The following is a 72,089-nucleotide window of genomic DNA, read 5'->3' as shown; positions in this document are numbered from 1 at the left end:
GACTATAAACAACCCCAGCCAGAAACTGAAAACTGTTTATCTGCTACAAGCTTAGCTCATCCCATTAAATGCATGGCCCTGCATACCTAATCAAAAACCCCAACTTCTATTCCTTCAATTAAAAAACTCCAGGGGACATTTTCATCTATAAACAATAATCCATTAGCTTCCTCCTTAATATGATGTGGAGATGCTGGTGTTGGACTGGGGTGGGCACAATAAAAAGTCTCACTCCACTCACCTGATGAAGGAGCAATGCTCTGAAAGCTCATGATTCCAAATCAACCTGTTGGACTTTAACCTGGTGTTGTGAGACTTCTTACTGTGCTCTCCTAAATAAATGCTACAAAGCTAAAATGAGTAATTATCCTGCTTTCTCAGCATCTGAGCTATATTCCTACCAGACATACTGACTGCCTTCAAAAAAACTAAATCTTAAAACATTCCCCTTAAATATAAATTATATCATTAGCACAGCATCAACACACTTGTTTTATTCCTGAGTTAAAATGTCTTGTAATTTATGATGTTATACCACACTCTGAATCATCTTGGTATCAAAATTTAACACTCCCACAACGGATATCAAATTAATATGACTCCTATATAACTATAATGTAACGCATTCGAACTGTGATATTTGTCTTCAGTCAAAAAAGATACGTTTGAGAAAGATCACCTGATCAACTGCCACAGCTAGGAAGGTCAACAAAACAAGGTCATGAAGCAGAAGAATGACTGAAACATCATCACAGGTCTGCACCCCAGATGCCAAGGACTGGAGCCCAGTGTTGAACTTTACGAGTGAAATGTTTGCCTTTATGCTCACCGGGGAAGATGGTAGTTGGTGATTTGGTTATTGCAGACAATTATTGTGGACTGTTCTGCAGGTGCTAATGAATGCTGATTTTATATCAGTGACTCTTAACACATGACTGTAAGTGTAATGTACGTTTGGAGGCTACTTTAGTAGAACAAATTGGCTTTATTTACAAGACATGCACTGTATGCTCGCAGCGAGTCAAAAGTACCTCTGCACTAGGAGAACTCCTCCCCATGGTGAGAGTCCCACGTTAAGTCCCGAATAGTCACATAGGCCACGTGACCCCCTCCTCGGTTAAAGGGACAATCACCACAATAAGGAAGTCTGTAAATAGGCAGCAAACCTGCTGGTTCAAATCTTATCTGAATGGTTGTCCAGTAAATTGTACAGATGAGTGAACTACTCCCATGAATTTGAGTTTCAAGGCTGCCTGGCACTTGGTTGTGTTCAGCTGTTAACAGTGACAAAGGATTTGCTGTAAAGTAGGTGGGAACAATAGCAGAATAATTAAGACATTAGGAAAGGACTCAGGGTCATTTCAGGTCAGGAATACTGGTGTAGGCATCCTTTGTTTTTATCAAATACTGTAACAAATTATTGAATATAACCTTGCACAGAAATATGAGAATAAGTTAAGTAATATCCCATTTGTATTTATAGTAATACAAAGATCATACTAACTATGGGTCAGGACCTGAACTTAAAGTGATCTCCCAGGGTATGTAATTAGGGCTGCCCCAATTCAGTTGTGAAGCATAATTAAGTGAATAACAGTATTGTTTATACTTGGCCATGGAGCATGATTTAACTGCAAATTCACAAAGCACTCTGAATTTTCAGCTCAGTATTAGTGGGACGGTTCACGTTTGATGCATTGCAAATGGGTACATACACGTAAGAGTAACAAAGTTGAACACCATGCAGTTCAATTTCCTCAGGTTGCATGCTGGATCAAACACTTTCCTCACATTCATCTGTGCACTATTTTAGCACAATTGTTGATTTGATTTATTATTGTCACATGTATTGGTATACAATGAAAATAATTGTTTTGTGCGCTATACAGATAAAACATACTGTTCACAGAGTACATGGGGAAGAAGAAAAGGAGAGGGTGCAGAATGTAGTGTTACAGTCATAGCTAGGGTGCAGAGAAAGATCAACTTAATGTGAGGTAGGGTGCATTCAAAAGTCTGATGGCAACAGGGAAGAAGCTGTTCTTGAGTTGGTTGGTATGTGACCTCAGAGTTTTCTATCTTTTCCCGACGGAAGAAGGTGAAAGAGAGTGTGTCCGGGGTGCCCAGGGTCCTGGATTATGCTGGCTGCTTTGCCGAGGCAGCAGGAAGTGTGGACGGAGTCACTGGACGGAAGGCTGATTCGCGTGATGGACTGGGCTTCGTTCATAACCCTTTGTAGTTCCTTGCAGTCTTGGTCAGAGCAGGAGCCATACCAAGCTGTGATACAACTACAAAGAATGTTTTCTATGGCGCATCTGTAAAAATTGGTGAGTCATAGTGGACATGCCAAATTCCCTTAGCCCTCTGAGTAAGTAGAGGTGCTGGTTGTTGGGTGTTGGTTGAAAGTGTTGGTTTTGGGAGTGTGCTCCTCTGTTATATTGGGGAAATGTGTACCTGTACGTAAATACTGAGACTATGTACTCATTTCCGAGCCCAGGGAACAAGAATAATTAGGATATTCAGATTTATGAACGACAAGTTTGAAGAGGTTTAGTTTAGAAGGATCAGGATGATTGGACAACAAATGTTTCAAAATGCAGAGGTTACAAGCAAAGCAAAAGTTTAAAAGGCACATCCGTTCATGTATGCTGATTATTTTTTATAATTCCATAATATTACATAGCATTTACAACATAGAAGCAGGCCAGTTAGCCCTGCAGGTACATACCAGTATTTATGCTCCACACAAGCCGACTCCCAGCCCTTTACATCAAATCTATCCCTCTATTTCTTTCTGCCTCATCTGACCATCAAGCTTCCTTTTAAGTACATCCATGATGGTCATCCCAACTATTCCCAATGGTAGCAAGTTTCATATTCTAACCACTCTCTGGTAAAGAACTTTCTCCTGAAATTTCTATTGGGTTTATCAATGATAATCTTTTATTTCTGAACACCAGTTCCAGTTTCCCTTACAAATGGAACATCTTAAAGACCTCTGGCAGGTCACCACTCAGTCTTCTCCTTTTTTATAAGGAAGAATCCCAGACTGTTCAATATTCCCTGATCAACATAACTGCTAAATTCTGATATAATTCTAGGAATCCTCTTTGTACTTTTTCCAATACATGGAGGCCAGAACTCTTCTTAGTGTTCCAAGTGCAGTCTAAATAAGGCTTAGTCCAAGTTTAACATAACTTGTCTGCTCTTTAGTAATGAACTTAAGTTTAACATAACTTGTCTGCTCTTTAGTAATGAACTTAAGCTCTTTGTTCACATTGTTATGGTCTTATTAACGATGATCATTACTTTTACTATGCTATAGTTCTTTTTTTATGGTCCATCCTTAAACAAAGGGATGTGTCAGTTTCCAGGATGGCCGTGAATGTCAATATTTAATTAGGTATTTGCTTGAGACTCAGGACTTCCGGCTCAGAATGCTGAAAGTCACATGATTCTCAGTGACATTTTAACAAAATGTTTGTGTTCAAAATGTTAAAGTATTGTCTGAAAGTCCATATTGTACTGGATCATGACATCAGACTAAGTTCATTTAACCCCTACTCTTTGTTGCCTGTTCTATAATCACCACAGAGTGTATTTTGCTGCTTGATTGTTTTGACCTTAACTAGGAGTCTAACATGCAGTATCTTATTGGTGGTTTTATGGAAATCTAAATGTATTACTTTTACTGCATTGCCCTTATCTGCCCTTTCTGTTACTTTTCCAAAGAGCTCAATATTGCTGATTAAACATGATCCTCACTTTTAAATTCCATGCTTTCTACTCTATTATATTTCCAGTTTCTAGATTTCTCCTAGACTCTACTGATCACCGTTTTAAATGGTTCCCATTGCTGTTCTCTTTCTTGGTTTGTCAGTAATTTATTTCTAGTGTATTTTCCCTTATTCCATCCCCTAAAAATCAGCTTCTTCCAATTTAATAATTGTATCTTTCTCTTCCCTATTTCCTTCTCAAATTTTATCTTGAACTTTGTTATATTTTGATCGCTACTGCCTGGATATTCTCCTATATTTATTTCACTTATTGATTCTGGTTCGATTCCCACTGTTCAGTCCAGCAGTGTTCCCTCCCTTGTTGTCCTTTATACATATTTCATATGCATTATAAAAACTCTATTTCCATACTCCTTTTGGTATCTCTTCTTGCCAGCTATTTGGGGTGGTTAAGGTATTCCCATGATTACTATTCTATGTCCTTCACACATTACACACCTTTCCTCCAATTTCTTTCCACTATTAGATGAACTATAGCATTCCCCTATAAGGGTGCCTCATCCCATCTTATCTGTTAATTCAATCCAAAAGGATTCTGTTTCTAGTCTCTTATTTCCTTTGTTTCCACTGCCATTATGTTATCTTTAATTAGTGTAGCCACCCCAGTCAACTTCTTCCTTCCCTTAGCTTCCTGATTATGTTACGACCTACAGTGTTTAGCTACTAGTCCTGTTCTTTACGCAGCCATGCTTCAGTTATGCCACTATACCTAGTTTCCCACTATCCCACTATAGTTATCCCACTATACCTAATTTCCTACCATGGGATATTGCCTCCAGCTCCCTCATTTTTGTTTGTATGCTGTGTACATTGCTGTACATACAGGATCTTATAATCCATCACATAATGCAGTCAACATTCTGTTGTCTTTCAAGAGTAATCTGGATTTACTTTTGTTGAAACCTGACCTAAGACAATAAGCAACAATTCCTAGGATTTCTTGGATTGTAATTTGGAACATTTTCTTTCATGCCAACTTTCTTCACCTATTTAGGGCAACATGGTGGCACAGTGGTTAGCACTGCTGCCTCAGCACCAGGGACCCGGGTTCAATTCTGGCTTTGGGTCATTATCTCTGTGGAGTTTGCACATTCTCCCCGTGTCTGCGTGGGTTTCCTCTGGGTGCTCCGGTTTCCTCCCACAGTCCAAAGATGTGTGGGTTAGCTTGAGTGGCCATGTTAAACTGCCTCTTGGTGTCAGGGAGATTAGCAGGGTAAATACGTGGGGTTACGGGGATAGGGCCTTGGTGGAATTGTTTGGTGCAGGCTTGATGGGCCAAATGGCCTCTTTCTGCACTGTCGGGATTCTAAGATCTTCTATGACTTTCTTTCCTCACATCCTCTCCTCATGGCGCTACTGTTTTGTTGGGGAAGTTCTTAATTTGTTTCTACATCCTCGAGTGCCCCATCACCAATGACCATTCTTTATATAGGCACCTTGATAATAAGTATGAGCAGGGTATTTGATTGTGGAGATGCCCCACTTGAGCCCAATCATGCTCTTACCAATATTGGCATATGCATTTCCAGCAAGGGTAATTGTGGAATTGCATCATATCATCCTATAAAGCTATAAAGAAAAGTAAGATGGATTATGAGAGTAAACTAGCTCAGAATATAAAAACAGATAGCCAAAGTTTCTACAAGCATATAAAATGAAAAAGAGTGGCTAAAGTAAACATTGGTCCTTTACAGGATGAGAAGGATGATGTAATAACTGAAAATGAGAAAATGGCTGAGGCATTGAACAGGTATTTTGTGTCGGTCTTCACAGTGGAAGACACAAATAACATGCCAAAAATTGATGATAGGAAGGCTATGGCAGGTGAGGACCTGGAAACTATCATTATCTCGAAAGAGGTAGTGTTGGGCAAGCGAATGAGGCTAAAAGTAGACAAGTCTCCTGGCCCAGATGGAATGCATCCCAGGGTACTAGAAGAGATGGCGGGGGAAAGAGCAAATGCACGAGTGGTAATTTACCAAAATTCGCTGGACTCTGGGGTGGTTCCCGCAGATTGGAAAACAGCAAATGTGACGCCACTGTTTAAAAAAGGAGGTAGACAAAAGATGGGTAACTATAGGCCAGTTAGCTTAACTTCTGTAGTAGGGAAAATGCTTGAATCTATCATCAAGGAAGAAATAGCGAGACATCTGGATATAAATTGTCCTATTGGTAAGACGCAGTATGGGTTCATGAAGGGCAGGTCATGTTTGACTAATTTGGTGGAATTCTTTGAGAACATTACATGCGCAGTGGACAATGGGGAACCTGTTGATGTGGTGTATCTGGATTTCCAGAAAGCATTTGACAAGGTGCTGCACCAAAGGCTGCTGCATAAGATAAAGGTGCACAGTGTTATGGGTAATGTATTAGCATGGATAGAGGATTGGTTAACTAACAGAAAGTAAAGAGTGGGGGTATATGGGTGTTTTTTTGGTTGGCGATCAGTGACTAGTAGTGGGCCTCAGGGATCAGTGTTGGGACTGCAATTGTTTATGATTTATATAGATGATTTGGAGTTGGGGACCAAGTGTAGCATGTCAAAATTTGCAGATGACACTAAGATGGGTGGCAGAGCAAAGTGTGCAGAGGATGCTGAAAGTCTGCAAAGGGATATAGATAGTCTAACTGAGTAGGCGAGGGTCTGGCAGATGGAGTATAATGTTGGTAAATGTGAGGTCATCCATTTTGGTAGGAATAACAGCAAAATGGACTATTATTTAAATGGTAAAAAATTGCAGCATGCTGCTGTGCAGAGGGACCTGAATGTTCTTGTGTAGGAATCTCAAGGAGTTGGTTTGCAGATGCAGCAGGTAATTAAGAAGGTAAATGGAATTTAAAAACAGCGAGGTTATGTTGGAGCTGTAAAAGGTGCTGATGAGGCCATATCTGGAGTACTGTGTACAGTTTTGGTCTCCTTACTTGAGAAAGGATATACTGGCACTGGAGGGGGTGCAGAGGAGATTCACTAGATTGATTCTGGAATTGAGAGGGTTGGCTTATGAGGAGAGACTGAGTAGACTGGGGCTATACTCATTAGAATTCAGAAGAATGAGGGGAGATCTTATGGAAACATTTAAGATTATGAAGGGAATAGATAAGATAGAAGAAGAGTAGTTGTTTCCACTGGCGGGTGAAACTAGAACTAGGCGGCATGGCCTCAAAATAAGGAGGAGCAGATTTAGGACTGAGCTGAGGAGGAACTTCTTCACACAAAGGGTTGTGAATCTGTGGAATTCCCTGCCCAGTGAAGCAGTTGAGGCTACCACATTGAATGTTTTTAAGGCAAGGATAGATAAATTTTTGAATAGTAAAGGAATTAAGGGTTATGGTGAGCGGGCGGGTAAGTGGAGCTGAGTCCACGAAAAGATCAGCCATGATCTTATTGAATGGTGGAGCAGGCTGGAGGAGCCAGATGACCTACTCTGCTCTTAGTTCTTATGTTCTTCTGTCCTGCATCCTGGAGTATGGAGGAGAAAATTTAGCCAGGACTCCTGCTTTTATTTGAGGCAAAAATAAATCAAGGTGAGGAAAGGAGAAGAAATAGTAATTGGAGAAAAATGGACAGAGGGTTCGTGCATATTCATTGCCTTTGCTCCTATTGTGTACGTGGGATAGGCGCTAAACAAGAACAACTTGAAAATCAGCTTTTTTGCCATCATCTTTTTAAATAAACATCTGTCCTACTCCACTTCTCCCTTCTTATCCTCAAGCGCTCATACCGACTATGGTTCCAAAGGTAGAATCCCTACAACGCAGAAGGAGGCCATTCGGCCCATTGAGTCTGAACCAACTCTCTGACAGATCTTACCCAGGCTCTCTCTGCAGCATGTTCCAACCCTGTAACCCCCGACATTTACCACAGTCAATCAACCTAACCGACATATCTTTGGAGTGTGGGAGGAAACTGGAGCGTCCGGTGGAAACCCACGCAGACACGGGGAGAATGTGCAAATTCCACACAAACAGTGACACCAGCCGAGAATTGAACTTTGGTTCCTGGCACTCTGAGGCAGCAGTGCCAACCACTGTGCCACCATGCCGCCCCATCCATCCATGCTCTTCAATACCTTAGTCAAGTGACATCACTTGCGGCACGGTAGCACAGTGGTTAGTACTGCTGCTTCACAGCTCCAGGGTCCCGGGTTCGATTCCCGGCTCGGGTCACTGTCTGTGTGGAGTTTGCACATTCTCCTCGTGTCTGCGTGGGTTTCCTCCGGGTGCTCCGGTTTCCTCCCACAGTCCAAAGATGTGCGGGTTAGGTTGATTGGCCAGGTTAAAAAAATTGCCCCTTAGAGTCTGGGATGCGTAGGTTAGAGGGATTAGCGGGTAAAATATGTGGGGGTAGGGCCTGGGTGGGATTGTGGTCGGTGCAGACTCGATGGGCCGAATGGCCTCCTTCTGCACTGTAGGGTTTCTATGATTTCTATGATCATTTATGCATAAATCCAGACTTTCTGGTTGCGCTCATCCCAAAACCAGAAAATCCTGCCCAAGGTCAACAGATCTTTGCATGGTCTTCCCCCCTCTCCCCACCACCTCCCACCACCACCCCCGCCCCCGCCCCCCCACCCCACTACCCCCACCCTCCCGCCCACTACGATTCATGTGGTAGGCATAACGGGAAAATTCCACCCAGAGTGTGTCATCAGGCCATTCTGACATTGGATTGGAGTGTAGCAGGACATTCACAACCAAGTCTGAATTTATATTTGCCAGATAGTAACGATCGACAGTGACAATAGTTGCTGGACATTGGACAGTGCAAGATCTTGAACAGATTTCTATTCTCCCTTGCCCAAAAATGGAAAGTAATACCGGATTGACTGCAAAACAGGCTGCCGATTTATTATTGTTTTGTTTAGATTTCACCCAGAACAATTCCATGCCCAATGACTTCACACAGGCAGCACGGTGGCACAGTGGTTAGCACTGCTGCTTCACAGCACCCCGGACCTGGGTTCGATTTCCGGGTTGGGCGCTGTCTGAGTGGAGTCTGCACATTCTCCATGGGTTTGCATGGATTTCCTCCGGGTGCTCCGGTTTCCTCCCACAGTCCGAAAGACGTGCTAGTTAGGTGCATTGGTCATGCTAAATTCTCCCTCTGTGTACCCGAACAGGCGCCGGAGTGTGGCAACTAGGGGATTTTCACATTAACTTTATTGCAGTGTTAATGTAAGCATACTTGTGACACTAGAATCATAGAATCCCTACAGTACAGAAGGAGGCCATTCGGCCTATCGAGCCTGTACCGACCATAATCCTACCCAGGGCCCATTCCTGTAACCCCACATATTTATCCTGCTAATCCCCCTGACACTATGGTCAATTTAGCATGGCCAATCCACCTAACTCACACATCTTTGGACTGTGGGAGGAAACCAGAGCACCCAGAGGAAACCCACGCAGACACGGGGAGAATGTGCAAACTCCACACAGACAGTGACCCAAAGCTGGAATCGAACCCGGGTCCCTGGCGCTGTGAGGCAGCAGTGCTAATCGCTGTGCCATCATGCCGCTAATAATAAACACAAAGACACTAATAAATAAATTTGAAACTACCGCTTTTCCATGAAGTTGCTCAAAGTGGGAGTCCGTGTATTTATTACTGGGTTGCCTGGTGAAGCAAGTCAGGACAGATTGGGAGTTGCTGATAAAGCTGCGAAAGAATGTTGAGGATGCCATATGCCAAAAGAATACCACCTCAGCAAAACCTTCCCGGAATGAATACTACAATTAGTAACAAACACACAAAAACTGAAGACTGACTGGTTTAATGTCCCCAGGGAAATAGCAAAAACTCTGACAGATGACCAGCCCTGCGGGTTTTTTTGAGCACATCTTCAAAGACAAAGAAACAATATCTTAGCAACACTCTTATCAGCAGAAACTGTAAACCAAAATAAGGAATGCCTAACGCAACCTGCCAGAAACATCAAGATGTTTCTTCTGAAGCAAGAGAATTTCAGCTATCAAAATGGTCACCAAACCTGGACTGCTCAGATCAATTGTAATCATAGAATCCCTACAGTGCAGAAGGAGGCCATTTTGGCCCATTGAGTCTGTACCGACTCTTACCCAGGTTTACACCATAATCTCATATATTTACCCTGCTAATTTCCCTAGCCTATATATCTTGGGACTCTAAGGAGCAATTTAGCATGGCTATTCGGCCCATCGAGCCTGCACTGACAACAATCCTACCCAGGCCCTATCCCCCTAACCCCATGTATTTACCCTGCTAATCTCCTTGGCATTAAGGGGCAATTGAGTATGGCCAATCTACCTGACCTGCACATCTTTGGACTGTGGGAGGAAACTGCAGCACCCGGAGGAAACCCACGCAGACACGAGAGAATGTGCAAACTCCACACACACACAGTGTCACCCGAGGTCGGAATTGAACCCGGGTCCCTGGCTCTGTGAGGCAGCAGTGCTAACCACTGTGCCACCTTTTCACCAATCAGAATGTAACTCAAATGTTTGTGCTGTACACGAACTATGTTAACTGAGAGTATGTTTAATGCAATTGAAGACATTACGTCACCACATTGCTTATAATCAGATCACAATAACTAAACAAACTTACTTCCCCAAAATGAAACTTGCATACCAGAAATACATCTATAAAGGTGACACCTCTTTGAACTGTTGAACTGACGCAATTCTCATGTATCCATAAGAGGCCTTGCAATAGTGAATGGTAATAATATTCACTGTCCAAAATATAACAGACATTTACATTTGTGACTTGTGCTTCTGTGCAAAGAATGTAACCAGTCTTGTTTGTCCTGTATCACAACTTTTCTGTATTAAATATTGTCACATTCATTTTTGGCTGTGCGAGTATTACAAATTCAACATGAAACTTTATTGAATGCTTTGGAAATGATTTTCTTTTATCTTTGTCCTGAGGACCTGTGAATACTTCTTCTCTGGAATTAACAATGAATATCAAAGGCTCATTAATGTTTACGTCATTGCTTGCAAACAGACCCTCATCAGCTCAGGGTTATTTGGCTAATACCTCAGGTTTGTGAAATGCTAATTCATGTAAGTTTGCTACTGTGAGAGGAGACAAAGTCATTATCTGTAATGGCTGATTCATCAAGAGATATTCTAAAAGGAAGGTGGTTGATGTCTCAAGATTAACATTTGTGACATGAGGGATCTGCTTTGATCTGAGGTGCCAAAAGCCTGCATAATAAGATATATTTGGAGATGACTCTCCCTGTTTTCCATTTATTTTCATGTCACGATGGTGAAACAGCACTCTGCAAGGTCCACAATTCTAAAAATAAACTGAGCCTTCTGAATACCTTGCTGTTTTTGAGTTTGGATAAAATAGTGTGCATGTTTAGCATTGTCCTGCTCTGCTGTATTGGTATTGCATCTGAGTGTATTTCTCATAACACATTTATCGCATGGTGGCACAGTGGTTAGCACTGCTGCCTCACAGCACCAGGGACCCAGGTTCGATTCCTGGCTTGGGTCACTGTCTGTGTGGAGTTTGCACGTTCTCCCCGTGTCTGTGTGTTTCCTCCGGGTGCTCCGGTTTCCTCCCACAGCCTGAATGACGTGCTGGTTAGGCGCATTGACCTGGACAGGCGCTGGAGTGTGGTGACTAGGGGAATTTCACAGTAACTTCATTGCAATGTTAATGTAAGCCTTACTTGTGACACTAATAAATAAACTTCAAAAAAAATCTTACAGTTTGGTATTTACTCCACCCATTAGGGAGCAGGAGTACTTAGTAGGAAATCACAGCAACATCCGGTGTGTAATCCAGCAGTTACAAGTGTAGCTGCAAATCCTGTGGGATGATACTTCCATACATAGCCATTTTAAATTGTGTATTTTGATTCTCAGGAGTTGCAGGTCCACTTTTGGAAACTACAATTAGCTCTGAACACAAATATGTATTTAGATATCTTTATAATCCAGCTACTTTTGTAGAATTTCAGCATTGACCTATTGGTTAGCACCATTAAGAATTGCCTTAATTCTAAGACACAGCAGACACAGGGAGAACGTGCAAACTTTGCACAGACAGTGAGCCAAGCTGGGAATCAAACCCAGGTCCCTGGCGCTGTGAGGCAGCAGTGCTGACCATTGTGCCACCGTGCCTTCCAACTTGCAGGTGTATCATTATGACCTCAAAGATATCCTCCCCAAAAAGGTAGATTGCTGGAGAACTGAAAAGCATGGACTTGGGTCTTCAAAGATGGTAAGAGTTTTAACAACACCAGGTTAAAGTCCAACAGGTTTATTTGGTAGCAAATTCCATTAGCTTTCGGAGCGCTGCTCCTTCGTCAGATGGAGTGGAAATCTGCTCTCAAACAGGGCACAGAGACGCAAAATCAAGTTACAGAATACTGATTAGAATGCGAATCTCTACAGCCAACCGGGTCTTAAAGATACAAACAGTGTGAGTGGAGGGAGCATTAAGCACAGGTTAAAGAGATGTGTATTGTCTCCAGACAGGACTGTTAGTGAGATTCTGCAAGATCAGGGGGAAAGCTGTGGGGGTTACTGATAGTGTGACATAAACCCAAGATCCCGGTTTAGGCCGTCCTCATGTGTGCGGAACTTGGCTATCAGTTTCTGCTCAGCGACTCTGCGCTGTCGTGTGTCGTGAAGGCCGCCTTGGAGAACGCTTACCTGAAGATCAGAGGCTGAATGTTCGTGACCGCTGAAGTGCTCCTTCAAAGATGAGCAGCAGAACTGCTCTAACAACCCAATTGGTTGACACTGCCACCAATCTTAATCTGGCCTAGACGTGACTCCTGTCTTATACTGTGTGTGGCACAGTTGGGAAAGCAATGCTTACATTTCGAGAAGAAGGCTCAACACCACTGATCTGTCTTTTTCTGATCATTCCGCAGATCATTCGAACATCTGATGTACCTGCTGCAACAACCCAAAAGGAGTATGACCTAAGAGCCATTGATGCTTACAGATGTCAATGTCACTGTCTGGAAGACGACACATTCCACTTAGGCAATGATAAGCCTGACACAAACCATTCCGACTGCTACTATTTAGCCATTGACTTTTCATTTTTCTATTCATTTGATTCATCTTCATTCTATTATTTTAAGGACAAAGAACAAAGAACAATACAGCACAGGAACAGGCCCTTCGGCCCTCCAAGCCCGCGCCGCTCCCTGGTCCAAACTAGACCATTCTTTTCTTTCCCTCCATTCCCACTCCGTTCATGTGGCTATCTAGATAAGTCTTAAACGTTCCCAGTGTGTCCGCCTCCACCACCTTGCCCGGCAACGCATTCCAGGCCCCCACCACCCTCTGTGTAAAATACGTCCTTCTGATATCCGTGTTAAACCTCCCCCCCCTCACCTTGAACCTATGACCCCTCGTGAACGTCACCACCGACCTGGGAAAAAGCTTCCCACCATTCACCCTATCTATGCCTTTCATAATTTTATACACCTCTATTAGGTCACCCCTCATCCTCCGTCTTTCCAGTGAGAACAACCCCAGTTTACCCAATCTCTCCACATAACTAAGCCCTTCCATACCAGGCAACATCCTGGTAAACCTCCTCTGCACTCTCTCTAAAGCCTCCACGTCCTTCTGGTATTTTGATTTTGATTTTAGAATCAAAACACACAAACAATTAATGTCACTTCAAACAAACTTACAGGTGGTAACCCTGACTATCAGAATTGAAGGTGGGAGTGATTACAATTCTTCACTGAAGAGTTCATATGATTACATAAACCACAAGGCCAATGTATTGTCATCTGACTGTTAAGTAATCCATTAAAAAATGTAATGTTGCTTTCGACAGTAAATACAATGGTGCTATTTTGAACAAATAAAAATTTAAGTCTGATTTACTGTTGCAATCTGTGGAAAGCACTTTTGTCCTTGATAGCAGTTGATAGTGGATGACACTGGTGACCAGGACATTCCAATCAGTTGTGGTGTGATGACTTCTGCACTGCAGGAATAAATCTGGAATCGCAGCACTGACCCTGCTTTCTCACTCATCAAATTATACTGTTGAACTGCGTCTCTTTTCAAACAGCTGGCTTCCATTCTGATAGCTGGCATTGGACTAAAGATCTACCAATAATGTTCAAATATATAATAAAATGAAATCTTAGATATTAGTGGTTCTTGATTCTCCATAAAAGAATCCCAACAGATTAATTTACCAAATTATACTGAACAACAGAGGAACTTCACTTGCAGTTTGTTGAATTTTTGTTTGATAATACTCCTATACATGTCACTACGTCAAAGGCACTGTATGAATGCAAGTTGTTGTTGTAACTGTCCATAGCTCTTCTCTCTCCCTTTCTCTTGGTCTCTTCCTCATGATTTGTTTGTGGAATGAAAGCCTTTGTCGGCTAGATCAGAATTTATTGCCCATTTCTAATTGCCCTTGACAAGATGGTAGCGAATTGCCTCCTTTAGTTGCTGCGGTCCATGCGATGTAGGCACATCAGAGTGCTGCTAGGGAAAGAGTTCCATGATTTTAACCCAGATACAATAAAAGAACAGTTTCAGAGATCCAAGGATGCTGTGTGACTTGGAGGGGATCTTGCAGGTGGTGGTGTTTCCATGTGGCTGCAGCTCCTGTTCTTCTAGGTGATAGAGGCTGTGGGTTTGGAAGGAGCTGCGACTTGGATCTCTGAAACTGTTCTTTCATTGTATCTGGGTCAAAATCATGGAACTGTTTCCCTAACAGCACTCTGATGTGCCTACACCACATGGACTGCAGCAGCTCAAGGAGGCAGTTCACCAGCACCTTCTCAAGGGCAATTAGGGATGGGCAATAAATTCTGACCTAGCCAGCAAAGGCTCTCACCGCATGAACAAGTAATGTGGGGAGAGACCAAGAGAAAGGGAGAGAGAAGAGCTATGGAAAGTTATAACAACAACTTGCATTTATAGGTTTGCATTTGAGTATTGCATACTCCCATATTAGACAATTCCTGGTCATTTCTGATTGCTTGGCATCTCTGGTTAACTCAAGCGCTTAAACAATGTTACAAAGTTGCTTTCTGGCACCTCGGTCTTGTTTAATTTGGTTACTGTCTGCTGTGCTGAATGACAAATGTTCTATACTAAGCAAACTCCCCATTACTCACTGGCCTCTGCACATAATATTCCGTGTTTAACTAAGTCTGTTGCTAATAATTCATGCACAGATTGGATAAGGTGTATAAATAGCAAAGTATCTGATAAACATGATTAAGAATATTTGATTAAAAATAGACATTTAAGGTGCAAATGAATCCCAATATAGGATGTGTCTACAGTCGCTAGAATGAAGAAAGACTGGAAAACTGACAGATACAATTTTTGGTCTCATCCTTTAATCATCTAATTCTCTACTTGACAAGACAGTGCACATGTACATTAATTACTGCTTAGACACACAACACACGTAAATGTAATATACAAAGCCCTCCTGGTCAACACTGAAATTAGTGGAAATTTATTCTGGCCATTTTTATGAAAAATAGCATTTGATACATTTAATTGTAGTAATCTATAGGTGGCCCCTTCCCAAAATCAAATTAAGTTCATTGAGATCACAGGGTAGTATCTTTTCAATTAGTGCGATTGACCTGAATATGACAAGTAGATTACTGGGCAAGGATGCCACAGTTTTAAGCACAATTATATCATTTTGGTTAGGTTTAATTTGGACCAACAGTTTTTCTTTCTCATACACATCACAGATATTGACATCAGCCCTGGTGCAGTCTAATGTATCGATGCTAACACTTGCTGGTCTGCACTTTCTAAGCATGTAGGCTAGTCTGTTGTGGGCTATAAATATATCTGGTTTTCTGAATTGCTTCAGAGCTCAAGGGTACAAACCTAACACAGCCATTTGAATAAAATATACGTTAAGACAAATGCAGAAAAAATTGCACGAGAATATAACTTTTTTTAAGGATGAAGATATGAGGCATGTTCCTTTTTGTCACATTAAGCATACCTACCCACCTCATCACTGTAATCTCCATTATTTCTTTCTCCAGAAATAGATCTTAGAATAGAATGGCTACAGCACAGAGAGAGGCCATTTGGCCACTCATGTTGGTGCTGGATCTCTGCAAGTGCATAAAATTGTCGGACCATAAGATATAGGAGTAGAAATAGTTCACTCAGCCCATCAAGCCCAGTCCGCCACTCAATGAGATCATGACCGATCTGCTATGATAATCGTTAACTCCACTTTCCTGCCTTATCCCCATAATCCTTGATTCCCTTACAGATTCAAAATCTGTCTATCTCAGCCTTGAATATACTTAACAACCCAGCCTTTGCTCTGCGGTAACGAATTCCGCAGATTCACCCTCTGAGAAAAGAAATTCCTCCTCATCTCTGTCTTAAATGGACGATCCCTTACTCCAAAATTATGTCCTCTGGTCCTATACTCTCCGTAAGAGTTTTAACAACACCAGGTTAAAGTCCAACAGGCCTGTTGGACTTTAACCTGGTGTTGTTAAAACTCTTGCTGTGTTTACCCCAGTCCAACGCCGGCATCTCCACACCTATACTCTCCCACAAGGGGAAACAACCTCTAAGCATCTACTCTGTCAAGCCTCTGAGAATCCTATATGTCTCAATAAAGTCACCTCTCATTCTTCTAGGTTCCAATGAGTACAGGTCCAACCTACTCAACTTCTCCTCATAAGAAAATTTCTCCATATCCAGAATCAACCTAGTGAACCTTCTCTGGAATGCCTCCAATGTCAGTATATCTTTCCTCAGATAAGGGGACCAAAACTATTCACAGTATTCCAGGTGTGGTCTAACTAGTGCCTTGTATAGTTTTAGCATGATTTCCCTATTTTATACTCCATTCCCTTTGAAATAAAGGTCAGCATTCCATTTGCCTTTCCTATTACCTCTTAACTTACATGCTAATTTTTTGTGCTGTAGGTATGAGGATTCCCAAATCCATCTGCTGCAGCTTTCTGCAGTCTTTCCTCATTTAAATAATATGCAGCTCCTTTATTCTTCCTACCAAAATGCATAATTTCACATTTTCCTACATTATATTCCACCTGCCAAGTTTATTTGCCCACTCACTTAGCCTGTTTATATCCCTCTGAGGCTTTTTCTGGGATAGATTTTCCGGTCCTGCGCACCACGGGAATCATCACAAGTGGGATGGAAAATTTGACGGATGATTTAAAGATCCATTGATCTCAGTTGGGAATTTCTGGACTCGGTGGATGCGACTGGAATATCCCACCCTATGTGTCATCCTCATTACTTGCCTTCCCACCTATTTTTGTGCCATTTGCAAACTTGCCAATAGTACATTCACTTCCCTCGTCCAAGTCATTAATACATATTGTGAATAATTGTGCCCCCAGCACTAATCCCTGTGACATTCCACTAATTACAGATTGGCATCCTGAAATGTCCGTCTTATCCCAACTCTCTGTTGTCTACTAGTTGGCCAATCTTTTAACCATACTAATCTACCACTCCAACATCATGGGCTCTTACCTTATTAAGTAGCCTTTTGTGCAGTATCTTATTGAGTGCTTTTTGGAAATCCAAGTATATTACATCTACTGGTTCTCCTGTGTCTATTCTGCTTATTACCATGTCAAATAATTCACATGAATTTGTTAGGCATGATTTCCCTTTCATGAAGCCATGCTGACTCTGCTTGATGTATTTCCAAATACTCTGCTATTGTATCCTTTATAATGGACTCTAACATTTTCCGAGTGACGGATGTTAGGCTAACTGGCCTATAGTTACCTGTTTTTTGTCTTCCCCTGTTTTTGAATAATTGACATTCAACATTGTCATTTTCCAATTATCTGGGACCTTTTCAGAATTTAAGAATTCTTCGAAGATTACTACCAGTGCATCCACTATCTCTGCAGCTACTTCCTTTCATATCCTGGGATGCAACGCATCAGGTCCAAGGGACTTATCGGCCTTTACCCCCATTAGTTTCCCTAGTACTTTTTCTCTAGTATTAGTTATTGTATTTATTTCCTGCCCCCTTTTGCCCCTATAGTCTTTGGTATTTTTGGAATATTATTAGTGTCTTCCACCATGAAGACTGACGCAAAGGGCGGAACTTTCCAGCTGTTCAGGCCAGCGGGGATCTTCTGGTCCTGCCAATGGTGCACCCCCTGCTATGGGTTTCCTAGCGGTGTGGGGTGGAGTCAATGGGAAATCCCATTGATAGTGGTATTACCAGAAGATCCCACCGCTGGGCAATGGGGGGCTGCCTCCCACCACAAGAAAGACACCTTAGAGAGGCCAGAGAATCCCGCCCATTGCATTTATTTAACTCTTTTGCCATTTCCTGATTCCCTATTATGACTTTCCCAGTCTCATTCTCTAAGGAGCCTATGTTCACTTTGGCATCTCCCTTTTTACATATTGAAAGAAGCTCTTTCAGTCTGTTTTTATATTGCTTGCTAGTTTATCCTCATAGTTTATCTTGTCCCTCTTTTTTGGTCATCTTTTGTTAGTTTTTCCTCATCCTCTGTCTTACCATTAATTTTTGCAACATTGTATGTTTTATCTTTCAGCTAATACTATCTGTAGCTTCCTTGGTGAAGAATGGTTGTGGGGCAACACAATGGCACAGTGGTTAGCATTGCTGCCTCACAGCGCCAGGGTCCCAGGTTCAATTCCAACCTAGAATGACTGTCTGTGTGGAGCTTGCACGTTCTCCCTGTGTCTGTATGTATTTCCTCTGGGTGCTCCGGTTTCCTCCCACAGTTCAAAGATGTGCAGGTTAGGTTGATTGGCCATGCTAAATTGCCCCTTAGTGTCAAGGATTAGTGGGTAAAATAATTGGGGTTACGGGGAGAGGGCCTGAATGTGATTGTTGTCAGTGCAGGCTCAATGGGCCGAATGGCCTCCTCCTGCACTGTATGAATTCTATGATTTATCCCCTTCCTAGAGTCCTTCTTCCTCACTGGGATATATCTTTATTGTGAGTATGAACTATTTTCAAAAATATCTGCCATTGTTGATCAACTTTCTTTTCTGCTAAGTCTCTTCCCAGTCCATTCCGACCAACTCTGCCCTCATTCCATTGTCATTACCCTTATGTAAGTTTAGTACAATTGTTTCTGACCCAAGTTTCTCACTCTCAAACTGGATGTTAATCCTATCATGTTATGGTCACTGTTTCCTAGGGGATCTTTTACTCTGAGACTGTTTATTAAACCTGCCTCATTACACATTACCAGATCCAAAATAGCCTGTTCTCTGATTGGATCCACAATATATTGCTCTAGTAAAATATCCTCTATGAATTCTTTCCCATGGCTATCTCTGCTAATTTGATTTTCCTAATCCACAAGAAAATTTAAGTCGCCCATGATTAATTTTTTATGTGCCTTCATTACCTCCTGATTTATTCTCTACCCTACTATTATCTACTGTTAGGGGGCCTATAGACTACTCTGACTAGTGTCTTCTTCCCCTTGTTATTTCTGACCTCCTCCCATATAGATTCTACATCTTCCGATTCAAGATAATTTCTCGTTACTGTACTTGGAGTCATAGAGTTTTTCAGCATGGAAAGAGGCCCTTTGGCCCATCGTGCCCATGCTGGCCATCAAGCACCTATTTATTATAATCCCATTTTCCAGCACTTGGCTTATTCTTATTCCTTATCCCATCCTGTATTAGCAAAACTACCCCACCATCCCTTTCTTCCTGCCTGTCCTTATGAAAATTTACACATCAGTGAATGTTTAATTCCCAGCTTTGATCTCTCTCTAATGGCTATAAGATCATACCTATTAACCTCAATTTGTGCCATTTGTTCTTTTATTTTGTGCCAAATACTATGACCGTTCGTGTCACACTAGCATCTTGGATAGTTGCAATTTTCTTCCCCATAGCCCTGAAAATATTTTTCTGCCATTAATTATCCAATATCCACAATTGAATCTGCCACAACTACAGCCTTAGGCACTGCATCCCTTGGTGCACACAAAGCTTTTCCTCATGTTACCTTTGGTTCTTTCTCCATTCAACTTAAGATGGTGCCCTCTGATTCTCACCCCTTCCCCAGAGGAAACATTTTCACCCTACCTACCCTGTCCAAACCCCTCGTAGTTTTGAACACCTCTATCAAAATGCCTCTCTACTTTATCTTCTTTGAGAAAACAGTCCCACCTTTTCCAATCTATGCTCTTAAGTGAAGTCTTTCATCCCTATAACCGTTCTTGTAAATCTTTACTCCTACTCCTTTGCCTTCAGATCCTTCCTCAAGAGTGGTGCCCAGAATTGGATATAAAACTTGGACATAATTGGACAAAAACTTGTTTTTGCATTAAAAATAGAAAATGCTGGAAATAATCTGCAGGTCAGGCAGCACCTATGGAGGGAAACAAAGTTAGGAGCTGGATTTAAAATTGGTGACAGGGTTCTTGCCCATCGGTTGGAGGGCTGGTGGGAAATCCATTTCACTTCCATAGGGAAGGCCTGAACAAGTCAAGTGCTTCTCAGGCACTTAGCTGGCCAGTACTAGGCCTTCCTCAGGAGTTAGGATTGTAGCAGTGAAAATTAGAAACTCTAACACCCCCCTCACAGCCCCCCCCCCCACCCACCCCGCTCCCCACCCCACCTCCCAATAGTCAGCTTGAATTAAAGAGACAGTCCAAAACACAGTAATCTTATAAAGCCTCATGTTTGTAACACTGGCGGTCTTCGAGAGGAAAGCCATGTGATTCCGATTTCATCCATGAGCCATCACTAAATTCCAGTGGGCTCAGGGATAATTCGTATCCATTAGCTCATTACGAACCTAATGGAGAACCCGCCACAAGTGGGTGAGTGTCTTGCATTGGCCCCTTCCCGACTTTATCACAGAGGTTTTCCCTTGGGCCGGACACTGACACACAGTGATTAAATGGGTCTGCCTGCTATGAACTGGATTAAATTCCGTCCAATGTTTCAGGCCGGACCAGGTGAGTATTTCCAGCATTTTCTGTTTTTTTTTATTTTAGACTTCCAGCACCTTGCTTTTGCTCTTTGACTTTTCACTCTGTTTCTAAAACAAAGGGTTCTGTATGATTTATCAACCACTTTTCCAAGTTGCCCCGACACCTTCAGCAATATGTGCATGTAGCCCCGATCCCTCTGCTCCTGCATCCCCTCGAGTCCAGCTTGTATCTTCCTTTCAATTCAGTATCCTTCCCTTAGTCATTTACTTCTCAGACCCAGTGCTCTTTAGATAAATCATAGCCCATTACCAAATATATTTCCATAGAAATGCATTGAATACACTTACTTTACTCAAATATATCTGCTGTAATAGCAACCAATCAAAGTGATTACTTAGTTTGCAGTTTGAAGTTACAAGCTATTTGCATTTGACATTGACGGTACAAGACTATAGTTTAATTTTAGTATATACTCAGACATTAGCATGTATACACCGTGTTGTAGTATCTAGTAACTGTACATACCATTTTATGTTCTAAATCTGTTGGTTAAATTGCATTCTTTCCAGAATGTCCTTAGATTTCTAACTCGACAAATTCAGAAAGAAAATTACATCAACTCTCTCTTGCAACAAAGCATGCTTTCTCCTGAAAATTACTTTTATTTGGAACCGTTTTGCGCAACAGTATCTAAGGATGGGCAAATACAAAAATGTATTGGGGTCAGACCCCATTTGGAGTATTGTGAGCAGTTTTGGGCCCCGTATCTAAGGAAGGATGTGCTGGCCTTGGAAAGGGTCCAGAGGAGGTTCACAAGAATGATCCCTGGAGTGAAGAGCTTGTCGTATGAGGAACGGCTGAGGTCTGTACTTGTTGGAATTTAAAAGGATGAGGGGGGAAATCTTAGTGAAACTTACAGGATACAGCGAGGCCTGGATAGAGTGGATGTGGAGAGGACGTTTCCACTAGTAGGAAAAACTAGAACCAGAGGGCACAACCTCAGGCTAAAGGGACGATCCTTTAAAACAAAGATGAGGAGGAATTTCTTCAGCCAGAGAGTGGTGAATCTGTGGAACTCTTTGCCGCAGAAGGCTGTGGAGGCCAAGTCATTGCGTGTCTTTAAGACAGAGATAGATAGGTTCTTGATTAATAAGGCGATCAGGGGTTATGGGGAAAAGGCAGGAGAATGGGGATGAGAAAAATATCAGCCATGATTGAATGGCGGAGCAGACTCAATGGGCCGAGTGGTCTAATTCTGCTCCTATGTCTTATGGTCTTATGGTCTTATGTGCATAGAGGTGGCTAGTTTTCTCTCCTATGCTCTCTCCTGTGGGTACAGTTGCTCAGATGTGGCTCCCAAGATTCCTACCCCTCTGCTATCCTTTCCAGTCATTATTATTTGTGTACATACCCTTAGCCTGACTCCTGGCACACTATTCAGTCATCGGAAGAGTGCTATCCAACCTGAACCTTTTTTTAACATGCACTTATAAAGGCTTCCAGTTGAGGTATCTAACTACCAACTAGTAACAGGGATAAAAGTTAATGAAAAAAATAAAACCTATGCATCCCACTAGATTGTAAAGAGAGTCATATTTTCAGAAGTGCCATTTTAATGAAGTTATAGGTAGCAATAAGTAGTATTTAAAAACATGTTTTACCAAGCCACAGGCTAAGTTTTGTGTGTGTGTGCATGGTTGTGCGGATGCATTTTATTTGATTTTTTTGTCCCCCTGTGGTTAAGAAATAAAGCAGGAAGGATTTCTTAACAAGGTTAGAAGTCAATACCCTAAACATTTCAAAATATTCTTCCGTTTCAAATAGATGCGAACCTATTCATTACGTTCCATCACAAGATCTTGCATTTTGTAACACCAAATGCTACTTTTCATTTCAAGATTTGTTTAAATTTAATAAAAAATATCTTGGAAGAAGAAACTGAACTTATACTCAATGTAAAGTCAGAGGCACCACCTGGCACCTGAGCTCAATCCTGCTCTGAGCTTTATTTAAATGCCGCCCTGGTGCAGCTTGCCAGTTCAGGGTGATTAGAAATCAGCTAGTTGCTACCCTGAACTTGCTGCGGTGTTGAGAGGGGAACCTCCTCTGAGCCCATAAAAATAAAGTGGAAAATTTCCTGGACCTTGTTTTTCGAATAGTTTCCAGGATTGCCACTCAGTGCCTGGTAATGTGTGCCCAGCGTGCAGCAAACCTCTACTTAAGGAGCCAACGCCTGTTTCAGGTGGGCGCACCGTAAGATTGAACCGATTCCATTTTGCATTGGGTGACCATGAGTCGAAACTCCCGTCCCCATCCCTGTTACTATTAAATGGGGTTGTACAGATCTCTAATTCCAATTTTATTATCACAAGCACAAAAGCAACCTTAAACTGGGTTCCATGCTAAAGTAATCCTTACATTTATCCAAGTTAAACAAATTGCCCAATGAAACAGCTGAGGCCTTCCATAATTCTCAGCATTTTAGCAAGTGTCTATAGATTATTCTTAAAAGAATAAATGCTTGATTTTATATGTATTAACACATGGGGGAAGCAAAACAGAATCTTTTTGTATTCATAAAAAAATTATAATTATAGCTTGTTCCTTCGCAGTTAGTTAAAATTGTGTTCATGTTCTAATTAGGCTAAAGAAATCAACATATAATGCACGTGCCTTAAGTTGAAAGAATGATTGTTTCATATCAGACAAACAATTGTGTGGGGCAGATCACATGATGCAGACATATTCTGCAGATAGGTGTGGGTGATCATCAGATGAAATCTCATTTAGGTGGAGCAATGCACACTTAACCTTAATAATGTTGGAATCAAGATGTCTCTGCAAGTAAGTACATTGCAAAGGGCAGCACTGATCCGTATAAACCAGGAAGGCCCCAGACTTCATGTTGAGTTAGTCCATTTGAAGAAGGGTAATAACATTTGGCCTCAGGGTCTCCAGACTAGGCAGGGGAAATATCATGGAGTTTCTGCTGCTGATTACTTTCCAGTGACCCCAGATGGGGTGGGGCATGTGTGCAAATGTTGGGTCAGGAGACGATCTGCTTCGACTGTCAATACATCATTGAATACAATGGACTTACACTTAGCATTGGGTCCTCCACATGCTCAGAATTATCCAAAGTGTTTTACTTTTGAAGCTGTTGTAATGGAGATAAACAAATGGACAATTTATCCTGCAGGAATATTCCATGAACGACAATGAAATAAATGTCCTGACATTTGTTTCAGATTGGTGGAGGGATAAATGTTGGCCTGGACAGTGAGGGAATCCTCCTGCTCTCCTTCGAATAGCACCATGAGGCCTTATACAATTATAGGTTAGATTAGGCCTCAATTTAACATTGCATTCAAAGATAGCATCTCTAACAATGCAGCACCCAGTTAGTACTGCACTTAAGTGGCATCTAGATTATCTGCTCATGATTCTGAAATGGGGTTTGAATGAAAATACACCCGAATGTTTTCTGTTTGTATGTAGCAGATTTGTTTAGGTGGTGTGAGCCCTTTCAAAGTTTTAAATTGGCTGCACACCTATGTAATTTAAAAGTGTCGATTTGTGCGCAGCCTCTGGGGAACACACGGGTTGTGGGTTTCACTCATGTTAGAGAAAACATTGCCATGAACACATAATCTGCTTGCTCATTGAGAAGCATCCAACACAAAGTTAAAACTGATCCCTAGATACAATACACTGTTAAACACTGAGTAGTTGATGAAATGCATTGTTTTGGCTCACGCACTTCTGGCCAACCTCTCACTTTCGCCTCCATTAACTTGAAGTCATCTAAAACCTTGCTGCCCCATCCTAACCCGCACTATGTTCCAGTCCCACTCTTCACCCCAGTGCTTGCTAACATACACTGGCTCTCCTTCAAGCAATGCCTTCATATTGGAAATCGCAGTGGTTAGCACTGCTGCCTCACAGTGCCAGAGACCCAGTTTCGATTCCAGCCTTGGGTCATTGTCTGTGTGGAGTTTGCACGTTCTCCCTGTGTCTGCATGGGTTTCCTCTGGGTGCTCCGGTTTCCTCCCACAGTCTAAAGACGTGCTGGTTAGGTGCATTGGCCGTGCTAAATTCTCCCTCAGTGTACCCGAACAGACGCCGGAGTGTGGCGACTAGGGGATTTTCACAGTAACTTCATTGCAGTGTTAATGTAAGCCTACTTGTAACACGAATAAATAAATTTTAAACTTTAAATTTTAGATCCCTCCGTGGGCTCGCCTCTCCCGATCTCTGTAATCCAGTATTACAACTCTGAGCTACCTGTGCATCTCCAACACTGGCTCTTCAGCACACTGGATTTTAATTGTCCCACTTTTGGTAATCTGGCTCTCAGCTGCCTGAGGCTGAACATTCTGGAATTCCCTTCCTGAAATTGCACCTGACTAATATCACCTTCCGTGCCTCCATGTCAAATTTTGTTTGAGAAAGCTTTGGATGTTTTATTATTTTTGGACACTATATAAATATAGGTTGTTGCTGTTGTAGTTGCTATCTAAATTACCGAAGAGTCAAACGGTGTCCACGTCAAGACCCCAATTCTGCTTTCAGTCAAAGAGGAATAAGGAAAAAATTAGAGAATGATAGGATCTCACCAGTGGATATTTATATACAGGGAAAATGTGTGTCAAAATAATGGACAGAAATTTAAGTGGGGAAAAGAATTGGGAATTTAGACAAAAGCTGTAACAAACCTTTGAATGTGCTGCATTAGCAGTAAAAACTCACTATAACCTCAGTAGAATATCACAGAGAATATGTGCTTAGTTTAAAGTAAAGCACATTCAGTTCTGAACAAAAGACAAGAAACATTGCAAGGCCATTCGACCCATTTGCTTTTTTTCTCTGCTGGATCAATTCTCTTGTTTGGTGCTGCACACAGTTGCTCCTCTCTTTTATTTCTTTTTCCCTCTGGAGCTGGAAGTCTTTATAATACTTGTCTGATTCCAAAACAGTGAAAATAAAAAATCCCATTTCCAAAATTAAAATAGTGATATCATCAGATAGATTACTTTGTTTTATCATTCTCTCCATTCCATTATAATAGATGTATAGGTTATATATATATATTATATATATAATATATATATTTATGTATATATAGAACGCTGAGTAGGAAATCATACAATATGATTAGATTTCTGCTTTTGAGGTTGACTTGGTCCCTTGTGGAATAAAAAAACTATTACCTGGTCCGTCGTTCAAAATATCCATGCTTTTTTTTTTAATAATGCAGGAAGCAGTTAATTTCATAAACTCAGATTTTTGTTATTGGAAAGATTTACTATATTACAGGAAAATAACAAAACCGTGTGTTTTTTTTTGCACTGGTTGAATAAACCTTTTAAGACGACAAAACAGTGCGAGACTTTTTACTCTGTTTTATTACAGTAGACAAGAAATGTATATCAGTACAAGAAAGAATACTTGCTCCATTTGGTTGCTTTTGAAATATGGCGCTGTCACCTTTTCTTATAACGCTATTTTTGACAACTCATATCACCAAATTTAGTGGAGGCAATTTTTTCATTCACTGAAGCACAGTAATACTGAACCATACAAACATGTTAAATACTTTCTCCACTAAATAACAGTGCCATCCTGCTTGCTGCCTTTAAAGAAAACCTGAAGACCAGATTCATCGTCTAGGCAAAAATTCTAAATTCAGGGCATGGACAATAAACTGTACCGATTTCAAAATGCTTTGTATTTACTCTTACCTTGTGAGAGTTAGTCCCTGCTCTAGAAATAAATTCTGTGTTTCCAAATTTCTGCCAGTTAAAGGCAGAACATTTTCAATTTTCAACTTTCAATTTGTTAACATTCGCAGTCCCCGCAATTTTAAACAGTGGCTCCCTGTTTTCAGATTTCATTTGAACCCCCGTTGAGCTACGTAAGCAGGGCTGGTATGCATACTGCTACTATAATAAATGCTTTGAGGAAACTTTGAGATTTAAGGAATGTTCTGCGATTCCTTATGGTTTATCTAAACACAGGGAACAGGCATGACTGAATTCTCTACATTGGGAAAGCAACCTGCAATTAGCTTTTTGAGAAACTGTTTTTTGAAAAATTCTCGGAATTTCAAGAAAACATTAAATGTCATCCTTGCTCAGATATGTTCACTGTTATGTTACGTCACGTCAGAAGAGCAATTACAGCGACTGAAATATAGGCGAACAAATGTCTTCAAAGTGCATCTAACAGTTGAAATTCTGCAGTGAACTACTTGAGCCTAATTAAAATAAATATCTCAGCTCCTTCATTGGATATGGAACTATATATAATTATCCTCTTACCAATACATTTTTGCTATTTACCAAGCATAAGATTTAAAAACGTAGAATATAGAAGCAGGAAGAGGCCATTCGGCCCTTCAAGCCAGTTGACCATTCATTTTCATCATGGCTGATCATCAAATTCAATATCCTGATCCCACCTTTCTCTCATATCCCTTAATCTCTTTAGCCCCTAGAGCTATATTTAAATTCTTTTTGAAATCACACAAAGTTTTGCCCTCAGCTACTTTCTGTGGGAGTGAATTCCACAGATTCACCACCCGCTGGGTGAAGTAATTTCTTCTCACCTCAGTCCTAAAAGGTTTACCCCTTATCCTCAAACTATGACCCCTAGTTCTGCACTCCCCCACCATTGGGAACATTCTTTCTGAATCTATCCTCTTTAAAAGCATGATTATGGTTCGTTGCTAATTTGGAAAAATTGCTCTAACTTGGGAAAATAATTCTGTTTCCTCAAAATGATTAAAGAATTCCTTTTGACAAATCGGTTGATTATTTTGACTACTTTTAAATGCAAATCATTCAGGCTGCACCATAATACATTTATTGGGTTACACTGAAACCATCCAAGTAAGCATTGGATAAACACGATGCTAGATGGTTTGGAGATTGTGTAGTCCATTGCCAAGTCATTACCAAACTGCCTGATTTACGATGCACGCTGAATTAGACCTGAACATCACTTCAAAACATGACTTCTTGGATTGTGTGGCCAATAGTTCTCTCTTCCTTTCCAAGAACCAGTCCCTTGTCAGCCCTGGCAGATCTAAACACATGGGCCAATATTAATGCCCCTCATTTAAATTTCCAAAGGGATTGTTCTTTGGATCTTCTGACTGGGAGAAAGAGTGATCTCAATTGAAACCGCTCCTATTAAATTGCATGAATGACACTATCCTATTTTTGTCTGCATGAATGCCTTAGAACATTTTATATAAATAAGGAACACTGATCAGATATTGTGGGAGGAACAAATGGCTCTGAATTTAACATTTGATTTCAGTGCATAACACACAGGTTCCGTGACACATTGGTTCAAGTCAACATATTTTATTTTATTTTTGGGTTAGTCACATTCCTTTAAAGCAAATCCTAAATATAATCAGCCTGTAAAAAGGGGCCACACCAACCCATCCCTAGCAATGCTATAGGTCAGAATTTACTATGGAATGCTGCTTTTACCAGTTATGAAACACACAATTATCTCCTCCATGGACATTTTGTTCAGCGAACTGAAATCACAGAAAACAGTGCTTGAAAATGTGTTTGTCAGTCTTCCTTATTAGCTCATCAGTATGCAGAATTGGTGCTTTTCATTACTATTATTAAGCGATGACAGTAACAATTAATTCTCATTGGACTGACCCCTGTGTTAAATTGAAGCCAGGACTGACAAAGATCCAGGTAAGTCCAAAATCCTACAAAGCTGCCTGGCTAAAATTATTTGGATCTATTGCATATTATCTATTATTATTATTATCTATTAACTAAGTGCTGTTGTTGCTCAGTCCATGTTCAAATTTTATTGTGCCGTCACACCATTTGAGGAAGTACGCAACTAACATCACCACACACATGTATCTTTAAACCGAATCATGCTATGCTAGACTGATTGGGTAGCACAGTGCTTTAAACAATAGCCATTCACCTCTGGAATTTAGATTCACAACCAGTTCAAGCTGAATTGATGAAACATTGCTCTTTTTGCTTGATATATGTCCTGATCCTGAAACAGCATCTAATCACAGCACAAAATATGCTTCTCAGTTAGCACACTTACTCAGAAAAAAAACGAACAATACTTCGGCGGTATAAAAAATTAAAGACCAAAGGTTGGCTCTTTTTCTTATTTTTTTTACCCTCTGAAATATTCCAGGATAGATATCCGTATTAACCAAAGGATTAACTGAAGACCATCTCAAGACCTCTGCCAATAACGCTCTTTAATGAGAAACCCAGAAATGCATGAGAATCACTGATCCTAAGTGATTTTCTGAGGTTTCCCATTCTCCCTGTAGGGGAAGAACCTGAACCCCATGTTGCTTTCCAAACTGATTAACATGATTAAGATGCCAACATTCATTCACTAGTAGCTTGCTTGTCTCTGACTCAGAAGGTTCAAGATGCACCCCTAAGACTTGAGCATATAATCTGGACTGACATTTCATTGAGGAGGTGTTTCACTATCAGAACAGTCAGATGTTAAACCGGGATTCTATCTCTCCTGTCAGAGGGTCGTAAAAGATCCCATGGTACTAATCAAAGAAGGGCATGGAAGTTCGCCTGGTGTCATGGCCGCTATTGATCCCTTAGCTAACATCACCAATGCAGATTATTTGATCATCTATCTTGTCATTGTTTGTTGGACCTTGCTGTGCACAAAGTGGCTTCTAAATTTCCTGCATTACAACAGTGACGACACATGAAAAATATTTAATTGGTTGTAAAGCACTTTGGGATGTCTTAAGGTCATGAAAAGTGCAAGATTTTTCTTCTTTCTATCTCACAGGAGTAAATTATGAAATTGTAGAATATTGTGAAATGGATGATAGTGAACCAGCAGTCAGTTTTAGAACTCTTGCAATCATTGAAGTCAATGGAAAGATGGAAAATGAGCTATCATCATTTTTACGCTACTAGGTAAAGTCAAGATCTACTCCACAGTATGAAAATCCCAAAGGGGAGACAAATTCCTCTCCATGGCTTGCACTGGATTGCCAAACCTTCTGCTGCCCTTTCATCATTTTTAACTTTTATAAGTATTCGCCATGAATTGAAATTGGTGATATGTACTCTTAAACCTTTTAAGACAAAAATTAATGAAATAAGCATTTGCAAAAATCTGCTACGTTAAACATATTCAAAATGTACTTGTGGTTAGTGAGCTGGGTTAGTTAAAGTACTAGAATTTCCTACATTTCAACAGTGAATACAGTTTGAAGTACTTCGCTGGCTACTTTGGGCACCCTGTATTCGTGAAAACCACTGTATAAATGCAAGTATTTTGTTCCTTTAAAGATTCCTAATGGCTTTTTCTCATTTTTAACATTTTCTTATATTTTGATATCGGCTGCAGGGGCAGGCAAGTCTTGTTTTGATTTCTGTTCTGTTATATTTCCTCCTTAGCTTTCACTTGCTGCCTGTCCCTTCTTTAGATTCCCCTCTGAGTGTGTGTCCTTCTCTGTCCAAGGTGATCTCTTTCTGGTCCTGGGCTTGGGTTAATCTGTAACCAATTAGAAGGAAACACAGTAGCAAACATTCTGACCCCACAAAAAATCCGCCTAAATGATTTTAGGCCCAGTTCTTGAATGGGAGCCAATGGTTCCTTTACAGTCCACTGCTCGGGCTGCTCCATACCTGGGACAAATAGGTGGAACGTGCGTGATGCACATTTCCCCCTTTTGTATGGGAAAATTGCACATAGAATCCTCCAGCAGGGTAGGATCCCAATTAGCATAGCTTAGCAGCCTCCTGCTGCAACCAGATGAACTGTACTCATTACTCATTGATACGCTCACTTGAAAATTGTATCAGGTGGGCCTTGGGCATCTATGGGTGCAATCAGATTGCTCTCCTGGCGCCTGGTTTTTCAGTTACTGGCTGCCCCTCTTTCAGTTGAAAATGACCCACTAATAAATGAAAAAAACAGGACCCAATGATGACGCAGAGAGAACACCAAATCAAGTATCAGAAGAGCAGTGGAGGCAATGGCCTAGTGGTATTATCACTAGACTATTAATCCAGTAACTCTGCTAATGTTCTGGGGACCTGGGTTCGAATCCCACCACGGCAGATGGTGGAATTTGAATTCAATAAAAAATATCTGGAATTAAGAATCCACCGATGACCATGAAACCATTGTCGATTGTCGGAAAAATCCATCTGGTTCATGAATGCCCTTCAGGGAAGGAAATCTGCCGTCCTTACCTGGCCTGGCCTACATGTGACTCCAGAGCCACAGCAATGTAGTTGACTCTCAACTGCCCTCAGACAACTAGGGATGGGCAATAAATGCTGGCCAGCCAGCGACGCCTACGAACGAACAAAATAAAGATGGTGTGGAGAGCAATAATCAAAATGAGACCAAGATGATAGGCAAAATGAAAAGAGACTGCCCATTCGCACTATTAAAAACTGTGTTTGGCTTTAAATGCTATGTCTCAGCAGCATATAAACCTTATCATTATCATCAACTTTATCATTATCTTGCTTTGTTGCATTCATTTCAGTCCTTTTAAAAAAAATAAAGCCGTAAATAGTGATAATGGGATTTTAGCTTGACAGTGATATGAAACCTCGCGTGAGCTGAATTAAAATTAGTAAATGCACCATCATCAGTCACGAAGCAGGCAATGATTCAGCTTCAGTAACCTGCTGATCCCATAACACATCTAGTTACAGTAAATCTGACTTTTCTCCTTCCAGGCACTGACTGCCCTGCTGTGTACTGCCCATATTCTTACATTTTATTCCAATTTTCCAGCATCTGCTGTTGGATTCGGTAACTATTCGATTTCAAACCCCAGTGATTGCTCCACATTTCCTGACATGGGCAGGAAGATGTCAAAGTTGCTTTGTCACTGTTTGATTTATTAAAGAGACGACTGACACTTTGATTCTCTACTTAATTCGTAAAATGCAGCTTTTAAAAATTCATTCTAGGGTTCACTGGCTAGGCCAGATTTATTGCCCATCCCTAATTACCCTTGAGAAAGAGATGGTGAGCTGCCTTCTTGAATCTTTGCAGTCCTTGTCATGTAGGTAAACCCCCAGTCCTGTTAGGGAGGGAGTTCCAGGATTTTGATCCAGTCATGATGTGGAGATGTCGGCTTTGGACTGGGGTGGGCACAGTCAGAAGTCTCACAACACCCAGGTTAACGTCCAACAGGTTTATTTGGTATTAGGAGTTTTCAGAGCGAGTCTTCATCAGGTGAAGAAGGAGCAGCACTCCGAAAGCTCATGATACCAAATAAACCTGTTGGCTTTAACCTGGTGTTGTGAAACTTCTTACTTTGATCCAGTGATAGTGAAGGAAGGGCAATATATTTCCAAGTCAGGATGGTGAGAGGCTGAGAGGGGAACCTTCAGGTGCTGGTATTCCCATGCATCTGCTGCCTTTGTTTTTCTAGGTGGCAGTGATTATGAGGTTTGGAAGGTACTGTCTACAGAGCCTTGGTGAGTTTCTGCAGTGCATCTTGTAGATGGTACACACTGCATTTACATAGATGTGTTATTTTTAACTAAATAGCATTTTACTAGATGTTATTGTTTCCCCCTTGACAAATTGTAATTCTTTTTAGAAAAAAAACATAACTTGCAACTAGCAATTAATTGTTATTGCCACAATGAATGGTTGGAATCTGGAATGTACTGTCTGTAGGTTTGCTGGAGGCAGATTCAATGGAGGCATGCAAGAAGGCATTAGATGATTACTTGAATAGAAACAATGTGCAGAGGAGGGGTTAAAGGCACCAAGCCATGATGCTCGTGATGAAGTTACTGTGAAAATCCCCTAGTCGCCACATTCTGGCACCTGTTCAGGTACACTGAGGGAGAATTTAGCATGGCCAATGCACCTAATCAGCACGTCTTTTGGACTGTGGGAGGAAACCGGAGCACCCGGAGCAAACCCACGCAGACACGGGGAGAACGTGCAGACTCTGCGCACAGTGACCCAAGTAGATTTACCCCAGTCCAATGCCGGCATCTCCACACAGTGACCCAAGCCAGGAACCGAGTCTGGCTCCCTGGTGCTGTGAGGCAGCAGTGCTAACCACTGTGCCGTCCCTGGAGGGATGGTGGAGACACGAGGGGCCAAATGGCCCCCTTCTGCGTCCTGACAATTCTGTGAGGCAGGGTTAAATATAAGGATGCTGGTGCTTAGTTAAGTTGTAAGTGCAGAGGAACACAGGTTCGTTGGAACAAGAGACATCTCAGGAGTTAATAACATCGCTCTGCATACAGGGGAAGCAGAGGGAACAGTGTAATCAGATGCAGGGCAAGGCTGTCCTGGGGTGAACGCTGTTTCTGTTCAGAGCAAGGCAGAGTCGGCTGGAAAGGAAAGGGAACTCTGCTGCCATTGGGCAATGACGGGCCGGGCTGATTGGTCGGGGGAGGCTGGCAGTGCGGCAAGCAGATCCAATGAATGGCTCTTCCATTGACCTCTTCCCGCCCTCCAGAGGATCGCAGTTCCCCTGCCCCCCCCCCTCCCTGGGTAACAACAGCCAGAGACTGGATACAATCTGTAAGATACCGTGAGGGGGGGTGGGGGAAGCCAGCCAGTGCCTTTCTGAAATAGTAACATTTTCAGCAGGCAGGGAGAATGGACAAATCCACGCAGCACCTTTTTAAAAAAAGTTTAATCCCTCCCCTCATTTCTTTTTGAGGGGGGGGGGGGTTGTAGAGAGAAAAAAAAGCTGCTGGTTTCTTTTATGCTGCCAATTCGCGCTCAATATACGGCGGGCTGATGGCTGCAATTTTCGAAGTGATTGAAGTATTTCCCAGTCTTTATGCGGGGAGGGGGGGGGGGAGGATCACAGCAACATTGAAAACTCCACGTGTTCGCCACAATGCTGCAAAATGCATTCTAGTGAAGGTGCGGAGATTACATCTGCACAGCACCATCCCCTCTCCCCCCCCCCCCCCCAAAATCAAAATCTCATCACTTCCAGCCAGTCGCTGGGAGATTTGCTGATGGACAAAGTTTCAATGAGAAATTGAAGAAATCGTCTTTGGAAACCGAACATGGAGAAATAAGTTGATTTCCCCTCTCCATCCCCAATACCACCCTACTACCCTCTCCCCACCCCCCCAATACCACCCTATTACCCCCCAATACCACCCTATTACCCCCCCCCCCAGACCACCTTCCTCCCCCCCAAACCATCTTTAAAAAGAGCGAAAGAGATGGAGGACAGCGCGGACGGAAAGTAAAGTTGGGAAGCGATGGAAGAATTTCAGCAAAGTCTCCAGAAGGAAAGGAGGTGGGGGAATGATTTTTGGGGGGGGGGGGGGCGGGGAGGAAACGACGTGTTTTGAATTAAGAGATTTTTGGGGAGGGTGAGAAGAAAAAAAAATAAGCCGAGGTGAAAATGTGTGATCGTTGGGTGAGATGCGGCGCGGGTTAAAATCCGGCAAAGACGTGAGCAAAGTGAAGGTAATGTTCTTCCATTGTCCTTTCCCATTGCAGCGGCTCTGAGCCTCACGGAGGAAGCCCGGGCTCTGCTGCCAGAACAATAGAGCACATGGCCTGGACACGGGCAGGCAAAGCTTCATCATATCATCAAACCCTTATTGATTTTAATTTTTACATTATCCAGGTGGAAATGTAATTAAGATGGGTTAGAATTATTTACAAAAAAAACTGGGGAGGATGTGTGAGAAAGGAGTTCGTTCATTCTGAGTTTAGACTTTGTAACTTTGGAGTAAAAATCGGATCTACTATTGTAACAAACCGAGAGGCTTGACCAGTTTCTTTTCGCCTTGTTGGCTTCGCTGCCACTTACGCTGCTATAAAATAGAAAATGGCTATATTAATCACCGCTGATATTATCTTCCAGGGTGTGTTTTTTTTGCGCGCCCACCTCACTGAAAGCATGTGATTGGAAACGTGTTAAAACATGTTTAACATAAATATTTTAATGAAGGGCTGTGCAATTGTGTGTGTGTACATATATAGGGAAACACGTTTCTCTTAATATGGTCATCCACAATTCACTCGAGGTAATTTATAAAGCGCTCAGATATACCTTGCTCCTTTTAAACGCTGTTAAAACACTCTTCAAATGTATTAACTTTGCAATTCAAGCCGCTTTGTAACACATTACAGCTCCTGTTAGGGTTCATGTTTGTTAAAATTCTCAACAACACAAATTTTAACTAGAGCAGCTCTTGGGAGCAATGTTACAGCAAATTACTAATACTGATTTTTTAAATGCAATAAGGATTCAGTGAATCTGATGCTGTATAATCTTTATTTCTTACAGAGTTGTTTGCCATATCTGTAACGCGAATGGCGTAAAATAATTTGAAACAGTTGTCGATTAAAGTTTTTAAAAATTGAATTTGAAGTTGTTCTGATCTTTTTTTTTCACCCGTGGAAGTTTAAAGCCAAATGTCTCCTTTGGTTTCCCGTCCATTGACGTTAGGATTCACCGAGGAAACAGCCCAGTTGGCAGGCATTAAATTACTATGTACAAAAAAGGGTGTTGCATATAGATACAATAATGCTAATAGTGACTTATTAAGGATTTTAAATTCGCATGTTTGAAAAAAAATGCACTGAAGATTTTGAAGGTTGGTAAACGCTGAGTCACACCTCGATTTTTACATGTGTAAGATCTGATTTTTTTTACGATTAAGCTGTGAATGGAAACGGTCTTGTCTATATACTGATCGAGATAAAGATTAGTCAGCCTGATGTTCAAGACCCTCTACCATTCTCCCAAACAAGCAGTGCTAAACTTTTTCTCTGGTTACAGCCCGAAGATGCTAGCCTAGGTCACTTGCCAGAACTTGTATTCATTCAAAAACAAGGCCGCAAGACCATCAACATTTCATTCTGCAACAGTGCACAAATGTAGCAGGGACGCGCGCAATTCACTGTATTTTCTGAGCGTTTTTGTTGTGAATTGCATTTTTAAAGTCAAAGATGACCAGACTTGTCTCCTGATGCTGGACGTGATTGATATTGTGTCGACTCTACTCACAAACGTCCCTTCTGCACAATCTTTGTAAAACCCGCTGTTGATGTTGTTGCAAATGTGCTAACATTTGCGTTGAAGGCGTTTTGAGCGTCTGCTTTACGTTAGGGGTCGGGGCGGATGGTGCTTGGATTGTTTTGTTTTTTAAACTATTCGGGCTACAATCACAATTGGACCGGCAATGGCAGTCCCACAGACTGTGCCTTTTGGCTAAGATTAAGCGTCGGATCAAGCCCGAGATGGGGATGCAATGCCTTATCTTGTCAGCTTGGATTTTGTTTGTCTCTCTTGTGGGGACCATGAATTGGATTCAATTTGAATTTGATTTTTGGAGTTAGCAAGGAATGGATTTGGGTTTACCCAGTCCTTTCTGAACATTGGTTTGTAACTTTAGGATTTTAAAAAAATGTTTTCGAGTCCAAAACCGAATGAGTGTGGAGTCGAAACTGATTCTATTTATTAGGAGTTTTTTTTAGTGCTAAAGTGGGCGCCCAGTTTTGACAATATAAACCTACCCATTAACTTTTCATATCCAAGAGTCTTTTTTTAAAGTCTTTTCATGGAACTTGGCATATTTAGGAAGCGGGTGTTAACACAAGCTGAGGTGCTGGGGCTTTTTTTTTAGCCAGCAGGAAGAATCTCGACTTTGCGAACGATTAATTGGTTACGAATATAGGGTCTAATATTCTGCGTCGCGTTTATTTTTACCTAATAGCTCAGGCCTATTATATGTATCCCATCAAAAGAGGGGGGGGGGGGGGCGGTTTAGATATGCGATTACACCGACCGTTTCAGAGTAAGACACTGAACAGTTATAGAATTAAAGATAATTTATCAATCCACTTCAATGACCAATACAAATATCCATTACCAATTGAGATACCCAATTCGATCACAATTTTTTTGGAGGGGGGGCGGGGGGGGGGTTAAGAGACTTGGAATTCTCCAGAACAGGCAAAAGAAATGGCAACACGTGCTTCGGGCAAATTCTGCTTTGGAATCGAGTGGGGAGGGCGTGAACAGATTCTTTGTATTTCCTGATATTGTCAGGGTGCTAATCGAGAGAGCTTGGCCGGTAATGAAAGGTTTGGGACGTGGTGTTTTAGACCGCGGTGCCTGGAAGTCTTTTGACTTAATTTTTTTTTTGCATGTCTCAACACGAAGCAGGTTTGGATGGCGTTTGTGTTGCGAGTTTCTGCACACACACATGCGGTTGGAGCAATAGACACATTTTCAGGCCGTCACGCACAAGTTATATGTGACACTCTTCCCTGTTTCTGGAGAAAATGTCGAGCCACAACAAAATCGTCTCTGATTTGTGCCGATTCTCTTCTCTCATTCATTCTGTTTCTAAACCTATTTTCTGTATTAAGAGGGCCAGGAATGAATTGCAGTGGGATACTGCATAAGAAAAACACAAGAACGTACACTAAACCACGTAGCAGCCACTGTTAATTTCCAATCTTACTCATTGTTATTTAAGAAAGCTCTTTCGAAGAAGGACAAGAACTTTTGAGTGTATGTCGTTTCACACACGTTGATTTCTCAATGTGCTTCGCTGTCCGTTTCATCTGTTTTCGGCGTTGCTATTAACTCTCAATCTTTGCCTAAGAAAATAAGAAAAACATCAACTCTTCCCCCCCCCCCCCCCTTTAATCTTTATTTTTGCAAGATAAAACTTCAGGAACAGCGTTTCGAAAGGGCGTAACGATGAGGCAAATAGCTGGGGGAAGGGGATACATAGGACAAAATAAAATAAGACCTAATAGTTAACCCCGTTTTCAACAAATGTCCAGCGCTCCTTGAGAAAAAGTGAAGCGGGGTTGGGGACACATTAGGGTCTGGGTATATGGAAAGTCCTTAAAGTATTTAAACCACGAGAGCTTGTTTTTTAAATAACAATCGGATGTTATTTCAGGAATCGAAGTGTTGGCGAATCATCATCCCATCCCCGAGTAGCGAGGCTAGATTCACTGGCTACATTCATTTTAGCTTGCGTTTCCATGAATTTTGCAGACACATCGGGTTTGGTCTCATTTCTGTCCGCCAAATGATTGAAAAATATAAACTACAAATCCGAAGGAGCGATGAGTTCACATTCTGCGGTGGGCAATTTTATCTAATTTTAAGCAGAATTGCCACAAACGAGCAGGATGTTTCTGTGCCTGGGTTTAGCAGCGAGTGGCGTCTCTCCCAGGACAATCCTGATGGACTCTAAAAGTGCCAACGGATGTTGAAATTGTTTTGCGTTGCTTATTAGTTAGCAAATATTGAAATGTTCGGGATTTTAAAAAAGTATTTTTTACTCATCTTTATTTTCAGGCAAGAAACTTTTCTGATAATGTCAGATTGGCTTTGAAGAGAGAACATTCTATGAATCCTGTGCAAAACCCGCTTTCATTAATTCACATTAAACATCAAGCATAAAAGAATGGAGTGCGGATCCCCATGGTGGTGCGTGTTAAATCCCCCCCCACCCTGTGTAAGGCTGGTCCTCTCCCCATTCTCACTGCACTAGGGGGAAACACCCCTGAGTTTTGCTGCACATTTCCTTTGAGGGTAGAAGCGAGAACTCGACAGCCCCTCCTCGCTCCCCACCCCAGCAATCGCCCTGCAATCGGTTGTCTTTGTAACAAGTTTCGAAGGAGATGGGGAGGACTTTGGGGGAGAGCCTCGCCATGCTCCGATGGCAGGGTCGCCGGGGTTGTGGACATTTGTGACTTGCCATTAAAGCCACGCAGTTAGTTCCCTGGCTGCAACTGGAAGGTAGACTGACACAACCCATCTAAAACTGTTTAGAACTCACTCCCCTAGCTTACTTTCAATGTCCTGACCGGATAATCGCTATACAACATCTTTTCCAGCGAATTCTTCGAACGTGAAAGTTCTGTTTAATGACATTAAAACAATACAATTTATTTTTAAAAATAGCTTCAAGACATTATGATATTTTAAGTTTACAAACAGTATTATAAGATAAGCTATATAACCAGTGTTGCTATTGCCCGGGTTAATTTAACATTGACACATTGAGATATTTTAAGTTTACAAACAGTATTAATAAGGTAAGCTATATAACCAGTGCTGCTATTGCCCAGGTTAATTTAACATTAAGATACTTTAAGTTTACAAACAGCATTATATAAAGTAAGCTATATAACCAGTGCTGCTATTGCCCAGGTTAATTTAACAGCACATTGAGATATTTTAAGTTTACAAACAGTATTATATAAGGTAACCTATATAACCAGTGCTGCTATTGCCCAGGTTAATTTAACATTAAGATACTTTAAGTTTACAAACAGCATTATATAAAGTAAGCTATATAACCAGTGCGGCTATTGCCCAGGTTAATTTAACATTGAAACATTGAGATATTTTAAGTTTGCAAACAATTATATGAGGTAAACTTTATAACCAGTGTTGCTATTGCCCAGGTTAATTTAACATTGAGACATTGAGATATTTTAAATTTGCAAACAGGATTATATAAAGTAAGCTATATAACCAGTGTTGCTATTGCCCAGGTTAAGTTAACGTTGGACGGAGTAACCCAGTGAGCGCCAATCCCGCACAGAGAGCTTTCTCAGTGTGATTTCGGATTGGTAGCATATGCAGTTCTAACAAACAAAATGATCAAAAAGGCTCAAGGAAGATAAATGCTAAGGAACTACACCGAGGGGCGGCTTCACGTTTTAAGAAACCTCTTCCCCTCACAATCTGGGCTGTGAGGTTTTGGGAGTATCGCATTGACGGTCGGCAACCCATGGAATTAGATCAAAAACTCACTATGTCCCTGACACAGTCTAATGAGGAAAGGTTTGCCAATGCTGAAACTGGGCCGTACTGTCATATACTCCCATCTCCCCCATATCAGTTTCACACAAGTTATACCCCTCTGGTAAATGTATTATAAAGAACATTGGGGGACAAGTGATAGATGTAACCGGGAATCGATCCGAATAACAATGCATCTCATTTTAAACAAGAGCTAATCTTGCAGGAATTTAAATTGAAGACCAGGTTGCAGGTGAAGAGAAAAGCAATCGTTTGCTTTTGCCCCAACACGGGCGATGTTGTGTATAGAGTGCTTTGGCTAATTCGACCATTTCCCATCGGGAGGAACTTCAGTAATGAAAAGTTAAATGTCTAATGCGATTGGAAACTTTTGTTGAGGAAGCCGTTCGGGTGAGGTTGACGTTTGAGGCGGTAAGCGATACGAGGTCCAAATCGATTGGGATATATCCCAGTTAAAAAGGGGGAGGGAGCTGACACGTTATATTTTTCTCTTTGAACTGGGGTGGCTTACTTCGTCAACATTTCTGGGAGTGAAAAAATCATAACACACACACAGCGGGGAAGAGGAAAATCAAACGCAGATGGCGAATAAGGGGAGTCCTGTGAATGGGATGAGTTGATAAATGAGTTCTAATTTTAAGTGTTTGCCCCGATCAAATAACCATAAAGAGAACTACAATACAGACATGTAACAACGTTTTAATAATAGAAAATTGCACATCTCCAGCACATAACCGGAGTTCTATCCAATCTGACCCCTAATGAACCTGGGGCAGGAATGTAATATTTAACAGCGTGATTCCTTTTAGAAAAAGCAAGTTTAAAGTAAAGGCCTTTTACAAAGCCAATATCCTTCTAATCACGCCATAATTATCTTTTTATTGGTGTGGTTGATAGATTTTTGCGGTGTTTTTTATTCAATCAAATGAGAAAAAAAACAATTTCATCTTCTGCACAGGAAAACTGCATTAGCCTGCTACACAGTCAGTCTTGTACAAAAACAAAGCGCAGAATTAACCCAATAACACCGACTTGGTGATAAAGCTTCAGAACAGGTTTTGAAATGTTTTGGCACGGGATTGATTTCTTTTGGAAAGATTTCATTTGGTGACTGGAACAGGCTGGGACTCCCTGAGATAACATGCCTTGGATGTGATCGGGGCCTCCCAGCTATAGGACACACACCCAAGAGCTTAATCATCTGTCCTTCAAACAGCCCCTGCTCCCGTTGGGCAAGTTTGTGCAATGCTTGTCTTTACCTGGCAGAGCCTCATCCCTCCCCAGTGCATCTCCTGTTTGCCGATGAGACAAAAACACGGGAAATCTCGAGGCTGAAATCTCTGCAGCAAGACATGTTTGAGAGGGTAGCCGAATGTCATGAATATATTACCATGGGTTGTATTTACAGAGAGCTAACACATTCAAACATATTGTTCTATATTGAGACCAGCTAGGCATATACTCCAGATATTCTTTTGGACTATTTTCCGCACCAATTTCCTGGAAGGTGCTGACTCATTCTGTGCTAACTTTCTGGCCCTGCTTTGTTGCCCAAGTGGCAAGAAACTCCATGTGAATTCAGACAATGCACATTGGCAGGCTATTATTCTGCAGGGCCATCCTATCAGTTATGCCCAACCTGGATTTCTCTAACATGTATTGGGTTGCAGTGGTTAGCGCCAGGGACCCAGGTTCAATTCTGGCCTTGGGAGACTTTCTATATGGAATTTGCACTTTCTCCCCTTGTACCTCCGGGTGATCCAGTTTCCTTCCACAGTCCAAAAATGCGTGGATTAGGAGGTTTGGCCATGGTAAATTGACCCTTAGTGTCAGTGAGATTAGCAGGGTAAATATGTGGTGTTAGAGGGATTAAAGTAAAGTTTATTTATTAGTCACAAGTCACATTAACACTAAAATGAAGTTACTGTGAAATTCACCTAGTCGCCAGATTCCGGTGCCTGTTTGAGTCAATAAGGTGCCTTTTTGGAGAGTCGGTGCGGACACGATAGGCTGAATGCTATAGGGTCTCTAAATCCGTTCACTCGTAAATGATCCACCAATAAAAATCAGGAACTTTGGCTAATTTTATTCCCCTGTCCCTTGCTGTGGGATGCTGAGGCCATATCATGAGTCTCTACAGCTGTCCAATTGAGATCAGTTTAACAGACTGGGATGGAATACGGGATTTACCACAATGAGTGAGTTCTGCTCCACATGTACGTTTTAAATATAAATTAGAATAAGAATTTTTTTAAAAGACATTATATTTTAGTGCCTTCCATGAGGTTGTGATATTGAACTCTCTCTCTGCACAGATGCTCCAGGCCTGTTGAGTTTTCCCAGCATTTGCTGTTTTACTTGTGATATTTCATGTAGCTTGAAACAGTAGCTGTTCATTTAAGCATAGTTACAATAGGAAAGTTTATGAATTTTTTTGTTACAGTTTCTCTCCTCTAACCAGAAAGCACTGTCATCTTACTGTGGCTCAGAAAAGACTTGGCAGTTTCCAGCACATTTGTTCAAGTGGTCACAATTTACATGTGAGTCATGACAACAAAACGCTTGCATTTATATAGTGCCTATCATGACCATCGGTGGCTCAGTCAGCCATCTCAAGTGGATGTAAAAGATCCTGTGATGCCATTTCTGTCTCAAAGCAGTTTATAACCAATATAGTACATTTTGAAGCTTAGTATCTTTTGTAATGGCATACATACACAGCAAACTCCCACAAACTGCAAACGTGATAACGATTACATCATCTTTTTTGGGCTGTTGATTAAATAAATATTGGTCAGGACACCAGGGATAATTGCCCTACTGTTCTTTGAAATAGTGCCAAGGGATCTTTTACATCCACCTAACCAGGCAGATGGAGCCTCTGCTTGCCATCTCATCCAAAACGTAGCACTCCCGATCGTGCAGTGTTCCCTCATTGCTGCACTGGAGTGTCAACTTTAATTCTTTTTATTCAAGCCCTCCAGCGGGACTTGAACCCAGAACTGTGTGACTCAGAGGCAAGATAGCTACCAGCTGAGGCATGCTTGACAATGAACATTGTGGCTGATTCAGTTACTGGAAGCATTCCACCCAACCCCAAACTATTCACACCCAATGCCCAGATACGTGCACGTCCATTCAGGAGTTTCTGGACCAAGAGAGGGAAATTTGAGTGATTTTCCATACATTGCCAATCAGAATGAAGCCAGTTATAATCCGCTCACTGTAATGCTTGAGCGTACCTAACTCAGTAAAGACAAGGGTTACTTTTCCTGATTAATAAGTATCTAGTCTTGCTTGCTGGAAGTAGGTGGATGTGAATTTTGACTGACAACGAGATTGGGCTTAGTTATTTTTTGCCAGTTCATCGTTGAATACTCTGCCAGCGCTCACCGGAAAAGTGGAGATTTGCATTTATATAGCACCTTTCACCACCCCCAGAATGTCCCAAATTGCATTACAATCAATTAAGTATTTATGAAATGTCACATCGGAAACACAGCAACTAATGAAGCCCCACAAACAGCAAAGCGATAATGACCAGATAATCTGTTTTCAGTGATGTTAGTTGAGAGGTAAACATTGGTGAGGACACTGTGGAGAACTCCCCAGCTCTTCTTTGAAATGGCATCACAGGATCTTTTACATCCACTTGAGATGGCTGACTGAGCCACCGATGAATATATCCAGAAGACGGCATCTCCAACAGTGCATCAGTTTTGTGCTGGAGTATTAGCCTAGGTCCTGCACTCAAGTCTCTGGATTGAACATAAACTCTCAACCTTCACAGCTGAGGAGCTGTGAGTATTATCAGAGAGCTATAGAAGATGACTTTCAACTTGTACGAAGGATGAGTATTGGGGCATAGTATTTGATGACTGTTTGGTTTTTTTATTCATGTGTGGGACATGTGCGTCGCTGGCTAGCCAGCATTTATTGCTCATCCCTAGTTGCCCTTGAACTGAGTGGCTTGCTAGGCCATTTCAGAGGGCAGTTGAGGCAACCAGATTGCTGTGGCTCTGGAGTCACCTGTAGACCAGAGCAGGTAAGGATGGCAGATTTCCTTCCCTAAAGGACATTAGTGAACCAGATGGGGTTTTCTGACAATTGACAATGGTTTCATGCTCATCAGTAGATTCTTAATTCCAGATATTTTTATTGAATTCAAATTCCACCAATGCCGTGACGGGATTCAAATGCGGATCCCCAGAACATTAGCTGTGTTTTTGGATCAATAGTCTGGCAATAATGGCACCAGGCCATCACCTCTCCTATCACCTTTGAGAGCACACAGGCCATGAGTCCCTACCGTAAGTAGAGAATATTGGGTGAAAAATAGCATTCGCTTTTAATTTTTATAGGAAAGCATTAATCAAAAAATGTAATGGTGAGTTTCAGAGTATATTGATAAAACACAAGCACGAGTCTTTATTGTATTCACTCCATCTAGTCTGCTTTTTGCATACAATTAATGTTTTATTTTTTAACTAATTGAGCATTTAAACCATGAGAAGAGTCTCCTAATCTGTTAGCTAAATTAACTTCCACAATAGATGTTGTGTACAATATGTGAAATTAATTTCTGAAAATATTCCCTGTGTTTAAATTCATAGTCTATAATTAGAAATGGAGCTGAGATTGTCATTAATAAAAGGGAGAGATTGTTTCAGTCTGGGAGGAGAATGTGTATAATTGCTTTGCACCAGCTTTCACCAGTTTATTTTGAATGTCTTATAAAAAAAACCAAGTGTCAAGCAATTTTAACAATTCTAAATTAAAACAACATTAACTATATTTCCAAGCATATCAAAAAGCCCCTAAATAACCGTTATTGGACATTATCATTCAGAACAGGTAATGTTTGGATTCTCTAGTGAGAGAAGTGTTAATATTTCATAAGATTTGACACCCTCGGTAAACTCATAGCAAGTTTGTTAGCGCAACATTGAACATGTCGATAGAAAAAGTTCCCTTACAGATATTAAAATAGGCTGCTCAACTTTAGGTGCAATATTCTCCGTAAGTAACAGGGAAGGGAAGGTGCAAGTTTATGGATATTTATCCATTAAGTCGATTTTTAATGCAGTATTAAAGCCAGTTCACCCTCCTTTAGTTGTCTTAGCCAGAGAAGCTTGAGGTTCATTTATGAGATCCCAGCAAGACATTTTCTCCATGTTTGTGTCACCTGCTTTATTTTAGTAGACTACAACAAAACTATGATATAATAAGAACATACGAGTATAAGAAATAGGAGCAGGAGTAGGCCATCCAACCCTTCAAGCCTGCTCCGCCATTCAATAAGATCATGGCTGATCTGATAGTGGGTTCAGTTCCACTTACCCGTTCACTCCACATAACCCTTAATTCCCTTAATGGTTAAAAATCTATCTATCTGTGACTTAAACACATTTAACGAGGTAGCCTCTACTGCTTCATTGGGCAGAGAATTCCAAAGATTCACTCTCTCTGGGAGAAGAAGTTCCACCTCAACTCTGTTCTAAATGGACTCTCCCGTATTTTGAGGCTATGTCCCCTAGTTCTCGCTGCTTCTACCCTGTCTAGCCCCTTCATTATCTTATATGTCTCTATAAGATCTCCCCTCAACCTTCTAAACTTCAATGAGTACAGGCCCAGTCTACTCAATCTCTCCTCATAAGCTAATCCCCATATCTCCGGAATCAACCTGGTGAACCTTCTCTGTACCCCCTCCAAAGCTAATATATCCTTTCTTAAATAAGGGGACCAAAATTGTACACAGTACTCTAGGTGCGGCCTCACCAGTACCCTGTACAGTTGCAGCATGACCTCCCTGCTTTTATACTCCATCCCTCTCACGATAAAGGCCAACATTCCATTTGCCTTCTCGATTACCTGCTGCACCTGCAAACTGAGTTTTTGTGATCCATGCACAAGGACCCCCAGGTCCCTCTGCACAGTAGCATGTTGTAATTTTTCACTGTTTAAATAATAGTCCATTTTACTATTATTCCTTCCAAAGTGGATAACCTCACACTTACCAACGTTATACTCCATCTGCCAGATCCTTGCCCACTCACTTAGCCTATCCAAATCTCTCTGCAGAGTCTCTGTGTCCTCCACGCAATTTGCTTTCCCACTCATCTTTGTGTCATCCGCAAACTTTGTTACCCTGCACTCGGTCCCCTCCTCCAGATCGTCTATGTATATAGTAAATAGTTGAGGCCCCAGCACCGATCCCTGCGGTACGCCATTAGTCCCTGATTGCCATTATGATTGCCGTTATATCCATAAACTTGCACCTTCCCTTCCCTGTTACTTACGGAGAATATTGCACCTAAAGTTGAGCAGCCTATTTTAATATCTGTAAGGGAACTTTTTCTATCGACATGTTCAATGTTGCTCTAACAAACTTGCTATGAGTTTACCGAGGGTGTCAAATCTTATGAAATATGAACACTTCTCTCACTAGAGAATCCAAACATTACCTGTTCTGAATGGTAATGTCCAATAATGCTTATAATTATAATTGATTGATAATGGGATGATCAGCTCAATTTGGAAAAGCCAGATTTGTGCCCCGGATAGATGCTGGAAGAATTGCTGCAACAAGAACACTACTGTGCCCATGGCTTGTGGGCGGTTAGCTTGGAGGCCTCAATAGTACCAGCAGTCCCAACCTTGCCTGAAATTGGCTTGCTATCAGTGGCAAAAAGTACTATCTAAGGAAGGATGTGCTGGCCTTGGAGAAGTTCAAAGAAGGTTCACAAGAATGATTCCAAGAATGAAAAGCTTGACATATGAGGAGCACCTGAGGTCTCTGGGTCTGTTCTTGATGGAGTATAGAAGGGTATGGGGGAGATCTCATTGAAATTTACAGCATAATAAAAGGCCTGGATAGAATGGACGTGGGAAGATGTTTCCATTCGTAGGAGAGACTAGGACCAGAGGGCACAGGCCTCAGAGTAAAGGGACGACCCCTCAGAAGTGAGGAGGAATTTTGTCAGCCAGAGGGTGGTGAATCTATGAAATTAATTGCCACAGAGGGCTGTGTAGGTCAGGTCATTGAATGCATTGAAGACAGAGATTGATAGGTTCCTGATTGGTAAGGGTTATGGGGAAAAATCAGGAGAATAGATTTGAGAAACCTCTCAGACATGATTGAATGGTGGAACAGACTCGATGGGTTGAATGCCTAATTCTGCTCCTATATCTTATGCTCTTCAAAGGAATTATCATGACATGGAGATCTGCAATAGCAGCCCTTTCCTCCTGACTGCACTAACAAAAATGTTTGACTTATCCTGGAGGGCTTCCCTCCCACTTTGCGCAGCAGGTTTGACTGAGCGGGGTGCCCACTCTGGATGCCTTGCTCACCAGGGTGTTCGATTGCCTTCAGGATCCTACAGGCAACATAGGATTGCCGACACATGCGGCTCCCACCTGAGTCAGATGGGGCATCTTGGCTGCTTAAAAAGTGGCCGATTAGGTGGCAGCTCACAGAAATGGGGCGGTACGTCTTTGCCCAGCTATCTTAACTGCGCACCTGGACTCCATTCCAAATTCCGGTTCTCAGGTAGGATGGGATAAAACTTCCCCTCCATGTTAATTAATACCGAGATGTGGAATAGGATGGCTTTGCCCTTATGCCAGGCGAAATATAACTGCTTCGTAACTAGATCATGTCAACCATCAGATTTTCAAGCTTATATTAAATTGTATCAGCACCGATCTTCCACTGAAAGAAAGTTAATGTAGTTCGAGCCATTAAAGCAGAAATTTATTGAGGCTCTGGGAGAGATGTTGGGGCCTTCTGCACTACCATTGGCAGCTCGATCATTTTATAAATGTAAGCACTGTGGGGAAAGGAGTAAAGGAAAATGGGTTTGCAAGTCTCAGGAGTGCTTGGTGGCGAGGTGGAGCATTCAGAAGGACACACTTACTGGCTCCACATTAAACATAAGAAAACATACCTTTCTGCTGATTGCTAGGCTGCAGCCATGCCTGGAAGGAATTGGCCGGCTGTTGCTCAGCTCAGGCCAGCCTAACCTTCCGGAGTGATCCTAAAACTGGTACTTTAAGGTAATTGTGGAAAGAAGCAATGGAGACATGAGGAAAACCCTTTTCACTCAGTTGGGATGGGATCTGGAATGCATTGCCTGAGAGTGTGGTGGAGTTAGGTTCAATCGAGGCATTGAGGAGGGAATGGGATTGTTTGAAAAAGATGAATGTTCCACGCTACGTGGAATGGCACGAGGTAAACTGCTCCTTCGGAGAGCCAGCTTAGACATGATGAGCCAAATAGCTTCCTTCTGTCCTTTAACAACTCTGTGATTAGGAATATATAAGGGGCCTGACATCTGTCTTAGGCTGCTATTCCAAACACATGAAAAAGGGCTTGGCTCAATTTCAATTTGAATATTTTCAGGCCCAGTGAAGTTCAATTTCTACCTCATTGAATTGATAAGTAGTGATATTAATTTGTCTAACCCTTCAGTTTAGATCCACATCAGCGCAATCAATGGGAATCTCTCTGACCTGCTCCTGGAGTCCTTACGTTACTGCAACCCATGAATTTTAAACATTCTCAAGACTTGAAATGATGGTTGTTTACTCTCCCAGGTCAACCTCATTCAGGGCATTCAGTTTGCTGGGGAAGTTGGCTTCACCATCTCTCCATTGGCATCTAGCTGGGTGGGACTGCTTTCACCTGGTTCCATTCTTATCCATCTACACATAGCCAGAGAATCACCTGCAATGGCTTCTCTTCCCACTCCAGTACCATTGTCATCTGTGTACCCAAGATCTATCCTTGGCTTTCTCTTATTTCTCATTGATAAGCTACTGACACTGTTAACTTCTACAGGTACATTGACGACACCCAGCTCTGCCTTGTCACCACCTCTGTCTACCCCTCCATTGTCTCTAAATTGTGGGGCTGCTTATTTAACACCCAGTACTGCATCAGCAGAAAATTCTTCCAATTAAATATTAGGAAGACTTAGGGTGGGAATTTACCTTTGACTTTTAATGGCTGTCCAAATTTTCCCATCTCACCCACGATGATGGCCACCGGTGTCAAGGCTGGAAAAATTCCACCCTCACGTCATTGGGCGTGATCTTACCTGCCGTCCACGCCACGCTCCTACTGCAGTGAGGTCAGAGAATTTGGCACCCAGCCATTCAAAGAACAAAGAAAATTACAGCACTGGAACAGGCCCTTTGGCCCTCGAAGCCCACACCGATCATGCTGCCTGACTGAACTAAAACCCCCTACCCTTCCAGGGACCGTATCCCTCTATTCCCATCTTATTCATGCATTTGTCAAGACGCCCCTTAAAACTCACTATCGTATCTGCTTCCACTACCTCCCCCGGCAGCGAGTTCCAGGCACCCACCAACTCCTGTGTAAAAAACATGCCTTGTACATCTCCTTTAAACCTTGCCCCTCGCACCTTAAACTTATGCCTTCCACCCTGGGAAAAAGTTTCTGACTATCCACTCTGTCCATGCCCCTCATAATTTTGTAGACTTCTATCAGGTCGCAGCAGGATGGGAAAATCCCACTGGTGCGAATGGTGGTAACGTTCCGGCCATTGTCTTTGGTCCCCATTTATTTCCACCCCTGTAAAACCATGCAACTTTCACCCCTGCCTCAACTTATCGGCTGCTAAAAGCTTCATCCATGATTTTGTTCCGTGCAGATTAAACTATTCCACTCCCGGCCGACCTTCTGTGTTCCATTCTCCATAAACTTGAGGTCATCCAAAACTCTGCCACCTGTTGCCTATGTGATGGTAGTCAGCAGTTGCATATATATATTTTTTTCTATATGTTTCTGTAGAATGTTTAAAATTTCAGCTTTATTCTACAGGCAGTTGGTGTGTCTGGAAAAACATTTAGTTCAATGGTTGTAAAAGCAAGTTATTTAATCATTTCAGCTAGGCATTTGTTACTTTGATGAGCTAATGGACTTTTGTTTGCACAAAAGATTCCTTGGGAAGTTGATTGACTGGGTCATGTGATAATGTGGTTAATGTGTGGAGCTAGGTCTGTAGCAGGGAAAAAACTAAGCAGTTGCAGGTCTGCTGAAGTCAGAGGCATGAGCAGGCTGTTCCTGACAACTCACTCACGAAATCTCTCTGAAAGCTTGAAGACTGTTAACACAATTTATAGCAAGTATGTCTGGGTTTGCTAACAGTATTTATTTGAAAGTAGTTTTGATCTATGCATGAATGGGGCTTATTTGGAACTGAAATTGTCAAAAGCTGGAAAGTAAAGTTGCTTCCTTTCACTTTTAAATATTGTTCAACTGTTAATGGTTAAGCTGCCTCATTTGTTAGAATTATAGCTAAACTGTGTTATTAAATAAAGCTTGTTTTACTATAAAAGATCTATACTTTGTCGGTGGAATCACTCCTGGAGAAAAATATCCTATCATCATATTTATGTCAAAAGAATTCATAGAGTCCCAAGAAATGCAGAAGAATACCATTCAGCCCTACGAGTCCGCACCAACTCTCTGACAGAGTATCTCAACAAGGCCCTCTCCCCTGCCCTAACCCTGTAACCTCACATATTTACCCTGCTAATCCACCTAACCTACACCTATTGAGACACTAAGGGGCAATTTAGCATGGCCAATCTGCCTAACCTGCATGTCTTTGGACTGTGGGAGGAAATTGGAGCACCCGGAGGAAAGCCACACAGACATGGGGTGAACGTGCAAACTCCACACAGGGTCACTGAAAGCTGGAATCAAACCCGGGTCCCTGGTGCTGTGAGGCAGCAGTGCTAACCATGTGCCACTGTGCCACTGTACTGCCCATGTTGGTGTTTAGTCTGGCTTCTTAATGTAACTTGGGGTTGTGGTCCAGTACCCTAACATCTAATTTGCACCAAGTCCCATTCACCCATTACCCCTGTGCTTGCCAACCCATGATACAAAGTTGGGTGGGAGGGTGAGCTATGGAGAGGATGCAGAGATGCTTCGGCATGATTTGGACAGGCTGAGTATGTGGGCATATGGATGGCAGATGCAGTATAATGTGGATAAATGTGAGCTATGCACTTTGGTAGCAATCATAAGAAGATAGATTATTACTTGAATGGGTGTAAATTGAGAGAGGTGCATACTCAACGAGGCCTTGGTTTCCTCAGGCATCAGTCACTGAAAGTAAGTCCGTAGGTACAGCAGGCAGAAAAGAAGACAAATGGTTGGCGAGAGCATTTGAGTATAGGGATAGGAATGTTTTGCTGCAATTGTATATGGCATTGGTGAGGCCACACCTGGAGTATCGTGTGCAGTTTTGGTGTCCTTATCTGAGGAAGGATGTCCTTGCTGTAGAGGGAGTACAGCAAAGGTTTACCAGGCTGATTCCTGGGATGGCAGGTTTGTTATATGAGGAGAAACTAAGTCAGTTAGGATCATATTCACTGGAGTTTCGAAGAGTGAGAGGGGATCTCATAGAACCTTAACAAATTTTAACAGGGTTAGACAGGAAAAATGTTCCCAATGGTAGGGGGGGCAGAACTAGGGGTCATAATTTGAAGATAAGGGGTAAACCTTTTAGAACTGAGGGGTGAGGAGAAATTTCTTCACCCAGCAGGTGGCGAATGTGTGGAATTCACTACCACAGAATGTAGCTGAGGCCAAAACATTGTCTTATTTCAAGAAGAAATTAGATATGCCTCTAGGGGCTAAAGGGATCAAGGGATATGGGGAGAAGAGGGGATCAGGATATTAAATTTGATGATCAGCCGTGAACAAAATGAATGTTGGAGCAGGCTCGAAGGGCCGAATGGCCTACTCCTGCTTTTATATTCTATGTTTCAATGTCTCTATATTTACCCTGCCTCCCGGATAAGCAACACCTCATTTTTAAAAATAACTTTATTTGCAAATACCTCCATAGCTTCATTCCTCCTTAACTCTCTGAGCTTCTAAGCCAAACAGTTCTCCAAATTAACTTCTTTCTTTCTTGTTTAGTTTTATTCCCACAACTAGTGGCAAATGAGGCAGACATTGCATGTGCTTCTGTCTGTTTCCATTGCTTGCTTTTTCTGGAATGGTCACCAATAACTATAGCTTGAGGCCGGGGATGGGGTGGTGGGGGGCGGGGGGGGGGGGGGGGAGGGGGTGGCGCGGGGGGGGGGGGGGTGGCAGCGGGAGTGGTCACCCTGCATCCAACATGGCTGATCAATTTAATATAAGGTAGATCTCTCCTGTTCTTACCACCTGCCATAGGCATATTGGAAGGATTAAAAAGTTGATAATCGATGCTTATGCCCATTTACTGAACACACCTTCTTGGCCATCAAGTGGGACTCAAACCCAGAGCTTCTGGCTCAGAGACAGGAGTTCATCACAAAACCTCCCTCCAAAATACTGCACTCCTTTAATTTTAGCCTCTCGAGCATCTCTGAGCATCTCTGATATTAATCACTGCACCATGAATGGCTGTGCCTTCAGCTGCCATTGCCCCAGTATATTGAATTCCCTCTCTAAAACTCTCCACCTTGCTTTCCTCCTTTAAGCCACATTTTAAAACTTAATTCTTCGACCAAACCTTTGATCATCTGCCCTACTATCTCCTTCTGTGGTTTGGTGTCAAATTTTGCATCCTAAAATGCCTCTGAAGCACCTTGGGCCATTTTATTACAATGGAGGTGGTGTTTAATTCATTGACTCATCCATTGACTCTGTCTACACTTCCCTCTGCCACAAAAAAGCAGCCAGCATAATTAAGGACCCCACGCACCCCCGGACATACTCTCTTCCACCTTTTTCCGTCGAAAAAAAGATTCCCAAGTCTGAGGTCACGTACCAACCAACTCAAGAATAGCTTCTCCCCTGCTGCTATCAGACCTTTGAATGGACCTACCTTATATTAAATTGATCTTTCTCTACACCCTAGCTATGACTGTAACACTACATTCTGCACATTCTCCTTTCCTTCCCTATGAACAGTATGGTTTGTCTGTATAGCGTGCAAGAAACAATACTTTTCACTGTATACTAATACATGTGACAATAATAAATCAAATGAAATAAATGTAAGTTGTTGTTTTGTGCATACATTTCCTTTCCCTGCACTCTGCTATAATTCCCCATCCCAATTCCAAATGAGAATAAGTTTGGGTCTTATGCTGAGGGCACCATTTTCACATGTACATTAACATAGGGCTAAATGTTTAGGATGGCAGGGGCTTGGCAGCAGATAACCAAAAAGTCAATGGGAAACACATCCTTGCCAACTCCAGCTGCTCCACTGCCAGCTTATGCTCTAATGAGTGTTGATTGGCATTAGGCAGGACCTCTGCGATCACTCAGGAGGCAATCCCAACTTGGAGAGCTTCCAGCCAACCTGATTGGCCGGCAGTTCTATAATGCCTCCTGCAACAGCTCTGCAGTGGCTGGCAGAGGAACTGCACGGAGATGCCTGAGACGAAGACCCGGGACAAAAACAGAAAACGCTGGAAAACCTCAGGAGGTCTGACAGCATCTGTGGGGAGAGAATAGAGCCAATGTTTCGAGTCTAGACGAAGGGTCATCTGGACTCGAAATGGTGGCTCTATTCTCTCCCCAGAGATGCTGTCATACCCGCTGAGATTTTCCAGCATTTTCTGTTTTTATTTCAGATTCCAGCATCTGCACTATTTTGCTTTTAACTAAGACCTGGGAACTGGAGACCAGGTAAGCATATGGTGTCCCAGAGCAGGTAGGGTAGAGAAGGCTGGGGGGAGTGCATTGCATGGGGGTCTGGGGGTTGATGGGGAGTAGGAACGATCAGGGTCTCGGGAATGGGGAGGGTGGTTGGTGGGAGGGTGGTCCGGAGATTACTGGACCTTAAGGGAAGGTTGGAAGAGAGTGCAAAATTCTGGCAATAGACTTGAGCATATAATCCAGTTACACTCCAGGCCAGTACTTTCAGAGGTACCGTCTTTTAGATGAGATATTAAGATCAGTTTATGAGTGGATGTGAGAGGTCCCAGAGCACTATTTGAAAATCAGAGGAGCGTTCCGTACGTTCTGAGCTAACACAGTTTCTCAATCAACATTCTTAAACCAGTTGTCTGGTCATGCTGCATTGATTACAGTTTGAGGCTGTGCTGTGGACAAGCTGGAGGTAATGTCTCAGTGCATCACAATGGGGCCAATACTTCAAAAAATACATATTTGGCTGTAAAGTCCTCTGGGACATTCTGAGGTTAATGAAAGGGGCTATATAAATGCAAATCCTTTCCTTAAACGGTTCCAAAAGTCAAAGGAACAATGGGATAGGCCAAAGGAGGGGAGATTGAAAAAATGCTGTATCAGTTAAAGAGAATGGAAAGCAGGAATATGGATCCAATCAAAGGCTTCATTTATTTTATATCAGGTCTCCAAGCTTACATCAATCTACAACTATGCCACATATGTTCCTCTGAACTCCATTCATATGGTTTCGTATTATTCAGTTTTAATTATTTGAAGTCCTCGGAGTAAAATGAGACTGGAGCTGCCTTTGGGCCTCGACTCAATGCTGCACAGGGAGCATGTGTTCGGGCAGAGAGGTGCCTGGAACATTATCTTTATTTGGTGCCTGTTGTGCCCCCACAGAAATGATGCCCTACTCCAGGGTTTTCAGCATTTTCTGAATTAATTTGAATCTAAGGTTGGGACTTCCAAATATTACTTAACTGGGCCAAAGAAGTTGTTAGTCTGCAGAATTTTTCCTGTGGCTCCGCCTGTTTTTTTTTTTACCTTCATGTAAACACAAGTCTAAATAGTTGCGGGCAAGTGATAAAGTTACAGTGTTGTGATTTTATTTGCTTCAAAACCATATAACCGTCTCAGTTTATCAATAATGAAACATCACGATTTCATCCGTTGTAACATTCAGTCGATTATAAAATTACTACAGGGTTTTCAACTTTACTTCTCCACATGGAAGTCCATTCCATGAATTGGTACTCTTTGTCTGAGAATAATCTTCTCAATATCAGTCCTAGTGTGAATTTATGACCTCTTATCCTATTCATGAAAGCTGCTTTAAATAATTTTCCCGGTTTACTTTTTCCACGCTATTAACTATCTTTCATGCAACTGTAAGATCACTCTTTGATATCCCCTTTCAATTTTGAAAATCCTATGTTATTTCAACTGTTCCTTCTCGCTCAGACGCCTAACACAAGGGAACAATATTGTGGCTCGTCCCTCCGTTGCTTCCAATGCAGGAACGTTTCCCTTGTGGCTTAGTGGCTCAGACTGGACACAATATTGTGGTCTGACCAGGGCACTACAAATTTTGATCATGACTTTCTCTGACATACACTTTATTTTTCTGGATGTATAATTCAACAGCTGTGCACTGGTAGGACATGAGTGCAGAACATCCTCAGGCACCGAGGTCCCTTCATTCTATTTCAACACTGATCCTGGAATATGTGTGTTTTCCATTGTTCCTTCCTATTTGCCGTGCCTTAAACTTGTCTCCATTAAATTTCATCGGCCATATTTCCATTCACTGACATATGTTGCCTCCTCTGATTTCAATGCTTGCCCTCGTTGGGTATCATCTACAAATTTGACCAATTTGCATTGATTTTCTGCATCAAACAGTCCAAGCCATTGATGCAAATTAAAAACAGTAGCTGGCCCTGGGGCAGCCTTCTTGCTCTGTTCCCATCCAAACACAACTCCTCCAACGATTGTGTTTTTTTTATCCTTCAGCCAATTTCTTGACTATTCCCAACATGTCATATCCAAAACTAACACCATCATATTCCAGTCAGAGCCACATGTTATCACACCAATGGTGAGACATTCTAGATTAGAAAAACGATCAGGACCAACATGTTTAGATAATTGCCTATTGGCATATTATATTTGGAGGTTATTTGTCAACAAACCTTTTTTTTTGCCAGTTATTTCAATATACCCTCATCTACTGAACTTCTTGTTATCTGATGCATGGCCAATGGAAAAGCACAACAGCCATGTTAGTGGTGGCCAATGAAAATAACAAATTTAAATGGTTCAGTTCCACAGAATGTTCTGTGAAAATAAAAGGAGTATAACTGAACTTTGTAAAGGAGTGTTAAAGGCCGTGGTGACATTACAGTTTGGATAACTTTGTAACTTGCTAATATTTTGCTCTATTGGCTTATGATGCCATTTCATTTCCCGCTGGAGCTTTTGTATTGTTTATTATCTAAATAATGGAGCTAAAAACCCTAAGGAAACATAAACTTTGGAAGTCATCCATTATCCAAAGGCGCATGTTCACTCCTTTTGATCCATAGGAGTAGCTTTTGTACAAAAAAAAATGAAAACATTAGTTTATACAGTCTGGTAATGTAAGCAATAATGTGGTACCCTCCCAACACCGTGTCTAGGGTCCAACACCATGGCTGCTTGTCACTTACATTTACTGGCATCACATTCGCAGACTTTGTGGACGGGATTCCCAACTGCGCTCACCCTAAGATAGGAAAATCCCTGCCCGAGGTCAATGGACCATTTCATGGTCCTGTCCCGCCCGCTACGATTCCCGTGGTGGGTGGGATGAGAAAATTCCGCCCTGTGCGTCTATTTTTAAAAATTCATTCAAGGGACGTGGGCGTCGCTGGCTCGACCAGCATTTACTGCCCATCTTCAATTGCCTTTCGGAAGGTGGTGGTGAGCTGCCTTCTTGAACCGCTGCAGTCCTTGTGATGTAGGTTCACTCACAGTGCTGTTAGGGAGGGAGTTCCAGGATTGCGACCCAGCGACAGTGAAGGAACGGTGATATGTTGCTGAGATACTAGTGATGTCGTAACTCAGAAAAGCACGTTCTTATTTCAGAAGAAGGAAAACCCATGTTGCCCCATCCCGTCCCAACTGAATTATCAACTGACACCCTAATTACAGAGTAACACCAAAGAGAAAATGAAAGTTCACAACCTTCACTGTCTTACTTTCTTGGTTGCAAAGGAATTTCGACTAGCGTGTTGTCCTTGATGGCGTGAAAGGAAAATTGGAATTAACGGAAGTGATGCATTCATTTTGAATCTTCACACCATACCTTTCTGCCAATTAGAATCCTGTATGAAGATAATTGTCTAATTCTTGGTTTTATTTTTTGTCTCTGGCTGTCTCCCGATCAGAACCATGTTTGTCATATATATTCACAAAGATTGACTGAGAATAGGATTTCATTTATTGCTTGTTCCTTGTTAAAACTAAACCTCTCGATGTAGTGAAATCAAAGGTGGAAGTCTGAGACCATATTATTTAAAAATAAGTAAAACTTAACTAAACAACATTTGAGTAAAATAGGCTAACAGTTCCATTTACGTGCAGAATAGGCTGGAATTGTCCAGCTACCACTGCTGCTACCAATGAGAACGGAGAACAGGAGGCGACGGTCTAGTGGTATTAACTCTGCTAATGTTCTGGGGACCCAGGTTCAAATCCCACCACGACAGATGGTGGTATTTGTATTCAATTTTTAAAAAATGTGGAATTAAGAATCTATCGATGACCATGAAACCATTGTCGATAGTCGGAAAAATTAATCTGGTTCACTAATGTCCTTTAGCGAAGGAAATCTGCCATCCTTATCTGGCCTGGCCTACATTTGACTCCAGAGCCACAGCTATGTGGTTGACTCTCAACGAGGGATGGGCAATAAATGCTGGCCAGCCAGCGACGCCCATGTCCCATGAATGAATTAAAGAAAATTGGCGCTCAGCCAAATCTCCATACACTGCATCCAGAGAATTCCATCCACGAGCGAGGTCGGAGAATTCTAACCATAGTCACAATAGTAATTAATTGAAATATTACTCTAAGTGAAATGGATGTTTTGACTTAGAGTGCTGGTTATTGAATTTTGTACATTTATTATATTACAGCACCTCATCTGAATATATGGAAATGTCAATCATAGTTATTGTTCCAGTAATGAATATAAGATATAATAAACATAATGGTATAAATTTTAGACTTGGTTTCGGGTCTTTCAGTATTGGCACTGACTTGTAGTGTCGCTTTAAAATGTTTAGATTGTCTAGAAAAATAAATTACACAAAATATGAATTAGGGAAAGGGAACTATTTTGAGTTAACATGTTACACGATTAGAAGCATTGAAGAATTCCCTGCCTAGTTGAAATGTAGTACAGTAACCTAAATCTGCACTTAGAAAGTCCTACTCTACCCGTATGGCATATTTACTTCCTTGTGTACATGGTGGTATGCTATTCGTGTCTGAGATGATTCAGTATGACACATCGACATGGAATATTCAAATGTATAAAACACTATGGTGATGGTGGGGAGCGGGGGATATTTTGTGGAACCCATAAAGTGTACGAAACCTTCGACATGTAGGACGACTTAATTCAGCAGAATGCAAAACCTCCATTTTCTGATGGTGGGTTGAGATGCAGAGATCAAGTCAGTGCCGTGTTTGTGTTATGTTTAGCCTCATGCTGGCATGTATCGGGTTCATACTTGTAATATATTTGCATGGCACGGATACGCATTAGCATGAGTGAGTTTTCAATAAACTCCTACCCTCATGATAAAGTCAGTGACGTGTGAGAATCCAGTGGCACCCAGTTCACGGTCGTTTAAAGGTCCTCTGCAGCAGTCAGCTTTGTGCAGTTGTGTGTAAGGTTTTCCATGTTTAACTCTACACAAGGGAGGGGAACAGGAGAATGGCATGGAGACTTGGGACTGCCAAGGGTAGGGTAGGGTGGGGTGGGGTGTTGGAGTGGGTTCAGGGGCATGGGGGAGTGAAAGGGGGGTGGTAAGTCCAGGGGAGGAGGGAGAGTGGAGTTGGGGACATGGAGGAATGAAGTGGGAAGGGCCTGGTGTTCTGGATGTGATGGTGGTGAGGGTGGTGAGAGCAGTCAGTCAGGGTAAGAAAATGAGGGTCCTAAAGGGCAGTGTTATTACTGTGCAAATGAGTATCGATGTCAGGTGTTAGCTGTTAAGAGTCCTTATCAGGCTTTGAGTTCACCTACAACATTTCGACGGAGGTGCAATTAAAATTGGGGATGCTCAAATGTCCCAGATTAGAGGAGCACAGAGATCTCAGAGGGCTGTGAGTTTGGAGGAGATTACAGAAATGGGGAGGAGTAAGGCCATAGAGGAACTTGAAAACATGACTGAGAACTTTAAGATGAAGACATTTGATGAAGAGCTGATGTAAGTCAACAAGCTTCAGGGGAACGGGACTTGGTGTGAGTTAAGAAATGGGACAGCAGGGTTTTGGATGGCCTGAACTTTATGGAGGATAAAATGTGGGAGACCAACAAAGCATGTGATGGATTGGTCACGTCCAGATATAACAAAGACATGAGTGATGAGCAACAGATCAGCGGAGACACGGTTTAACTCGGGCACAGAGGTGGGAATAGGCGTTCCCAGTGATGGCAGCTCCTTTCTGGATCAAATATGAGACCAGGCACAGACTTGATTAGACTCAGGGAGGGGGATGGAGTTGGTAGCTATAGGGAATGTAGTTTAAGCAGGACCAAAAATAGCGTGTCGGATTTTCCAGCCCTGCCTGCTGGCGAGATCTTCTGGTCCCGCTGAAGGTGGGTTCCCTGGCAATGGGACAGATGAGCCATGTAAAATGCCAGAGACCTTGGCGGAACTGGAAGATCCCACCCGTGGTCAGTGGTGAGACACCTCCGCCACTGGAAAATATGTTGTGGAGATTCTGGAAAATTCTGCCCCATGTCTTCTGTCTTCCAAACATTTAAGTGGAGGAAATTTCTGCTAATCCAGTACTTTTTTTTGGTTTATTTATTAGTGTCACAAGTAGGCTTACATTAACACAGCAATGACGTTATTGTGAAAATCCCCTAGTCGCCACACTCCGGCACCTGTTTGGGTACACTGAGGGAGAATATAGCATGGCCAATGCACCTAACCAGCACATCTTTGGACTGTGGGAGGAAACCCACGTAGACACGGGGAGAATGTGCAGACTCCACACAGACAGTGACCCAAGCCAGCAATCGAACTTGGGTCCCTGGCATTGTAAGGCAGTGGTGCTAACCACTGTGCCACCGTGCCAACAGATGGATGTTGAATAAATAATCTGATAATTTAGCAACAGTGAAAGAGTCAGGGGAAGTTGTGTTGAGGTAGAGCTGGGTGTCATCGATACGCATGTGAAAACTAATGCCGTGCTTTCAGACGATGTCATCCCAAGTGGCAGCATGTAGATGAGGAATAGGCCTGGGCCAAAGATAAATCCTGGGTAACACCAGAGATAACAGTGCAGGGTGTGACAATGCTGTGCCTTTAAGAAATGTATTTTAATCATATTTCTCGAAATGTTTTTCAAGCAGGTCCAAGCATTTTATTTTGGCACCATTTTGTCCACAGACAGTGTTCTCTAATTGCTACTGAAGCAATATAATGGACATCATGTTTCTTTTTAATCTGGGCTAATGCAGTGTCCTGGGATTTTATGATCCTTTGGGGATTGCTGAGTGGAGCTTAATTTGGGATGATTGACTGATTGATAGGTCTGGTGATACCTGGGGACAATTCTTTTCCACAGAAAAGCCCAAGGCTTCAGTTTCATTTTTCTCAGATGCTGTTTGGACTTGAGACAGAAAGCAGTGCCTCTTGTTTTCCCCTCTCTCTGGAGTTGGAAATTCTGCCACCTGTGAGTTGCTATTAAAAGCTGGTGGAGGCAGGCAGCGTCTCTGTCTCTGTCTCTCTTCCCAGAGGCTTTTTGGAAAGTTCCAGGACTGGGAAGCCTCAGAGTTTTAATCCAATATTTCAAAGGACCAATTCACAGCAGGTGTTATAAAGCTAAAAATCCAGCATCATGTGAACTTGCTTTTTGTGCCAAGTCTAGGGAGGGGTGTAAGTTTCTGGGATGTTGTTTGACTTGGAACATCACAGATAGCTAGCCGTTAAGGTTTATATTATATCATGTTTGATTCTTCTAATTGGTAAACCTTGTCAAATCTTTTAATTATATTTTAACTGTGTTCTTGAATAAATTTTGTTTGCGAAGTTTAAAGTTTGTTTTTTAGTCACAGGTAGGCTTACATTAACACTGCAATGAGGTTACTGTGAAAATCCCCTAGTCGCCACACTCCGGCGCCTGTTCGGATACACTGAGGGAGAATTTAGCAAGGCCAATGCACCTAATCAGCACATCTTTCGGACTGTGGGAGGAAACTGGAGCACCCAGAGGAAACTCATGCAGACACAGGGAGAACGTGCAAACTCCACGCAGACAGTGACCCAAGCCAGGAATCGAACCTGGGTCCCTGGCGCTGTGAGGCAGCAGTGCTAACCACTGTGCCACCATACCTTGAACCATACCTGGAGTGAAACACCTTATGCTCACCCCTGCCAAATTCAAATGTAAAAACTTCGGGTCTAGGCTATCTTCGTAAAACACCTTGGAGTTTCTGGCCTGGGTCTTAACGGGGGTAGGAAGGGAAGCCAATGCAGTGATCCTGTACAATTAAATAGATAAGAATGGATCCTGGTGTTGGCAATCCCACCGAGCTGGATCGAAGTGGAACGTTGTGTGGGGAAGCACGTCAAAGGCTGCAGACAGTCCAAGAAGAATGAGGAGGAATGGTTTACCTCTGCCGCAGTCACTTTGCACTCATTTGTAACTTTGTTAAGAACATTTTGGTTCTGTGGCAAGATGGAGGCCAGACTGGAAGGATTCAAACATGGAATTCCTGGAAAGATGGACACAGATTAGGGAGCAACAACATGTTTAAGGTCTCTAAAAAGGAAAGGGAGGTTGGATATAGAACAGAACTTTACAGGGGCAGTGGCGAGGGATAATGACAGCAGACTTAAAAGAGAGAGAAACAAGACCTGAAGAGAGGGAAGCGTTAACAATATCAGTTAACATAGGGATCAGGAAGGGAGGCTGGGTGGTCTGCACTCTGGTGGGATAAGGATTGAGGTAGTAGAGGTGAGACTCATGGACAAGATGCAATCAGGGATAGCACGAGGGGACATAGGAGAAACACTGGAAGCCAAAAAGAAACAACTGGCCTCAATCCATTTCAATCCACTGACAGACATTTCTGCCAATGCACAAGCATTCACACCAAGAATGCTGGATGCACCATTCATTCTCTTGTAAGCAAAATGTGCAGAACCTGAAGTGGCCAGGTCACTTTAACCCCCATGACCCCCCCCCCCCCCCCCCCCCCCGGTCACTTGACAGGATTTAAAATTATTTCAGCACTCCATTCTACAGCAGAGATTTTCCTTTCTCTCTGTCAGGTGCTGCAGGTAAGAGCAGACCTCCTTGAGGTCCTCTGACAAAGAGGAGATGTCAATTTTACCTGGGGGAAGGGAGTGGGGTTTTCAATCTGCCCAACTGTGCACTCAGCCCCAATGTATGCACACAGCTTTGATATGAAGTTGCTGTGGCTTCCCAGCAAGCTGAAATTGTTGAAACCTGTTGAAATCTTTGATACAAGTTCAAGTGCAACCCCATGTAAAAGATTCAGCTGCCAAATCAATGGATTTCTATCATCCTCCAGCCACCTGTGTTTATTTTGATTTCCCTTCACGGTTGACTGCATCTCAAGTACCCCACTGATCCTGACCTTAATGTAGACAGAGTCTAATTCTGACTGATAGCTTGTGGTTTCACTTCGGTTTTTGCAAACCACTTCAAAGGGGGGGGAGGGGGGGTCTGAGGGAGAAGGGGGGTGCTGAGTGGGGTGGTCTGAGGGTGAAAGAGGGCTGATGGTTTTGGTTCACCCTCATCCCTTCATGGTGTGTGGATGGGATGACCTATGATTGGGGGTGGAGGGGGCTGATGCCTCTCTTTTCTGAGGGGTTGCTGGTGCTTCCCTGTACCCTCGGGGTCCAGCATGCCATGTCCCCACTTGTGGTCAGCACAAGTAAAGCCCACCTGGTGCCGTTCCCGCTGACAGGCCAGGTGAATGGCAGGAAGCTGGCGAATGGCCTCTCAAACCCACTAATGACATTCAAATTAGTGGGTTTGCTGCCTGCTCCGGGGGAGAACTCAATCGGGGCTGGAAGGGCGGGTTGGTGAATCCCGAGAGCTCTCATGCATAGCAGGAATGCTGATTTTCCGCCAGCGCCCCACTCATCAGGATTCCAGCCGGCCATCCGAAGTGGTCGGAGAATCACCCCCAGGTATGCAAATATACTGGGAAACATGTTCATTTAATTAAAAAAAACCCGGGAACAGTCTTGAATAAAGCTTCCCAAAAGACAAAAGTTAGGTGTGACCCAGAAGATTTTTTGAGGAAAGGGAAATCATTTTACAAGTTAAATTTTAGTAGCTTGTTTGCAACATATAACATAGTTTCTGATGGGGGAAGGGAAGGGGAGGAGGGGTGGGGAACAAATATAAGTGCTCATTTAGCTGTGACCTTTGAAAAACATAGAAGATAGGAGCAGGAGGAGGCCAGTTGGCCCTTCAAGCCTGCTCTACCGTTCATTATGATCATGGCTGATTATCCAAAATTGGATGATCAGCCACGAAAATTGCAGATAATCTGACTAATTCTAATGGCCTTCTGTCCCACTTTCCAAAGCTCCTGATTGGCCCTGACAACCGCCAATCCAACCCTCCAAATAACATTGATCTGACAGGATTAGGTCTCTTTGAAAAGATGTGATTTGTTGACTCTGATGTTCATGGAATCATAGAATCACTACAGTGCAGAAGGAGGCCATTTGGCTCATCGAGTCTGCACCGATCACAATCCCTCCCAGGCCCTATTCTCATAACCTCACTTATTTACCCTGCTTATCCCCTAACATACCGTGGGCGGCACGGTAGCACAGTGGTTAGCACTGCTGCTTCACAGCTCCAGGGACCCGGGTTCGATTCCCGGCTTGGGTATCTTGTCTGTGTGGAGTTTGCACATTCTCCTCGTGTCTGCGTGGGTTTCCTCCGGGTGCTCCGGTTTCCTCCCACAGTCCAAAGATGTGCGGGTTAGGTTGATTGGCCATGCTAAAATTGCCCCTTAGTGTCCTGGGATGCGTAGAATAGAGGGATTAGTGGGTAAAATATGTAGGAATATAGGGGTAGGGCCTGGGTTGGTGCTGTTACAGAGGGATTGTGGTCGGTGCAGACTCGATGGGCCAAATGGCCTCTTTCTGTACTGTAGGGTTTCTATGTTTCTATGTAACACTAAGGGGCAATTTAGCATAGCCAATCAACCCAACCCGCCCATTTTGGATTGTGGGAAGAAACCGGAGAACCCGGAGGAAACCTATGCAGACACGGGGCGAACGTGCAAACTCCACACAGTGACTCAAGACGGGAATTCGAACCCAGACCCTTGGCGCTGTGAGGCAGCAGTGTTAACCACTGTGCCACTGTGTCGCCCCCATATTCTGTAATTCTAATGGAAAATGCTGACTTTCTTATGAAACACTGACAGACTGAGCACTGGGGTTGAAACGCAAGCAAAATACTCCAGATGTTGGGGATCTGAAATAAAAACCATTTCAGCCACTGGCTTCGTATCTTGATTGTCAGCTGAAAATGCATGCATGAGATGGGAGTATTGCAAAACTCTTTCACTGGGGAGGAATATCACAGCCAAATCTAATCCACTTCTCATGTTCACACACAAAACTTTCTTCTTCTCTACCCAAGGGCAAATCCAACCCACAGTGCCATAACCGGCATGGGGTCAAGCAAAGAGACAGAAATCTACCCCACCCAAAGCAGGGAAATCCAACCCATTGCTGTTGGCACCAATCTGATCCACACTAGCCATCCAGCCAACTAGCTCCATCATCCCCCTGCCCCCACGAGTCTGAGTTGCTGTGGCAACTGACGCTTTTACGTGGAAGCTGTAGCCTGAAGAGTGATGGTAGAGGCTCCAATTTCTTTCTATCACAAAGCTGACCACGACTCTCTCCCAGGAATCTCTCCTGCTCTTGCCGTCTGCTATGGGATATGTTACAACTTGATAATCAACCAATTTAGCCGCATTATGAACGCACCTCCCTTGACCGTCTAGCCTTGGAGTAGGACCTGAACCCAGAGCTTCTGGCTCAGAGGCAAGGGGTGGGATTTTCCGGCCATGCTTGCATGGTCTATGTCCCGCGCACTACAATTCTCGCGGCAGGCAGGACAGGAAAATTCCACCCATGGAATTTTGTCTTATTCATTCAAGGGATATGGGTGTCGCTGACTAGGCCACATTTATTGCCTATCTCTAATAGCCCTTAAGAAGGTGGTGAGCTGCCTTCTTGAACCCTTGCAGCCCATGTGGTGTAGGTAAACTCACAGTGCTGTTAGTGAGGGAGTTCCAGGATTTTGACCCAGTGGCATTGAAGGAAGTGTGATATATTTCCAAGTCAGGATGGTGAGTGATTTGGAGGGGAACTTCCAGGTGGTGGTATATATCTTCTGCCCTTGTCCTTCAAGGTGGAAAAGGCCACGGGTTTGTGGTAATTGTCCAGGGTTTGGAAGGTGCTGCCTAAGGAGTATGGGTGAGTTCCCGCAGTGCATCTAGTAGATGGTACACACCGCTGCTATTGTGCGTCAGTGGTGAAAAGAGTGAATGTTTGTGGATGGGGTGCCAATCTTGGGGGCTGCTTTGTCCTGGATGGTATCAAGCTTCTTGAGTGTCGTTAGAGCTGTACTCATCCAGGCAAGTGGAGAGCATTGCATTACACTTCTGACTTGCACCCTGTAGATGGTGGACAGGCTTTGGGGAGTCAGTGGATGCTACCCACTGTGCCACAAGATCGCCCTCACTTCCCAATAGGAGTGATATAATTGTGTGTTAGGCATGGCATAGTTGGTAGCAGTCTTGGGTGGAATTTTCTAGCTGTTTGCACCAGTGGGATTTTCTGTTCCCGCTGCAATGAATGAAAATTTGGCTGAGCACCAAGCACTCCGTCCTTTCTTGCAGCGGCAACGGGGCTTGAATGGCTGAAAAATTCCGGCCATTTTTCTTTGAGTCAGAATGATCTTGCTTTGAAATATGAAAACTTGTGGTAAGAAAACTTAAATAGCAATGAAAACGTTGACTTTCTGAGCACTATCCCTTATTACGGAGATACCCTGATATAACATGGCAATAATCAAATAGTAGGAATAAATAGAATTTCAAAATAATTACTGTGTTTACTACTTCAGTTTGTTTAATTACAGTGATGTAACTCATGTTCTTGGGAGAACTATAGTTGAATGTTTGCTTTCTAAAAAGAATGGTAATATGCCAGTTAGAGTTTGCATGCCATGGTCAGTGATTACACTTGATTTTAGTGCTCAGTAGATTTACCTCTTGCAGGACTCTTCCTAGGCCAATTCCACAGCCCCATCAGTACCACCGTGGAGGGGATGTAACAATTATCTCCCAGTCCTTTTCACATACACCCCATTCTCTGATGGTGTCCCACAACTGCTCTGTCTCCATCTTTGAGATTTTCATGGCCACCAAGCTTCTGTTGGTCCACCAGTCAGTGAGTTAGCTTTCACAGGTGCACTAATTTTTTAAAAATTCATTCATGGAATATGGGCGTTGCTGGCTGGCCAACATTTATTGCCCTTTCCTAGTTGCCCTTGAGAAGGTGGTGGTGAACTGCCTTCTTGAATCGCTGCAGTCCGCGTACTGTGGGTTGACCCACAATGCCATTAGGGAGGGAATTCAAGGATTTTGACCCAGCGACTGCGAAGGAATGGTGATATATTTCCAATTGGGGAGGCGATGGCCTAGTGGTATTATCGCTCGACTATTAATCCAGAAACACAGGTAATGCTCTGGGAACCTGGCTTCGAATCCCACCATGGCAGCTGGTGAAATTTGAATTCAATAAAAGATATCTGGAATTATGAGTCTACTGATGACCATGAAACCATTGTCGATTGTCAGAAAAACCCATCTCAGATACAAATACATAAAGGGCAAAAGAGTAACTAGGGAGAGAGTAGGGCCTTTTAAGGATCAATGAGGTCATCTATGTGCGGATCCACAAGAGATGGGTGAGATCCTAAATGAATATTTCTCATCAGTATTTACTGTTGAGAAAAGCATGGATGTTAGGGAACTTGGGAAAATAAACTGTCTTGAAGAGTGTACATATAACAGAGAAGGAGGTGCTGGCAATCTTAAAGAGCATCAAGGTAGGTAAATCCCCGGGATCTGATGAAGTGTATCCTAGGATGTTGTGGGAGGGGGCTAGGGAGGAAATTACAGGTCCCCAGCAGAGATATTTGAATCATCGACAGCCACAGGTGAAGTGCCTCAAGAGGGTGGCAAATGTTGTACCTTTGTTTAAAAAGGGCGGCAGGGAAAAGCGTGGGAACTACAGCCGGTGAGCCTCACATCTGTAGTGGGTAAGTTGTTGGAAGGTATTCTGAGAGCCAGGATCTGCAGGCATTTAGAGAGGCAAGGACTGATTCGGGACAGTCAGCATGGCTTTGTGAGTGGAAAATCATGTCTCACAAATTTTTTGAAGGGTAACCAAGAAGGTAGCTGAGGGCAGTGCAGTTGATGTTGTCTACATGGATTTTAGCAAGGCCTTTGACAAGGTACCTCATGGTAGGTTGTTGCATAAGGTTAAATCTCACGGGGTCCAGGGTGAGGTAGCCAAATGGATATAAAATAGGCTTGACAGAAGACAGAGGGTAGTTGTAGAGGGTTGTTTTTCAAACTGGAGGCCTATGACCAGTGGTGTGCCTCAGGGATCTGTGCTGGGTCCACTGCTATTTGTCATCTAAATTAATTGGATGAGAATTTAGGAGGCATGGTTAGTAAGTTTGCAGATGACACCAAGATTGGTGGCATTGTGGACAGTGAAGAAGGTTATCTAGGATTGCAACGGGATCTTGATCAATTGGACCAGTGGGCTGATGAATGGCAGATGGCGTTTAATTTAGATAAATGCGAGGTGATGCATTTTGGTGGATCGAACCAGGGCAGGACTTACTCAGTTAGTGGTAGGGCATTGGGGAGAGTTACAGAACAAAGAGATCTAGGGGCACGGGTTCATAGCTCCTTAAAAGTGGAGTCACAGGTGGACAGAGTGGTGAAGAAGGCATTCGGCATGCTTGGTTTCATTGGTCAGAACATTGAATACAGGAGTTGGGACATCTTGTTGAAGTTGTACAGGACATTGGTAAGGCCACACTTGGAATACCCTATTAAAGAACGGATATTATTAAACTAGAAAGAGTGCAGAAAAGATTTATTAGGATGCTACTGGTACTTGATAATTTGAGTTATAAGGAGAGGCTGGATAGACTGGGGCTTTTTCTCTGGAGCGTAGGAGGCTTAGGGGTGATCTTATAGAGGTCTATAAAATAATGAGGGGCACAGATCTGCCAGATAGTCAATATCTTTTCCCAAAGGTAGGGGAGTTTAAAACTAGAGGGCATAGGTTTAAGGAGAGAGGGGAGAGATACAAAAGGGTCCAGAGGGGCAATCTTTTCCACACAGAGGGTGGTTAGTGGCTGGAACAAGCTGCCAGAGGTAGTAGTAGAGGCGGGTACAATTTTGTCTTTTAAAAAGCGTTTAGACAGTTACATGGGTAAGAGGGGTATAGAGGGATATGGGCCAATTGCGGGCAATTAGGACTAGCTTAGTGGTTAAAAAAAAGTGGCGGCATGGACAGGTTGGGCTGAAGGGACTGTTTCCATGCTGTAAACCTCTATGACTATCTGGTTCACTAATGTCCTTTTGGGAAGGAAATCTGGCATCCTTACCTGGCTTACATGTGACTCCAGAGCCACAGCAATGTGGTTGACTCTCAAGTACCCTCCAATGACAACTAGAGATGGGCAATAAATGCTGGCCAGCCAGCGAAGCCCATGTCCCACGAATGAATATAATAAAAAAAGGATATACTCTGAAATAAACTTTGTTCAATAAAAACTCCCTAGTGGGTCATTTAAATCATACCTGAGGTGAAACGTCTCATGCTTACTCTAGCTAAATTCAAACAGCAAAAATTATGATGCAGGTGGACTTCATAAAACACTTTGGAATTTCTGACCTGAATTATAACTGTGGCACTATTTGGGGGAGATAGTAGTATAGTGGTAATGTCAAGTGGATCAATAATCCACTAGGCCAAGGCTAATGCTTGGGGACATGGTGCATATCTTACCAAATTAGCTTGTGGAATTTAAATCCATGCAATTCATTTAAAAGGAAACCTGGAATTGAAAGCTAGTCTCAGCAATGAAACTGTTATTGATTACTATAAAAACCCATTTGGTTCACAAATGTTGTTTCACAAAGGAAATCTGCCATCCTTGCCCATTCTGGCCTACATTTATCTCAGAAATGGCTTAGTTCAGCAACAATTAGGGACAGGCAACAATTGGGGGCCATACCAGTGACACACACACCCCATGAAAGAGTCAAAAGAAAATAAGCAGCTGCAGGAGCCCTGGCTGATATTTCCTACCCTAATCCAGGGCCACTTTAGTTAATTGCAGCTAAATCCAGTTTCTGGTCTGCCTAAATCACTTACATAATGCAGCGTGTTCATTTACTAACAATTAGCTCTTTGCCCCAATTCCAACATACCCTGTTTTTTTTAATTTTGGGCAAATATTGTAAATCTATGGAAATGAAGGCAGGATACCTTGTGATAAATAGCATGATGTGCACAAATGCATATTTAATATATGAAGCTACAGCTTACACTGGGCTGAAAGTGAAGACATTCCAGTGATCCCTCTAATTTTTAATGTTAGGACTCACGGTTGTTTGATAGAAGAAAGTCTATCATTCTTTAAGATCTGAACGCTGGATGTTCTTGGGGGACGGGAAAGTTTTTAAATTGAAGTTTTATATGATGCCAAGGGAGAACTAAGGGAGTGAATCATGTGACTTTTTATCACTGCTACCACATGGCGTCAGTCACTGACATCCATTTGTACAACTATTGCTGAACTTCAGAAGCCAAAATTTCAAACAAAATTTCAGGAATCTACAAATTATTTCATGTGCTGCTTGCTATTTAATCAAATTTCGCTTGGTCACTGACAGTGTGTTGAAACTTTCTTATGTATGGAGATGTGCCAATTCCATCATTTTAATGTTAGGGAATTAGCAGCCTACAGGTTATCTATCTAATTCCTCACTTTCCTGAAGTCAGGTTGAAAATAATTAGGTTGTAGGGATTCGTATTTCTGATTCAGCTGAGTATATCCTGCCATCAGCTGAATAAAAGGCACATTGCAAATCAGGTTTTTATTACACAGTTTCTATGGGAAAACGCATGGTGGTCGAACACAATGGAAAAGGTCAGGCAGTGTGGATGTTGAACGAGTCACCCCCAGATGAGACCTGTTATTAGAGTGGAACTGAACCTATGCTCCTTTTTGGTTAGTGTGGCAAAATGTCTGCTTGAGATTTTTTGCTGCGTCTATGTGTAGACCAATAGTGGGTACACTAGGCATATAGGCAAAGTCACAATGTGCATTTATACAGCACCTTAAACATAGTCCCGTGGTGTTTCACTCTAGCATAATGAGACCAAAACTGAAACTGAAACAGCGACGGAGGTATTCAGACAAGTGACAGAAAACTTGGCCGAAGAAATATGGTGTAAGGAGCTTCTAAAAGAAGGAGAGAGAGTTAGAATATGAGAATCATAGAATCCCTACAGTGCAGAAGAAAGCCATTCGGCCCATCGAGCCTGCACTGACAACAATCCCATCCAGGCCTTATCCCCGTAACCCCACGTACTTGCCCCACTAATCCCCCTAAGAGTTGATGAGGATGAGCGATTTAACGAGGGAATTGCAGAGATTTGGGCCTAGATGACTGGGAGCACGGCAAATGGTTTGCAGGGGGTGGGTGGGGGGAGGGGCGGGGGGGCTGCATTGGGGGGATGTGAGCTGGAAGAGGTGGATAGATAAGAGAGTTGGAGAGGTGCAAGATTCTGCAGGGCTGCAGAGCTGAGAGTGGTTACAGAGAAATAAATGCTGTGTTGGCGGGGGCGAGGGGGGGGGGGGGGTGCGTGGGGGGTGTGGGCAAGGAAGGGAATGGTGGGAGGATGGGGAGGGTTGGATGCTGAAGACCATGAAGAAAAAATGAGAATTTTGAAAAAGACGACTCTGCTTTAAAGGCATTAAGAGTGGGATAAAGGGATAGCTCAAGGGCATTTTATGCGTTAATATTACATATTCATGGGTAGAACTATTTTGATAGCAAAAGGTGAGAACATGTATTTGCATGTTTATTTTCGACATTACACATTTGTCAGCATTTTGCAATTTCTGTCGATATTGGCTCACCAAACGCTGCTTGAAATGCAATCCATTTAACAGATTGTTATCTTTTTGTCACGGGGATTGAAGCCCTGAACAGTAAGTTTTGTTTAGAGAAGGAGCTGCCACACACACCCTGTCCTGAAGTTCTGATGTCAGTGATTGGTGTGGAGTACTACTGGAGAGCAAGGGGTCAGCAGTAAGTTGCGAGCAAGGTCTGTGCTTCAAAGTCTGCGATTTCTGTTACCAAACTAAAATGTCACATGCACAGATCGCATTCCAACCAGGATTTTTTTTGGCAAACACATTGCGTAAGTGACAACACTTCAAGGAGGATTCTATTTCCATCGCCGACTGTACCCTTACAGCGAATTGAAAGTAAATATTTGGTGAAGAATCTTTACTGCTGTGGCAGCTACTTGACGTGTAGTGTTATTTTGATAGAAATGAGTGCAGGATTTAATTTGTGGGAGCAGGGAAGGAAAAGAGTCACCGAGATTCATTGTTAAAAAGGGGAGACAATGGTCTCGTGGTATTATATCACTAGACTATTAATCCAGAAACTCAGCTAATCTTCTGAGGACCCAGGTTCAAATCCCGCCACGGCAGATGGTGGAATTTGAATTCACTAAAAAATATTTGGAATTAAGAATCCACTGATGACCAGGAAACTGTTGTCGATTGTCGGAAAAGCCCATCTGGTTCATTAATGTCCTTTAGGGAAGGAAATCTGCCGTCCTTACCTGGTCTGGTCTACATGTGACTCCAGAGCCACAGCAATGTGGTTGACTCTCAACTGCCCTCGGGCAACTAGGGATGGGCAATAAATGCTGGCCCACCAGCGATGCCCATGTCTCACGAATGAATAAACAAACCCCCCACTATTCTAACTAAACCTATAGGGACAGCAGGCATTTATATGATATCGTTCTGTGCTCTAATATTTAAATATGAGGTTTAAATGTGTCACTCTTAGATTATTTTGCAGGTTCTTCAATGCTTCCACTGATGTCCGAATCTATGTTGTTTGCAACCATTCCAAAGTATTTGTGATGTAAGTTGACCTCAAGAAGTGAGGTGTGCGGAATCTGCACGTTCTCCCCGTGTCTGCGTGGGTTTCCTCCGGGTGCTCCGGTTTCCTCCCACAGTCCGAAAGACGTGCTGGTTAGGTGCATTGGCCATGCTAAATTCTTCCTCAGTGTACCCAAACAGGCGCTGGAGTGTGCCGACTAGGGGATTTTCACAGTAACTTCATTGCAGTGTTAATGTAAACCTACTTGTGACACTAATAAATAAACTTAAAACTTTGGTGGATTTTTGTTCAGAATTCTATCGATTAGAAATGCTTTTATCATTTG

The sequence above is a fragment of the Mustelus asterias genome, chromosome 12 (genome assembly GCF_964213995.1).
Source record: "Mustelus asterias chromosome 12, sMusAst1.hap1.1, whole genome shotgun sequence".
NCBI classification, from domain to species: Eukaryota; Metazoa; Chordata; class Chondrichthyes; order Carcharhiniformes; family Triakidae; genus Mustelus; species Mustelus asterias.
This window is presented reverse-complemented; position numbering follows the sequence as displayed.